The 72,089-nt window shown below is 44.9% G+C and overlaps 1 protein-coding gene and 3 non-coding genes across 4 annotated transcripts; all 4 read right to left on the reverse strand.

Annotated features, from left to right (window-relative positions):
• Positions 1-9,840: 9,840 nt before the first annotated feature.
• TBRG4 (transforming growth factor beta regulator 4) lies at positions 9,841-59,996 on the reverse strand. Its single transcript, XM_029588227.1, is given in 12 exon segments — positions 9,841-10,269; positions 13,106-13,220; positions 21,554-21,665; positions 22,461-22,709; positions 23,033-23,177; positions 27,855-27,965; positions 34,835-34,992; positions 40,622-40,793; positions 46,820-47,143; positions 54,745-54,900; positions 54,902-55,240; positions 59,669-59,996. Coding segments are annotated over 11 exon segments (1,908 nt in total). The 5' UTR covers positions 55,166-55,240; positions 59,669-59,996; the 3' UTR covers positions 9,841-10,167.
• On the reverse strand, positions 14,475-14,611 carry LOC115086373. Its single transcript, XR_003855253.1, has one exon. It is a non-coding gene; the product is annotated as a small nucleolar RNA SNORA5 (small nucleolar RNA).
• On the reverse strand, positions 45,297-45,436 carry LOC115086375. Its single transcript, XR_003855255.1, has one exon. It is a non-coding gene; the product is annotated as a small nucleolar RNA SNORA5 (small nucleolar RNA).
• LOC115086374 lies at positions 54,254-54,389 on the reverse strand. The gene has a single exon (XR_003855254.1). It is a non-coding gene; the product is annotated as a small nucleolar RNA SNORA5 (small nucleolar RNA).
• Positions 59,997-72,089: the final 12,093 nt, after the last annotated feature.

Raw genomic sequence — 72,089 nt, forward strand, 5'->3', positions numbered from 1 at the left:
CCTGCGCCTGTTCCTCGACCTTAACTGCATGAAAACTTAAGATCCGGCTTTACCTTTCTGGAAGGATTAGCACAATGATTATTATTTATTTATTTATAAGATTCTCCTCCCCCCCCCCCCCCCCCCCCCCCCCCCCCGCTTTGCAAAGCACAGACCATGTTGAGCTCATGGCTCTTGGAGTACAAGTCAGCAATATCTTTTGCAGTTTTATGTTTTCACATTTTATAATTGTGTGGGAGGAATAAATGAATATGTAGATGCAAGCACAGCTCTTTCTCACTGAATGCACTGCTAAGGCTATAAAATAACCTCCTAAAACATTTAGTAGAATTTTTTTTTCTTATGGTGTGCCATGATCATCTTTTAGGGGTACTAATTTAGCTTGAGACCCCCTGGCCATTACCAAACATCTCTTACATAAACAGGGAAACAGAATATTAACAAGTACTCATTTTTATAGTAATACTGGAACTACACAGGACTGTAGAGCAGTGCTCCTCTACCTTTTTTATTTCTTGGCACACTTTCAAGTTTGCTCAGTGCTCATGATACACCATAATGAATTTTGTAGGATTGTAGCCCTCCCCCCTCCTACCAGCAAGAGGAGGGGAGCACTTTTTACACCTGTGGGCACCGCATTCTGCCAACTTCAATGGTCTCTCTGTTCCTTCTGGGTTGTCGTCTTCTTTCTTCTTTGCCGCTTTCCTTCGGCGATGGATATTTTAATACTTTCTCCTCTTTGCTTGATGCTGACCTTTCTTCATTCCTCCTCTTTCTCACCCCCATGGCCCCCCATGCCCTTACTTATGCCCTAAAAATGAGAAAACCAAAAACGTATTTCTGCAAGACAAAGCTTACAATTCAGAAATGCCTCCAGCTGAACAAATGGACACCAGAAAGATCTTCAGCAATAAAACCTAGAGAAAAGCACTGTGAAGAGGCTTGCACGGCAAGCCAATTAAAGCTCTTTGAAACAAATGAAGGTCTCACTGAGCAACCAACGACCTAAAAGGAGGTCGAAGACATTTACTCTTTCGGATAGTAGAAAGACTAGGGGGCATTCCATGAAGTTAGCATGTGGCACATTTAAAACTAATCGGAGAAAGTTCTTTTTCACTCAATGCACAGTTAAACTCTGGAATTTGTTGCCAGAGGATGTGGTTAGTGCAGTTAGTGTAGCTGTGTTTAAAAAAGGATTGGATAAGTTCTTGGAGGAGAAATCCATTACCTGCTATTAATTAAGGTGACTTAGAAAATAGCCACTGCTATTTCTAGCAACGGTAACATGGAACAGACTTAAGTTTTTGGGTACGTGCCAGGTTCTTATGGCCAGGATTGGCCACTGTTGGAAACAGGATGCTGGGCTTGATGGACCCTTGGTCTGACCCAGTATGGCTTGCTCTTATGTTATTACGCCCCCTCAGAGAAAAATGAGAAAAAAAAAATCTTCTGGGTGAAAAATGACAAAAACCCTGAACTTTGTCTCTAACAAAGGAGATAGCAGCCACTTGAAAAGTCAGAGAAATTTGGGATCAAGCTTAAATGCAACCCTCTCTGAAAGAAGGCCAAAATGTTGGAAGTATCCAATCGCATAGTAATACAGATCACTCCCCGCAGCATGCTTCAGCCACTAGACTCAAATATAAGAAAGCGAAATGGCACTCTTATGGGCCTTCAACAAGATAAGTGTTACGGAGAGAAAATATTCCTTCCTATGCAATCGCAACCTTTCAAGAACCAGGCCATAAGATAAATAGAGCTGGACCCTCCATGAGAATGAAACCCTGATTTAGGAGACCTCGATCTCCTAGGAATTAACCTGTAGTTGCATCAGATCTGCATGCCAAGGACAGCTTGACCAAGCTGGAGTCATTAGACTGAACTGCAAAAACTGTTTCACCATCTTTTTCAAGGTCCTTACTCTCAAAGCCAGGAAAGAAACATATACAACAGCTGACTTTCTAAGCATGGCTAGAGCAGAATGTCTGTCCTTTCTGAGTCATACTTCCAATGATAACTGAAGAAGCAAAGGGCCTTAGTATTCTTGCAAGTTGACATTCGGACTATTTGTGGAGATTCCCATGAATCCATTATCTTTGAAAAGTCTTCTGGCTGAGCTTCACTTTCTGGGAATCCACACATGGAACTACCCTGAACTGAAAGTGTTCTTCTGGATGCAAAAAAAAAATAAAAATGTTATTTGAAAAAAAAGGGATGAATTTATAATGATCTTCCCAGATGGGAATTTGGAAGTAAGCCTCGGAAAGATTTTGAGAAGAGAGAAACTTGCCCTGCCGCACCATCACCAACACAGACCGTAAGGCCTCCACACTAAAATGGAAAATGCAAAGACTGCTGTTTACCTTTCAAATCAAGGATGGGTCTGTAGGAACCATCCTTCTTTAGCACCACAAAAAAACAAACTAATTTCCAACCTTGCCCCTGCACTTCACACGGAAGTGGAATCGCTGATGCAAATGCAAAAGCTACTCAAGTCTCGTTTCACCCCTCCTGATGCATCAGGAACTGAAGTGGCAAGAACTAGGGTGCAACGGTGAAGATATGTGGGATCACTCCTGGTAAAATTGCTGAACACCTATATGCATACCCAAGGAAGAGAACCGACCAAACTTTATTGGGTGGAACAGCTGGATAAAGCGGAACCAGATGATTCACCTCTTCACGTTTTGGCTGCTTGAAAGGACAGATTCCTTCTTCTCAAACTGAACGATTGGGAAGGCAACCACTTTCCTGAGATTTTGCTTCCCCTAGGTCCTTTACCAGCTTGTTTAAAACCTCACCAAAGAAACAGTTTCCCACTTAAAAATAAGCTTAGATGGGCTTTGCAGGAACCATGGGCCACCCAGTGCTGTGGCCACAGTAGCCTTCATGCTGCAACCGATGAGGCTAAGGAACCAGAAGAGATCCCAATAAGGCCATATAAAGCATTCTCCAGGAAAGCAGCCCGAATCTCCAGCTGAACCATTTCCTGTCCTTCGTGGAGCTGATGTATCCAGCACAAGAGATTGAGCTTCTGTAATTAGACATCACAGATAGTGTTCTGCAATAGTAAAGATGTAGATGAAAAGAAATGTTTCACTAGACCCTAAATCTTTCAATCCTGGTGATCTTTGAGGGCTGTGCCCCCTATTACCAGAATAGTGTTGCAGACATCCACCAAAACCAGGGCATCCCCCGCAGCATCTGAAAAAGGCTGTGTCATTTAGTGGCAAAAGAACATAGCTTGTTGAAGCCTCCACACCTCTGAACTATTCTCCGAGGATTCCCACTCCATGAGGAGTATACTCTACACTTCTGAAGGAAGAGGAAAGGCTCTTAATGACCTATGGATTTCCTGCAGAAGAGAGTCCTATACTGAAACCTCCACATCTGAAAAAACTGAAGTCCTAAAGGACATGTCCACCTGAGATATAAGAGAAGTTTTTTGTGTCAAATAGGCAGAAGTCAGTCATTCTCAGTCTTTGATTGAACCTGTCTTTTTTCTAAGAGCTAACTACATCTACATTATCCTTCAGGTCGGAAAAAAAATGGGCTCTTCCCGCCTGCTCCACTGTGCATAATTAAGCTATTTCCAGCCCACATCCAGTAGCTGAAATGACCACTGCATAGCCCTGACCTGGGTGCCTGTGGGGGCTTGCCTTCACCAAGCCTCTTAAGGCTTGCTGTAAAATGCAAAGAAAAAAAATTCCAGGGAGAAATCCCCTAGAAAGAAAGGGGAGGGGCCTGGTATAGCTTCAGCACAGGTTTCCCTCACACAGGAGAACACTACATGCTCCTTCCCCCAAGGATGCAAGACATCTCAGCTTGGAAAGAGAAACAGATAGGAATGAGCTATGGGAAATATAAGAGTGACAGCTTTCCTGCCAAAGTTGCTGCCTCTCGAGGAGAAAATAAAAAACAGACTACTAGGCCAGACAATTGCTGCTGCACCTGGATCTGAGGGCCTGACCATAGGCACTGCTGAAATATTGCTGCTGCTGGATTCAGGATCCTTTGCAGGCTCCTTCGAAGAATCACTGCTGCTTCTGACACTGACTGGGCTCCATTTCAACACATTCAGAAGCTGTGCAGAAAAACTACAAGCTCGAAGACAAGGAAACTGATGGCTGGCAGGTGCATCAGATGCCGCTTGATATCCAAGGCACGCACAACTGATAATCTCATTCATCTCTAACCCTATCCAGTGTGAGCAGGGAAAATGTGTTTCAAATGAAATGATGATACCACTTTCAGTAAAAAGGAAGGTACAGTCCGAAGCTCTTTCGCCCCCAGATTTATTCGCAGAAAAGGCTCACAGCCTGTAGCTCATAAATATACCTTGCCAAACAGATCACTATCAGAAAAACAGTTTTCAAGGTCAGCAGTCACAAGGAAAGATCACATAATGGTTAAAAAGTAGGATTCGCCAAGAAACCCAATACCAGATTAAGGTCCCAAAGAGAAACCTGTACATGCAAGGGAGGACGTAGATGCTAGACTCCCTTCAAGAATCTGGACACATCTGGATGGGAAGACAAGGGCCTACCATTGATCCATCAGTGTTTAAGGCCAAGCCCTTAACCAAACCTTCCTGTAAAAATTCAAAAATTAGTGGAATCTCTACTTTAAGAGGGTGAGAACCTCTTACTCCACACCAGTCTTGAATCTCTCCAAACCCTAATATAAGCCAGGGAGGCAGAAAAGTTTCTAGAGTGAGGCAATTTAGAAGTCACCGCCAAAGAATAACCATGCTTCAGCAGCCAAGCCATCTGAAGGCCAAACTAAGACAAAACCAACCTAGATCATTGTGCACTATTGGCCCCGATGCAGCAGATCCTCCCTGACCAGCAGCCTGAGAGTACTGTCCACCAGGAGTCGCTGAAGATAGTCGTACCATGGTCTCTGTAGTCAATCCAGAGCCACCAGAAGCATAGTCTTGGTATGCCTTGCAATCTTCTGAATTACCCTGCTGATACTTGGCCAGGGCAGGAAAACATAACACCTGCTCCATAGCCACACCTAGTTGAGAACATCAAATTCCAGCACTCTCGGATCCATTCTGCAACTATAGAAGTGTGCCACCTTCATGTTATTGGAGCTCACCATTAAGTCCAAATACAGCCAACCCAATGAAACACTATAAGCTGAAAGGCATCATATGCCAGCTCCCACTCTCCTGGGTCCAAGACCTATCTGCTAAGGAAGTCAGCCCATAGATTGTCCTTCTTGACAATAGAAGTGAATATCTCCTGAAGATGTTGCTTTGTCCACACCATGAGAGCATCTATTTCCACTGAATTCTGATGGCTATTGGTTCCACCCTGATTAATTTATAATTTAGGCATCCATCGTGGCATCATCCAACACTCTCATTGCTCAACCTGCCAACTGCTTGGCAAACCGTAGGCATGCCAAGTTCCGAAGATTATCCGAAGATAATCTTCCTGTCAGTGAGCTCCCCAAACCTGGAGAATCACATCTGTCATGAGTACTAGCCAGTCCAGCAATTTTAGGAAAATCCCCTTTCTTAGAGGATCCGCTTGTAGCCACCACTGTAGTTGAGAGCAGACCTTTATCGGCAGGTAGAGCCAAATTGAATAGTCCTGAGACTGTGGGCTCCAACAAAACAGCAAAGCGTGCTGAAGAGAATGTATATTTTTTCATGTTATTTTTCATTTATTAAATTTATTAAATCACTTAACACAAATAAGACCTAAGCAATTTACAAATAAAAACATATATAAAAAATATAAAAAACATGGTATATGAGCTCTTGCCCATGGCACCACTTCCAGGGTCGCCATCAAACAGAGTACCCATAGATAGGAGCACACTGTCGGGCGTATTGTGTTCATCAACAAAAGCACCTGCACCATCAACTTCTGAATACAGCCCTCAGGCAGGAAAACCCTGCCCTGCTTCGTGTCAAACTGAACACCAATATACTCTAGGGACTGGGATGGCTGAAGACTGCTCTTGGTCAGGGTCACCACCCAACCCAGTTCCTGCAACAAGAAGTTGAGAGGAATCCCAATCTCTTTCAACTCTGCCGCCACCACCACCACCACAACCTTGGAAAATGTTCTGGTCGCGGTGGCCAGACCAAAAGGCAGCGCTTGAAATGGATGATGACATCTCAAATCACGAATCGCAGAAAATGGTATTCTAGCCAGATGGGAATATGCAGGTATGCCTTGGACAGATCCAAGGATGTCCAAAACTCCCCTGACTGCACGGCATTCTCACTAAGCACAAGGTTTTCATGTGAAAATGAGTCACCTGCAAATGATGGTTGATCCCTTTGAGATCCAGGATGGAACAAAAGAACCCTCCTTCTTGGGCACAACAAAATTAATGGATTATCGGCCCATATTTTCTTGAGATGTGGGCATTGGATCCACAGCCCTCAGACTGAGGAGCCTTGACAATGTACACTCTACTGCTTGCCTCTTCTGCGGGGAGTGGCAGGGAGATACCATGAACTCGTCTTGAGGAATACTGTGAAACTCCAGCACATATCCATCTTATATCACTTAAAGGACTCACTGATTTGATGCGATTTCAACCCACCTCTGATAAGAGCGAGGTGACTCCCTATTCTCCAGGTCCCGAGGGTAGGTCAGCAAATCTTCATTGGGAAGCTCGGGGGGTTTGACTACCTGAGTCTGCTCTCTGGAAGGGCTGTCTGTCTTAGACAACAGGACTCAGACCTACCAAAATGTCGAGTCCTCTGAAAGGCCGCTCCTCTGTAGGGTCAAAAATGCTTGGATCCCCTAGCACAATCTCTCATGCTAAAGGAAAGTGGTGTCTGCTTCTTATTCTCCAGCAACCGAGGAACCAGAGACTCGCCCCATTTATTGGCCATTTTCTCCAACCTGTTCCCAAACAAGAGCAAGCCTTAACAGAAACGTGGGGGCAACCTGCACGGAGCAGCAGTAACTACCTTGGAAGCTTGCTGGGCCAACTAGATGAAACATTTTAGTCTTTTTCTGCCATCATTACTATGTTACTATATAAAGAGCTACTTTGTAAGATTAGCCTTGGAGATCATATCAGCCAATTTCTCAGCCATAACTGATGTCTGGCCACTATTATCAAAGCCACTCCTCTGACCTTGGTGCAGACCAAATCGTAGTCCGCATCTGCCAAAAAGGCGGCTGCTGGCTCCATCACTGCCCTGGAATTCACCCCAGATTCATCGACCTCCTAAGAGAGAAGCAAACAGGAGCGAGCCACCAGGGAACAAGAAGCTGTCTGAAAAGTTATTGCCACTGCTTCAAATGTTTAAGGATTACTTCAATCTTTCTATTGTGTGCATCTTTCAAAGCTGCTCCTCCCTCCACGGGGATAGTCGTCTACTTGGGTACTGCACACACAAGCGCGTCCACTTTTGGAAAACGCAACCGCTCTCTAGCCACTGGCTCCAGAGGGTATATACCTTCCAAGACTCATCCCCCTTTGAAATTAGCCTCAGAGGTGCCCCACTCAAGATCAATCAATTCTTGAATGGCCTCCCTAACATGGAAAAACCAAGAGGCTTTACGCAAAGAAATAAAAATGGGATTTTTCTTTGGCCCACAAATGGATTCAGTCCCGGGACTCCCAGCATCTTTAATGCCTGTGAAATCAGAACCGATAACTCATTTCTATGAAAGAACCGCAACATAGTCCTCCAGCCTTGGAGGAATTTCCCCATCCACTAGGGAGTAAGGATCGGCTTCATCATACATGCCATCTGGGTCCCTTTCGGGAAGACCGGCCGCCAATCTAGGTGCACTTCGATGCTTAACCGCAGCACCAGGCGTGCGGGAGGACACCACTTATGACTCTGACCAGGCAAGATTACTTGGGGCCAAGGACTGCGCCTGAAGAAAGGATTGCAATCCTTGAAATAATTTCACCCAAAAAAAGGCAGAAGAATCCATGCCAAACATAGGAGGCACCTGTCCTGTGGCCACTGAACTACCGGCCCATGCTGACAAACCAGTTAAGGGAGTTCCAAGGCCAGGCGTCCCTTCTGACATGTCCTTACCCAAGCCCTGATGAGGCTGGGAAGAACCGGGCTTAGCAAAATCAGAGGAAGTAAATTCTCCCTGACCCTCCAAGCAGCGCTAGCACAAGTTAGAGGGGAGGCCAGGCTGAGATGCCCAAATATGACAACCCGCACAGAGGGTTAGGTGCTTAGGTTTTTTAGCTATAGGTACCATCAGTCTGTCAGTATGTTTAAGAGGCGACTGAAAAATGTGCGTCCAGTTGAATTTGCGCTGTAAAAAATAGACATCCAAAATTGAAGTGTATAACCTTATGACTTGATGAGTGCCCAAAAACAGAGCGCTCTCAATGGCGCTCAGATTGAGCATACAGAAAAGAACATGCCTAAATTAGACGTCACTACCAACTGGACGCCCAAACAGGCATCCAACTAAGCGCCCAAAAACTGGACACACAGCTGGATGCACTCACACGAACTGACTGTCCCACCGCGGCCTACCACGCAGTGCACCCTGCTACTGACTCTCATGAGGGGGCTTTGGCTGGTGGTGGAGCTGCGCCTCAGTACTGGGTCCCTTTCAGATGTTTCAACAGTTAAGTCCATGCCGGCTGAAAAAACAGCTATCGGACCAAGACATTCATCTGAGGAACCAGGAATTCTCAACTAGGGGAGGGACCACTTGATATTTTTGCAGGAGAGCGGGGCAAATTAAATTTCCTTTCTCCTTCTAAAACCTGAAGCAATCCCCAGTAGGGAGATGCAAGTCCACCATCTGCTGCAGACGGAGAATACTGGAAAGCTGATGTCACTGCACACACACACTGTAGATGGAGCAAAGCTGACATCATATCTGCTGGTAGAGGTGCATAATCCACTGGTTCTGGATTCCTCTGTCTGGATGCTAAGTCTTAATTAGCATTATTGCTCACAACTTTCAAGCTTAGGCTAATTCAAACCTTTTTTTGTGTCTTTTTTTTTATGCTTTGCAGTGTCAATATCACCCCTTCCCTTTCTGTTCCCTGCAATACAGGAGACGTGGGGGGGAGGGGGAACAAGAGAGGTGGGGCTGGATTAGAGAGCAGAGTGGCTGTTTGTTTCTCTGTGTGCTTCAGGCTCAGCTCCTCTTCTTCTCTTCCATGCAGGCTGCCTGGAGGGGACGGACTGGAGCAGAATAATCCTGCTGCTCTGCCTCTTAAGCCTGAAAAGAAGTGCTTTCCACCTGATTCCCCCATAAATTAAGCCCTGGCTTTTATAAATATTACATCTGAACGATGATTTTTATAAGCATTGAGAGAAAAATAACTTATTGGGCTGCTATCTGTGAGAAACGGCAGTATTCCCTGTAATGCCTTGGATAACTAACAACAGATTAACACTGTTCCTTCTTTGCATGTGATATGATGCCCTACTTAAAAATATATTTAAGTGAAATATTTTTCCCCCCATTATTTTTGCTTTAGGTTTGTTTTTTTTTTTTGTTTCTTGTTTTTCATTATTTTCTGGGGGACTCCCCTAGCCAGCAAGATTTTCAAGATATCCGCACTGAACATTCAGTAGCTAAATGGAGCAAGAGATTTGAGGAGTATCACAGGAGTGCCACACAAGATTGATCGTGGTAGTAGCTGGCCTCGACCCACTCAAGCCCTAGACCCACACCACTTCTTATCCACCCTAGGAAGAGACTCCTGCGCCATTGTACAAGTTTCACAAGGCAGACCTGTCTGCTGGGTGGCTCACTACAGATGACTGCTAGCCAAACAAGACTGTGAACCAAACTTTCCATTCAACAAAAGTAAGTACAACCAGGCCCTCTATACGGAAGTGCAATACTCATCTGGACCACTAAATCACAGAAATAAAGCCTTTAATTATTTGCATTTGGTTTCTTACGTTGTCAATCCTGCTGGGCTAAAAATAAAGAAGTGGCTGAGCATATGCCACAGGTGGAAACACAACGCAGACTTTAAATTAAAATGCCTTGCTGCAGGGTGCACAGCTCATGTAGTCTCTAAGGAGCAAGTTCATTTGTACAGCAATCCCCCTTTCCAAATACATATATATATATATATATATACACGTTTCTTCCTCCTCAGTTGCTCAAGTCGCAGCTTTATTCTCTTGTCACACATCTGATCTGTCTGCACTCCTCTCCAATATGCAGCACTGGCGGTTTTTCACTTAGCCATTTCCTCAGCCACTGCTTTGCCCATCTTGTCCTTCAGGAAGGCAGCCTTCTGCCACTCAGACTTCAAATCTAGCCACTCATAGTAGGGCACCTGCAACAGAAGAGAAAATAAAGGACTGAAGCCACCAGATCTGGCTGCTCTGTAGCACCTGAGCTCCAGGTGGGTCTTTCCCCCGTCCCCCCCCCCCCCTGCAACTTCTCCAACATCCCAGGGCTTTCCTTCACTCAGTCCAATCTCCTCCCTCAGTGCTGGGGAGCAGGGACAGCTGCTCTGACATTAGGCACCGTGATGCTACTCCAGCTGCCTTCTGTGTGCTGTAGCAATTCACTCTGGGCAAGGTCTATTTTAGTGTTGTTTCAAGACGCTTAAAGGAATGGTGAAAAAACAAACATTTGCTGAACTGCCCCTGTCAAACTGTGAGCAATTGTGGACGAAATTACTTTTTCCCTTGTCAAACTGAAGGCAGTTGGGCAACAAATCTGCAGTGAATATGAAAAAAAAAAAAATGCGGCTTTTTCCAATACAAACTGTAAAAACCTTTGGAAGTCTCATTTCTCTGTGGTTCTTTTTAGAGATTTTACTTTGAGTTCAAGATACCTCTTTATAGACAACCTGATGTCTTACTCCTAGCATGGGGGGGGGGGGGGGGGGTTTCCACCGTATTCTTCTTCCCAAGTCTTTGCTGCTGCCCCCTCCCCTGACAATGAGTCTGGGTGACCGAAACGCTGGAGGGGAACCTCCTGCAAGCCATCACCTGTCCCCTCCCTCCCCAAGCCTGAATGCACCGACCTCCACAGCCTCCTCCCCAAGGCCTACCTGGCTCCCATGAACAAGAGATCTGAAACCTAGCATGCAACATGTGGCCACACTTTTTAAGGATCAAAGGAAAATGTCATTTTTCCTTATAAAACTTAAGTTTAACCCCTCATGGATTTTGTGAGCAGCTATTTTCCTTTATTTTCTTGTCTTTTTGCATCTGCTCGCTCCTCACACCCTCCTCATGCAGCCTCTTTTCCTTCCTTGCCTTTCACTTTTCTCTTCCCCCTTTCCTTCTTCCAGCCTGTCTCTCCCTGGCCTCCCACTTCAGCCCCTCCCTCCACTTTCATTTTGCTCAGTGAAGCTAGATGGCAGTGGCTCCTCTCAGCCCTAAACAAGTGTAGCTATACCCTCATCATATATTCCTAGGTCTACTGAGGAAAACCTGGCCTTGACAGACTCATGCAAAACTCCCAATCACAAAAGTGTATTTTCTTTGGTTTACATTTCAACATTGCGGTGTACTGTATACAGTTTGAAATAATGCACTGCCGCCCTTCAGTGTATCTGTTTAGCTGAACAAATGTGCAGGGATGAGAGACAGCAAAGGAAAGTTAGATATCCCCTCTGCTCTACATCCACTACTCTACTCTATTAAATACTAGGGATGTGAATCGGAACCGGAATCGGTTCTGATTCCGGTTCCGATTCACATCGTGTTTTTTTTTCGTCCGGCCCGATCGCGGTTTTGTTTATCGGCTGCGCCCGAGCCGATAAACAAAAAACCCACCCCGAACCTTTAAAACTAATCCCTTAGCTTCCCCCACCCTCCCGACCCCCCCCACCAAAACTTTTTACAGGTACCTGGTGGTCCACAGTGGGGGTCCTGGGAGCGATCTCCCGCTCTCGGGCCGTCGGCTGCCACTAATAAAAATGGCGCCGACGGCCTTTGCCCTTACCATGTGACAGGGTATCCGTGCCATTGGCCGGCCCCTGTCACATGGTAGGAGCACTTGATGGCCCACGCCATTTTTAAAGATGGCGCCGGCCATCCAGTGCTCCCTCCATGTGACAGGGGCCGGCCAATGGCACGGATACCCTGTCACATGGTAAGGGCAAAGGGCCATCGGCGCCATTTTGATTAGTGGCAGCCGACGGCCCGACAGCGGGAGATTGCTCCCGGGACCCCCACTGGACCACCAGGTACCTGTAAAACGTTTTTGGCAGGGGGCGGGCGGGTGGGGGAAGCTAAGGGATTAGTTTTAAAGGGTCGGGGTAGGTTTAGGGGTTATTTTTGTGTGCCGTTTTTCCCGCCCTCCCCCAAAATGATAAGAGAACCCCCACGAACAATTTCGTGGGGTTTTTCCTATCGTTTTGGGGGAGCCCCCGATTTCTGACGATTTTGAAAATATTGTACGATATTTTCAATCGTCCGAAGCCTGATTCACATCTCTATTAAATACAGAGCTGAGAGTTTCTCACTCATCACTGCTATTTTTGATGGGTGGGGGGATCCTGCCTTGCCTGTTCTCTCTGCACCACCGTTTCCGCCTGTGTGAAATGGCTGGGAGATAGAGGGATGCAATTACATCATGGGCTGGGATATGAATTGTCCCCACTACTCTGAGGGGTTCTTCTGCAAATTATTTTCTAAACGCCAGCTCCCATGCCCCCCCCCCTCCACTCTCCCTCAAAAAAAAACAAACAAAAAAAAAACCACAACTGGTGATTCACACAGGCAGAAAACAGTGGTGCAGAGAGGACTAGCAAGGCAGGATTCCCCACCCATCAAAAAATAGCACTGATGTGTGAGGAACTTTGCAAAACACCCCCCCCCCCCCCAGGATCCAGAAGCACATGTACAAAAGAAAGACATGTGCACAAAGCCCCGTTTCCTCCTCACGGTGTTAATAAATGTACGCAGAGCTCCCTGGATTTGGTGTTTTTTGTGCCTCTTGATCCTGAAGGTGCAACAACGTCTCGGAGCCATGCCCTGGACCCATCCACTTAGCTCCCATAAACACCAGCTCCTTTTGAGCTTCCATAGCTACACTTGTTTTTCATGTTGCAAACATTCTGCAAGAAAAATAAATTAACTGGCTACAGCCCTGCTGAGTTCCAGCCTCCGAGTCTCAAATCTCCCGTCCCCCAGGTTACATGGGGTACTCACATCCACAATCAGGAAGCCAGCTGCTTGAAAGTGTCGCCGGGCCAGGGCAAACCGCCCCAGCAGGTCCTTGCTTCTGGTACTGTAGTTTGGGAAGGCCCAGCTCAGGAAAGCTAGTCTGTCATAGGGGAAGGATTTAAAAAAAACAACAACAAACTGCAGTGAACTAAGCAGGGAAACAGCTATAGAAGAGAAGAGATTATAGTGGTGCTCGGAAAATGAACAATTCCTATTGTGCCGGGTTTCTCAAAGTAGTCACGCATGGTCCAATAGTCTAAGAAGGCAGAATTGTGTTGGCTCTCTGTTCCCCTATCCCTCCAGCCAATTCCACATAGCTTGTTATTACAGGACTGTCACCTCACACCAGGCCAACTGAATAAGCTGATCAGTCCTTTTTTCTTGCTCCACTGCATGCATCAATTTGTAGTTTTTATACCAAAATCAGAACTACAAATCCATGCATACAAAGGGGTAAAACCCTGAGTGATTCAGCCTGTTTGATTGACACATCACAAAACTTCAAGGAGGAATAAGGAACCCAATCACAACTATCTGGGTGCAAGTATGGCAAGGGTTCTGGACTCCAGGTGCTGATCACAAACAGCAGCTTTCCTGCAATAATGAAGCTCAGAAGGACTTTACTCTGTGTGCAGTACAGGTATTCCCCCTGAAACCCCATCTGCACCATCACTCAATGCTGAATAAAATCTGCTTCCACTGCTGTACGATGATGGAATTCTGGTAGTTACCGCATACATAAAATATGCCATCTACCCATCTCATACATTGGTGCAAAGGTTCAGGTTCAGCACACTGACAGGATCAGAAAGCATTCTGGGTATTCGCATGCAAGCAAGCAAGCAAATATAGGACCTTAGCCAGTTTCCTGTACCTACTCCTAGAAACTTGTGAAGCATATGAAATAAAAATAAGATGTGGCTTAGAAATCAGACAAGCAACCAGAAGACAGATGGCCCAAATATTCTGTCTCCTACCTCAGCTGTCAGCTATACGACAGTGCCTCAGTGTGCACTCATTAGGAGGTGATACACCACGCCAGGAAATTATTGCACTGGGCCAATCAGCAGCCAGCATCACATACTAAGTGCCCGTTGAGAAAGACCTCTTGGCTTATGGAATCTACCCAGTTGCCTCAGTCAACTGTGTCACTGCAGGAACTATCTGATCTCCAGTCATCTCCCTCCCTTGCCATTGATCTCTACCCGTCCCAGGCAAGCTTGAATTCTGCTACTCTCTATGACTTGGTAGTCATAGAATGGGCAAGGAATCAGCTTTCGAGGTCTCTGTAGTGATAACAACCCTTATCCCCTATTCAGCAGCACACTTCTGACATAACCTATACTAACAGCCCAGTTGTCTGTAGCACTTGTTTATCCCCGGTGTCCATCGACAGTGACACGGGGCCCATGAGCTACAGGGTTTTCTGTGGCAGCCATCTGGGCCAGTACACACCATGAAGGAGGAGGTACTGAATTTGACAAGGCTGCAGAGCACATCTGGGAGGCTCCAGAGATGGTGGAATGAGTTTGCAGCACTAGAAATGGTAGGACAGGCACGGGGTAAATCAGGGGAGTCTTCTGAAGACAGTGGCATAGGGTTTGGAGATCATCAGATGACTAGAGACACCCTTTAAAAAGCCCCTTTTCCTGGATCATGAAAATTATAACCATGTCCAGCCTGTCAGAGGTAAACAAGCCTCGCAGGACACGGAATTTAATGAGAAAAAAATAAAGCCTGGAAAATATTTATGGCCCTCATAGTGTTCCTCAAACTTCACCCTCTCTTGTTAAAATGAAATGGATGGAGGTAACCTTACACAAGGAAAGCAAGTTTGTTTATCATAAACTATGTTTGCTGTAGAATGCAGAATGAATTAGCCATTACAAAGAGCTGACATCATCCGGTAGCACTGAATAGATTAGTCTCTCTAAACTAGTAAAACTTTGTGCTCAACAGAGCATGCGCAGAAGTTCCTGCTGGGACGTTGCCGTGCAAGTCTCCTCAGTCCATATCAGAGCTAATCTAGCTATGTAGTCCATTCTCCAGTGAGGTGGCTGGTTATTCCATGGCTAATTCATCCTGCTATCTATGGAAAACACCATTTAAAGTAAGCAAACTTGCTTTTTCCATCAATAAGCAGGCTGAATAAGTAATTACATGTGGGGAGTCCCAAACTAAAAGTTGCAGCGGAACGTTTATTTAGTAAGCAATTCAGCCCTCACTGTGAAAAGTGGATTACTGCAAGACCAGACTTTGCAAAACTGCTAACTCAAATTTACTTTCAGTCTTTGAGATGTTATCAAGAGAGTAGTGTGACAAAAAGGTGTGCAGGGAAGACCAAGTTGCAGCTTTGCAGATCTCTTTAATAGATATTGAAGATGCACCACAGCATGGCTCTCACTTGGCCTTTCATAGAGCTTGCGATTTGCAGCCCTGCTAAGGTGTAGCAGTGATGCACACATTCAGCCAGCTAGTTAGACAAGGTACGCTTGGAAACTGCTATTCCTAGTCGGTTGAGATCATATGAGATGAAAAATTGGGAGGTTTGCTGATGCTGCAGAGTTTGTTTCTTGTAATATGCTAAGGCTCTTTTGCAGTCCAGAGTATGCAAGGCTTTTTCACCCTCATGTGCATGGGGCCTAGGAAAGAAGGTAGGTAATACAATGGATTGATTGATATGAAAAAAGACAAGACAATCTTTGGGAGAAATTTCGGGTGAGTATGGAGAACCACCCTCTTGAGAAAGAGCTGCAAGTACGAAGGACAGTGCACGAGAGCCTGGTGTTTGTTGACTCTTCTAGCTGAAGTCACTGCAATGAGGAACACAGGATTCCATGTGAAGTTGACTCCAATAGTTAAAAAAAAAAAAAAAAAAAGAGGGCGGCTTCATTTGTTGGGAAAGGACCACATTCAGGTCCCATGGAACTGGTGGCTTTTGTACCAGGTTTGACATTCCATAGGCCTTTCATGAAGCGAGATATCAGATGTAGAGATTGGTTTGCTATCTACTATAGCGCAGAGGTGCACCTGTACAGATGAGGTGGTGAGGCCCAAGCCAGAAAAGTGGAGCAAGTATTTCAGGAGACGCTTAGGATCATAGGAAAATGGGTTTAAAGCATTTTGCTGACACCATTTGGAGTACTTGTGCCATCTGAAGGCATAATTCCTTCCGGTGGACGGTTTCCTAGAGGAGACAAATATATCCACAATTTCTGTAAGAGAAGATCCTCGATCACAGAGCGCTCAACATCCAAGCTGTGAGGTTAAAGCCTGAAAGGCTGAGATGGTACAATGTCCTGTCTTCCTGTGTCAACAGCACAGGGTCTGTTCCCAGATGTATCAGAGGACTGCTTTGAAGTTATATGAGATGTGCATAACAGATCTGCCTGGGTCACACTGGGGCTATGTGAATCAGACTAGCATGGTCCTGCAAAACTTTCTGCACTGTTCTGGCAGTAAGCAGTAATAGTGGAAAAGCTTACATGAGGCTTTGTCCCCCAGTCGAGAAGGAAAGAGTCTTAAGCCAACCTGCGATCACATGGCAAAAATGAGCAAAAGTGATTTAGTTTTGTATTCTGTTGTGAGGCAAACAGGTCTACTAATGGTAGACTCCAAAAGCTGAAGAGTTTATCGACTACTGATTGCTGTAGAGACCACCTGTGTAGTTGAAAAACCCTGCTGAGTTGATCCACCAGCATGTTGGACATGCCCGGCAAATCAGTGGCCTGAAAAGCAGCTTGACTGGTCTCCGCCCAATGCCAGATTTTTAGGGCCTCCTGACAAGAGGCCATGATCCTGTTCCTCCTTTGCTTGCTGACGATAAACATGGCAACCTGGTTGCCTGTTTGAATCAGGATGATGTGCAAAGGTTAATAAAGCGTATTTGATTACTCTCAACTCTAGAAGGCTGACCTGATAGTGGCTTGCTTTAAAAGTCCAAAGGCCCTGTGTTCGAAGAGCTCTGGCATGTGCTCCCCAGCCTCTGGTGGAAGCATCTTTCATAAGAGCGACTTCATAGGAGAGTGAAGGAAGAGGGGCTCCTTCTCTAAGAACTTGTGGGTGTAACCACCACTGCAACTCATTTCATAATCATCATTATTTGCACTGGAGATGACAGAGGTTGAGTTAGTTAATCCAGCTGGGAACATAGATCCCACTGGAGGTAGCAGATGTGAAGACAGCTCAGCAGAACCATATGGATGGCCCCTGCCAAAATGTCAAAGAACCATTCCGAGCCGCCTTGCAAGATAAGTGAGAAGAGAGCAGGATGTGGATAGACGATACCATGGTGTTCACTCAGTGGGGAAGCAGGAATGCTCTTTCCTGTATTGAATTTATGCAAGCCCCAATGAGTTTGAGACTGAGTGGACTCCTTGATTGATTTTCAAAGCTGATCACAAAAACTAAGTGCTGTAGCACAGCTATGGTTAAGCTCAGAGAACGTAGCACTTTGTCCTAGGAGTTCGCTGTGCTGAGCCAATTGTCCAGGTATGGGAAGCCTATTCTCTGGTGACCAAGATGAGCCGCCCTTACTGTGAGGCATTTTGTGAAGACCTCAGGGTAGACAAGAGGCCAAATGGGAATACTTTGCACTGGCAGTGGGAAGACTCCACCAGGAAGCAGATGTAGCGCCAATGCAAAGAGTGGATGGGTGTGTGAACATATGCATCCTTCAGATCCAAGGCACACATCCATTTGTCCTTTTCTATATAAAAGATAGGATTGTGCTGCAGGAGTTCATTTAGAATTTCTCTTGGAGTATATGTTTGTTCTGGCATCTCAAGTCAAGAATGGGCCACACTGCCCTTGTTTTCTTGGGGATAAGGAAGTATCATGAACAGAATCCCAGGGCATAGTAACATAGTGAATGATGGCAGATAAAGAGCGGAATAGTCCATCTAGTTGGTCCAGCAAATTTTTATTTATTTATTTATTTATTTTAAGGATAGTAGCAACTGCTGCTCCGAGCAGGCTACCCCCAAGCCTTCTGAAAGGGTAGAAACAACTGTTGCTCTGTGAAGGTTACCCCCAAGGCCCAAATTGTACTTCTCCAAAAAACCCAGTTTGGAACATGATAAAATTTAAAACAGATTGGGTTGGCCAATGCTAATTCTCTTCCTATAATCAAAGAAAATGGGGTGTTATATTGTTTCATAAAAACTTTCCTTTTATTGTTGGATGATTACAAATCCTAATGGTAGATTTATGTTAATGAGTGGATCAATATCTGAAAAAATATCTTTAATCTTTACATAGTAATACAGTAAAAAATGGCAGAAAAAGACCCAGGTGATCCATCCAGTCTGCTCAGCAAATTATTTATTCTTATTAGCACAGAAACTGCTGCTCCTAATGTTTATAATCATAGTTTTTTCACACTTAGGGGCCGATGAAATATCGGCACACGAAAAATGGGCGCTCATGATTGAGCGCCCGCTTTCCTAACACGCGCCCAGCCACCTCTCCTGGGCGCACGATATGACAGGATAATGAGCTGCCGCGTAAAAAAGGAGGAGGAGCTAGGGGACACAGTATGTCTCTAGCATCTCCTCTGCATCTGGCACCTAGGAGACGTGGCTGTCAGTATGGGTTAAGAAAATGGACGCTCAATACAAGTGTACGTTTTCTCTGGCTGCCAGCACAAAAACACACACAAATACATGACCTGGACCGTGTATATTGTGCATCCAGAATTTTATTTTTTGCGCGATGCTGCTCTCTGTGTTCCTCTTATTTTTTTTATCATGTCAATACTAATAGGAGGAACCACAGAAAACACGATTTTGGGTTTTTTTTTGGTAGATCCCTTGACCACGGCAAACCTTAACGCCAACTCCTGGGCTGGCATTAAATTTGCTGTGTTACAATGGGCCCATTGGCGGTGTGGAAGGTTTTTTTTAAAATCGATCAGTAATAGTTAATAGCCTCATCTATTCGAAATTTACATGTGATGAGCGCTATTAGCTACATGCTAGTTTGGTCGTTTTGGACATGCTAATCCCAGTACTGCATCAGTGTCCAAAATGTGTATCCAGCCACACGTTTAGCAGTACACTGACCTAAATACCTGATATTGCATCGACCTGTTAGTCTCATTGGTCATTCAGTTTCCAAATCAAGTTATCTTGAGATTGAGATGGCAGAACTGCTTCTATAGCTCATTACTGAAAAAAAGTGATTGGACTTCCAGTTGAAGCTGCAGTAAATGAGATGGATCTAGATGGAGCGAACAATGCTGGAGGGATGGAGACTGGGAAAAATGCAACCAGTATCCAGACTGTTCAATCTGAAGGACCCAGGGGTCTTTCCTGATCTGATGCCATTCCTCCACAAAATGTTGGATTCTTCCCCCTGGGAGAGTTGGAAATGGATTGTTCGGAGTGATCAAAAACTAGGCCCTGGTTTGGGTTGGGCCTATTGTGTAAGTTTCTGTTGCCAGTGTTCTCTTTGACAAGACTTGACTGGAAGTGGCTGCTGACTTTGGGTTGGAAGGGGCTGTAGACAGTATTGATGAAAAGATCAGCAAGGCCTCTTGTGGAAGTATGGTCGCTTATATGGATAAAAGTGATGTCATGCTGTGAAGGGCTGTTCATGATTTGTCAAGAGCAACTGCACTGTTACATGCTGGTCCTTAATTTGGGCAACTGTACAGTGCAATAACCATTTTTTCCCATAAACTCAGAACAGGTCAAATCCTCTGGTGGTGAGATATGGTCAAAAAATCTGGAAGAGGATTGGAGGGTGTGGCGGTAGTCTTCAAACAAGCCTAAAGGCATAAGGTCACTTACCCAGGACTCCAATGATAAAGAGGGCAAACCGGGAAAGGCTTCATCGCCTGGTCTAACACCTGCTCACATCCACTGCAATAGACTGAAGAATCCGAGCAAGGATTCTGATAAATGCCTCCCACAGGGTTATCAAAACTCCAGTCTGTGGTACTGCGGTAGTGAGAGTAGAGAGGAGATGCCAAAACATTCATTCCAACTCCTTGGTCAGAAAGGTAAAGAAATGCTGCACCAAGTCTGATTTGTCAAGCGACTGATGTATCCTCTGGCCTGGTGTAACATCATTTTCTGAAACCAGGAAAGACTCCTGCATGAGAACAGGCAGTCTATTGGAAGTGTGTGGTACTATAGAGGTCATTGGGTCCGCATTCTCCAGGCAAAGTCCCTCCACCACTATCTAGGCAGGGGAAGTGCCCTGGTTATTGGCAGTGGCAACCCAATCCCTTCTATACAGTGCATACTAGATCGGCTGGAGAGCTGTGTTGGCAAAATAACTTGATAAAACGAAGACCTAAGTAGATACATTGATGGCTTTGATAGGGTAGAATGGTTTGGACATCTTAGATGCTTTGGCAGGTTTTTGATGGGACTTTGGAGACATGCGTTCAGGAGTCCAGCACAGGCAGACAATATTGTGTCAGTTGCATTGGAGCTGAGCTGTGGGTTCTTGCACTGTGCACCATGGGATTGGAGGCCTCAGACTTGATTGGTGTCAAGAGCAGTGAGCACCTCTGTGTGCCCTGCGTCTAGTGCCTTGATGCACCATTGGCATCGCTGGAAGTTGCGTTGGGTAAGTTGATGCACAATGAGTCTCCAACAATGGCCGCATCAATGGCGCCGGTGCTTATGCACCGTGCTTAGAATGCTTATATTTCTTCAACACAGACTGCTTTGTCATCTATGCAGTGCGGCTGGTGGAACTTGATGCTGTGGCTTTGGCCTGTGAGGAAGGGGAGTTTTTGATAAGCTCCTGTTCAACTCATTTCCTAGCGAGGCAGACGAGGTTGCAATGCAGGACAAGGACCTATTGGGACTCCAGAGAGATTTAAGCAGTTCCTAGATTCTAAAAGCCCTGGACCTCTACAAGCACAAGGACATCTGTCCACAGGCATAGCAGTTCTTCTGGTCATGATATGGTCTGAGGCATCGAAAACAATTCGTGGCCTTTGGTAAGGAACATAATGTTCCCACAGATACAGCTCTTTGAACCACTCACTGTGCTTGATTTCTTCTTCTGCATGGACATAGTAGAAGAGAGAGGGCCACAGTTAATCGCCATAATTTTTTGTTTTGCTTTAAGAAGCACTGAAAAATGCTGTTTGGGGTTGCAAAGACACAAAGGCAACTTAAGAAGAAATGTAAGTTTAAAAAAAAAAAATATATATATATCTTAAATAAAGAAGTTTTTAGGAAGAGACAGATCGTGTCTATGCTGTGTTCAGACAAAAAAAAAAAGACTGAGGAGACTCACGAGGCAACTCCCGCACATGTGCAGTAGAGCTCAAAGCTCTATAACTTGAAGAGAAGACCATTTGGTGCTGCCCGATGTTACTCACACGTAACTGATAATTCAGCCTGCTTATCGATGGAAAAAACAATACAAGCAGGGTGTTATTTCCTCCCGTAGAACATGAGAGCCCCTTACCTATGTGCTCCTTCTGGCAGAGGTTGGGTCCCCTGGAACTGCAAGACATGTGGCGCCAGCATCTCATTTAAAGGCAGGGGTTTGTTCTCAGAGTTCAGCACCATCTCACCATCTTAAAAGGGAAGGGCAGTAAATAAATACTCAGGCTATGACCCAAGACCACGCCCTCTTCATCATATTAAAAGGGAAGAGCCTTCCTCATGCTTTTGAAGGAAAAAGCAACAAATAAATACTGAGGTTGCAATCCAAGACACCGCCCTCTTAAAGTGAAGGGCAGCAAACAAATACAGAGGCTGAAACCAGAGAGCCTGCTCGCTCCATGCTAAGATCTGCCTCGCCTCCAAAATGTGTGCCCTCACATTCCTCTTTAGAGAAAATGCAAAGGAGCGCACTGTGCAAGGTGAAAGATCACTGGAATGCTTTCAACGAGGAAGAAAATGGTCAAATGCACTGTAGTGATATTTTAACTCAGGGGTGCTTGGAGCCCCTCCCCCCACTAGACAGGTTTTCAGGATCTCTCGAATGCATGAGATTTATTTGCATGCACTACCACCTGTGTATGTAAATATTTCTCATACATATTCATTAGCGATAGAGAGAAAACCCAACTGGCTAGGGATGGGAGGGGTGGGCCCGGGGACTGTTTCAGCACCCCTGCTTTAACTGAACTAAATACGTTGGTTATTAGTTGTCAAAAGTTATACTTCCTCAGGTCAAGCCAAGTGAGTCGAGCAGAAATATTTCTGAACATAGAAGAAACTACAACACAACAGTCATGATAAAGTAACAGTAATCCTACAGAGATTAGAATTTAAGGGCTCACTTGTGTTAATTTTTTTAAAGGTGGAAAAGACAGCTATAGCTGGCAAGCAGCCCACGTTAAGGCTCTCCTGGAGAGTTTCCTCACCCATTTGCCACCCGTATACAGTGTCCACGGCCGTGCGGCAGCAGTCTACATCCCCAGCCAAGCCCTTGATCACCTCCCGAAGCTCGGTCTGCAGCTGACTGGGCTTCCTGTCTCCAAGCTGAGAAAGCTCTGCAGTCAGTATCTCTGTGGGAAGGAGAGGTCCCTTGTACTCGGCGCCCTCCAGCCTGGCTGTGGAGTTTATGTGGATCAGTTTTAACCTGCAGCTCTGCATCTTAGAGGATCTGTCACCTGTGAAGGAGGAGCATAATTAAATCCCCTCCAACCCAGAGCACACTCTCCCTCGTTGCCCTTTTCTTTCCGTTCCCCACAACAAACATATCTGGAACGTGATGGAGGAAGAGTGTTTAGCCATGAAGCAAACTTCCCTCCAGTCTTTGGCCAGCGAGGAGCTGGTGTCACCTGGGCCATGCATCAGTGGATGCCAAATGGTAAAACGGGGAGGAAACCACTTTAGTGGAGCTTTAGCATGCTCAGAAGTCTGAGGAATGCTTAAGTGTCAGACGCCTGACTGACATTTTCTTGGCTAAATAAATATATATGCCAATAGTTACCAAAAATGCTGCTGCAGAAGTCCGAGTGCAGCACTTTCTGCAGGTAGGAGGGGTTCACCTGCTGCAGCACACATAGGGACCATACCAAGTCTATCAATAGCTGAGGATTCAGACTGTCCAGCTCTGCTCCAACTCTCTGGTGCATCTGTGGGGAGAAGACGACAGAGGTCAGACAAGGGTCAGTCTCTCTCACCACCCTGGGTCCATCCTCCACACCACAATTCCCTTCCAGCTCTAATCAAAAGTAGTCTTGGCTCCTGTCACTTCAGTTCCACCATGCTTGGCTGAATGACTACTATTCCCCTTTAGAACTGCAGGCAGAGAAGGAAAAGTACTACCAAGAAGTCATCTTGTTGCCTACAGGTCCACCTTCTAATGCTCCCTCAACATCTCCACCCCAACCTCCTGCAGCTGAGAGGGCACAAGGCATAACCTATCCGCAGCTGCTCTACAGCCAGTATCACAGCAAGAGCAACATCTGCTCACCCTTCTACACCCCAAGAGCTATAACACTGGCTCCCAGAGCAGGAATCAAAGTCCCCACCCTGGGATCTGTATTGCACTGACTGATTACAAGGAATGGGATCCATTATTGTGCACTGGTAGGGTACATCCTATATTTTAGCTAATTGCCAGCTTTTTTTTTTTAATCTGTCTTGCAAATAAAAAAAAAATTTCATCTAGTGGATCTTTAAGAAAACGACCCTCATTTCTTTCGCATGTGCCTCAAACTAGCACTTCACAGATGACCCAGACTAAATAACCCAAGCCTTCTCAGTCCCCTTCAGGCTAGGATCCAAGCTGTCAGCTAAGGACAGTCCTTTTTTGGATTTTTGGTTACGTTTAAGACTCTATAATACAGAAGGGTTAATGCCCTGGTCCCACAGACCCCATCGAGCACATGGATAATGTAAAAATTGCCAAAGCGGGAGACGTAAACCTCCTGACAAACAAATACATAAGTAAAGAATAAGACAAACTATAAGGAGAAGAAGGAGAAGAACCCTCTCGCACAGGTTCTTAGTTACAGACTGTGGAATGCTAAACATCCCAGTGCATGAGAAATAAGCATGGAGTGAAGGGAGAAGACCTGCCCTGGCTAAGAAGGTGCCTATAAAAAATCTCCTTCGTTTACAAAGCCTTTCATCAGTTTAGCCATTAAGACTTTGAAATTCTCTCTCGCTGCAGCTTTCTATGTGAAACACGGCTCATGATGCGACCTGGATTTAGGAATCATTCCTCTGTGCCCTTCTAATGATGGAATGCCTGTCCCCACCGGGGCTGTGATTTATCTACAAATGCATCTTAAATGGAGTAAAGCAGCAGTGTAGCAATTACAGCACCACGCTGAGAACAGGAGAAAGCAGGATGCAAATCCCGCTTCTGCCACTGATGCTCCCTTGCGCCCTTAGGCAAGTCACTTAAACCCCTGCTGCCTCAGGTCAACTTAGGGAGTCATTTACTAAGTATTTTCTCCCATTCTGAGTCTATGGGAAAAAAGTTTAGGCTCTTAGACTAAGACCTCTGGGGACAGGGAAATATCTACTGTACCTGAATGTAATTTGCCTTGAGCTATCAATGAAAAAAAGGTATGAGCTAAATCCAAATAAAATATTTGAATTCGCTGGGTTTTTTGTTTTTTTTCTTTTTAGTTTTTAAGCATCCTTGTATGAAAAGGAAAAACAAAACAAAAAAAACTTGTGGCCTAGTCATGTCTGTCCATCCGTCTGTCTGTGACCTATTCTAGAGGTGCAGTATACAGAGATGTGCCACTTGGGGGTGCTGTGTTGGGGGAAAAGCAAATGATGGCAGCTGGAGATGATGCTCTGCCACAGCCATCCATCCAGCCAATTTAGGAGAGTTTACGCAAAAGGGCGCTGTGGCGAGAAAACAGATGAAGCCGCAGCCCCCAGGCTCTTACCCAACCACATGAAACTGGCCAGTCTGGAAGCGCAGTCCTACCAAATAAGATGTAGCGCTGCATTTTGGAAAGAAACCAACCCCACTCTCCCTGTAGAACACCCTTGCCAATCTGTTAACAAAAGTAATTTAAGAATTGTTTTTTTGAGATTTTTTTTTTTTATAACATCCCACATCCTTTTTAAGCCTTCTTTTTCTAAAAAGGAAAAAAATATATATCTTATGGTGACATCAAGCCAGTCGATCTGTGATATGGTTCAAACTTGGTGTGTGTTCCGTGCTAATGGGTCTCATGCTACCTGCCAACTTTGAAGTCTGTCTGACCAGCAGCCGTCACTTCCGGGGGGGGGGGGGTCTATGCCTGGTCATGACTTCTGATCTCTGCTGAATGCAAGGAAAAGAGAGAGAGGTTGAATAAAGGCTATGCCAACAATGCTGTACAGCTCAGAAAAAAAACGGGAGCATCACAGGAAAGGAAGAGAGAGATCTTGCAGAAGACGTATGTTATTTGTGCCACGTTACAATGAGAGAGGGTCTAGGGCCAAGCAGCAAGATAAAAAAGGATTGCCATATGCCTTGAGCATATACCTTTTCTAATTGTTTGTGTATTTATTTATTTATAACTTTTATATACCGAGGTTCAATTAACAGAATTAATTATCACTTCGGTTTACATCACTAAGACCCAGACATCTGAGGGCAGAGATATGAAAAAGTCTCCTTCACTCCGCATATGCACTCACATTCAGTACTAGAATTAGGCCCGACTCTGAAGCTGTTTAAATGCACAAAGACCATTCCAAGCTGTGAAAGATCTTCCATTGCTTACAACCAGAAACGCAAGAAGCCGTAGTGACCTCTGCAGGATTTAAAGGGCAGTAACAAGCCGATTATTTGTGCTGAGCTCATGCACGGTCTTGACCCGTTTAGGGTTGGGAATGTTTCAACTGTGAGCAAATATGACTAACATTTTCAGATAATTCTGAGTAGTTCTGCACTCTGCAGACGACACAATACCATCTATGCCAATATTTCTGCCACATCAGCTAAGGTAGGCATGGAAAACCACAAGAGGAGCTAGGACCAAACTGCAGAAGCTGTGGAAAAGAAAGAATAAAGGATTTAAAAAAAAAAAGAAAACAAAATGAAAGCAAAATGAGCAAAAAAAAATTGATTTTAAAAATTTCTGTACTTTCCCTGGCATGTAGAAAAAGGGGGTTAACAGTATGAAGATCAATTGTTCTTCATCTCCAATGGAGACAGGACAAGATGAAGTGATCTTAGAGTCAGGGCAGAGTCAGGATAGACATCGGAAGGAAACGAGTGTCAGTGCGGGTAACTCCAGAGCTGGAGCGTTACCCTGGGAGGTGGGGGGAGTTTCTGTCACTGAAGCTTTCTAAACGTGGGTGAGATAGGCATCTGTCTGGGTCGATTACAGGTACAGCATATACTGCCTGCAGGTGCAGGATGGACTAGAGACTTTGAGGCTCTCTCCAGCTCTGTCCTTCTAGGAGTTTATTAAAGCTGTGTTTCTGCTAACATTGCATTTTATACTTCGTTACACCAGGTCCAAATGCTATATTTTGAGGGCATTTATAGAAGGTTTAAACTACCTGCTTTGGCAATAGTCATTATATGACTGTAGAGGGGGTCAGGTGGCAGGGCATTAACCCACCCTAGGTTAGTTTATTATTAGTCTTACTATACCATCGGACTTCTAATAAACAGGCCGAATCAGTAAAGTCCGCGGGAGAGTGGGCGAACGCCCGCTCGCCTGTGCGCGCGCCGCAGTATTTAAATGAGGCCCGGCGGTAGAAACAGGCAAAAGGAGGCGCTAGGGACACTAGCGCGTCCCTAGCGCCTCCTTTTGGCCCAGAGCGGCGGCTGTCAGCAGGTTTGACAGCCGACGCTCAATTTTGCCAGCTACGGGCTCGGAAACTGGACACCGGCAAAATTGAGCGTCTGGTTTTCAACCCGACAGCCGCCTTCAATTTTTTTTTTTTTCTTTTTTTACCCTTTGGGACCTCCGACTTAATATCGCCATGATATTAAGTCGGAGGGTGCACAGAAAAGCAGTTTTTACTGCTTTTCTGTGCACTTTCCCGGTGCCCAAAGAAATTAGCGCCTACCTTTGGGTAGCGCTAATTTCTGAAAGTAAAATGTGCGGCTTGGCTGCACATTTTACTTACTGAATCGTGCGGGAATACCTAATAGGGCCATCAACTGGAGCGCACTGTACTGTATCGGCCTGAAAGTGGTGTACAATATTATACACTGTACATTCTCAGTCAAATTATCAAGAACTGTCCTCAGCTCACAGCCCAGTCCATGAACATGGATCCCAACCAATAAAGGCTGACAGCAATTTTATTTTTATTTATTTATTTTTTTTAAGAGCAGGAGTTGTAATCCTCTTGTTTTGGTAATGGGGTCTAGGGGCAGGGTGCTAACCTCCTGTATCATAAAAATTCTCAATCTCAGACTTAAAGCTAAGAAGGGATCGTCCTTGGCTCATGGATTCACTGAGGATGTTCCATTAATGCAGGCTGCACAGGCGAACACACAACTACTAGCTACACGAACCATCTGCGTTTTACCTTTTTCAACACACAGAAGATCCGTTAAGAGACCACAAAACCCAACACAAATCCAAATTCACAACTATCCTGCCACCCCCTACTTCTGTCTACTGTGGATGGAAAGTTAATTGCTCTGATTTCTCCTTGCCCTCAAGCACACTGGCTCCTGACTCTCATGAGGGGGCTTTGACTGGTGGTGGAGCTGCGCCTCCGTACTGGGTCCCAGCTCTCAAACAGAGATGTCCAGCTCTGCGGCACAGAGCACACATGAAGAGGACATGCTGTCAAACATGAAGAAGACATGCTGTCAAACAAGCCTTTACCAGCTCATAGAAGCCCTCTCCTCGGCTGGGCTGGAAATTAAGGCGTGCAAATGCCAGAACGATGTTGCAGAGCTGGAGAATGGTGAACTTCTCAGCGTTATCGATGGTGTACTGAGAAGAGAACAGAGTGCATATATTATATCCAAAAGAGTAAGAACATTTCAACAGACGATTACACCTTAAATAAGAACATATTAATGCAGCTGATACCATCAAATGCTAACAAAGGTGACAAATATGAATAAAAATCTATATGTATTTAGTGGACACACAGTAGCTGACACACAAAAGGGAGGAATTAGTAAATGAGCAGAAAGGCCAAACATCAAACCTGGTGTGTATAAATACTAACCCTCAAGATCATGTATTAATACTAAGGTGATAATTTCCTTTCGAATCCAGTCAGACCAGTTCAAAAGAATAAGTAATGGCCACTGATCAGCAGATAGAGACAGATCAACAGGTTCGCTGACCATGCCTTATAAACATCTGTGCTGACCTCAGCCTGCCATTATCTGCAACAAGCTAACTTTAGAAAACTTGAATCCATTCCAACATCTCATCTTAAATCTTTATTTTTTTTTAAACCAAAAAGGCTTCCATAAAGAAAAAGCAAGCAGAAACACTATTTACAAATCCATAGGGCACTTACCTGCTCAGTAGAAATTCACAGATTCCATCCTTTATTTCACAATCCAACTGAAAAATATAAACACGTTTGGCAGCATAGGAAAGGTCCTGGACTGGCTAACTGAACTCAAGGAAAGGAAATTATCAGGCAAGAACTAAATTTCACCTTCCTCATCATCCAGTCAGACCAGTCCAGACAAATGGGATGGACCCAAACAACTCCTGAATAGGGCGGTTCAATGCCAACCCCGCTCTCAACACCTCAGAGCCAAACAAAACTTCTTCCCTGCTGCTCACATCCAATTGATGTTTGGAAAAGGAGTGCAAGGAAGACAAAGCTGCTGCTTTACATATCTCCAGGGGAGAAGGCAAATCTGCCCATGAGGCTGCCTGAGCTGTTGTGGAATCCAGAGATGTCCCTGTAATGACTCTCAAATCAAGGTGGCTGCCTCACCTTTCCTAACTCTACCCTATGGCACAAAAAGATGATCCAGCTTCCTGAAGGAATGTATAACCTTAAGATACCTTAAGAGAACTCTTCTCATATCAATATTGTGAAGCAACATGCGTTCTGCCAAGCCAGTATGCTTCCTAAATGAAAGCGAACATACAAAACGATTCAGACGAAAGGTCATAATCAACTTGGGAAGAAGAGAGGGCATCATATGAACCCTGACCATATTCTTTGTAATCGTCCAAAATGGCTCCCTGCAGAAAAGATCCCGTAACTCCAGTATCCTTCTTGCTTAACAAATAGTCACTAGAAAGGCTGCCTTCAAGATAAACAGCTTCAGCAAAACCTCCTGCAAACCCAACAAGAAGGACAATACCAAACTGAGGTCAGGAGGAGGAAATGGATTCCAAACCCACAGCCCAATGTGCTTCTTGTCCTGCAAAAAAAAACAAACAAAAACATGCCACATCTGGATGTAAGGATAAGATCCTAACCGAAACATGACACATGCAGCAAGAAATATCTGCCACCTGTACCTTCAAGGAGTTAAGCACCAAGCCTTCTGAAAGACCTTCTTGCAGAAAATCCACCACCACTGGCGTTGTTGCCTTGTTAGGATTCAACTGAGTACCAGGCACATCACTGCTCAAAAACTGTCCAAATACAAAATAAGCCAAAAGAAGTAGAGGAGTTCCTAACAGCAATAAAAAGAGCCTGAGCATAGACGATTCCTCTCAAGGGCAAGGCCATAAGACAAAATCAAGCCAGATCTTCATGGAGGAAAAATCCCTGAGAGAAAAGATCTCCATGATGCTGAAGCCTCAACAGCTTCCCTTGCAATAACTGCACAAGATCTGTATACCAAGGGTGCCTCAGCCAGTCTGGAGCCACCAGAATCACTAGATCTGGATGTCCTGAAGTTCTCTGAATCACTTCCCCATGGAGAAAAATTCAAAACCTCTATATTGACCAATGCTGAACTGGAGTACCGAGCCTGGCAGAGTCCCTTCCTTTTTCCTGCTGAAAAATTGTTCTAAATTCACATTTTGAAAGGTTGCCATCAGATCCATTAGTAGGATTCCCACCTGGTCACTACCTGATTGAAAGCTGTCTGAAACAGAGACCATTCTCCAGGGTCAGCGATATTGCGGCTGAGAAAATGGGCTTGAACGTTCTCCACCCTTTGTATGTGCAAGGCCGCAATTATCCTCAGAGACTTTTCTGCCCAAATGAGCAACAAACCCATTTCTTGTGACACCTGGGGACTTCTGGTTCCTCCCTGATGGTTCACATATGTTACCACCATAACACTGTTGAACAGTAACCTGACCACCTGACCTCTGATCAACAGAGCAAAATGCAGCATAGCAAACCAAATCCCTCTGGTCTCCAAACGAATGACTGACCACCTTGCTTCCTTATGTGACTAATGACTATACATCACAGCCCACCAGACTAGCATTTATTATCGTCGCCACCCAGTCCTGGGATTCAAGATCCACTCCTAATTCCAAACTCCTATAATTTTGCACAGTCGGAAACTCATCCTGACTGTCTCTGGTACTAGCAACTTTATGAAATAATTCTGAGATTGAGGATCCCAAAGCTCTCCAAAAGGAGTCTCATGTGCACCCTTGCTCAAGGCACTAGGTCCAATGCTGCTGCCATGGAGCTGAGAAGATGCAGATAACCCTACATCACTGGACTCTTGACCAATAGCAATAAAAGAGTCTGTGGAAATAATTTCTGAATCCTCTGCTCTGTCAAACACGGTCAATCTGTGTGTGTCAAATAAGGCTCCCAGATACTCCAGAGTTCCTGCAACAACTGAGCCACCCTCTTAGTGGCTCTCCTATACTGACTTTGCCCTTATCAGCTAGTCTAGATAAGGATGTACAAATATCCATTCCTTGCATAATGCTGCTGCTAAAACCATCATCGCCTTTGAAAAGGTCCTTGGGTCAGTGGCCAAACCAAAAGGCAGGGCTAGAAACAAAATGCCCCTCCAGCACTGCAAAATGTAGGATGCACTGATGATCCCTCAGTATCAGTATGTGAAGCTAAGTCTATGCAAGATTCAAGGAGGTCAGAAATTCTCCCTTCCTTACTGCCATAACAATTGACTTCAAAGTTTCCATCCTGAAATGAGTTACTCGCACGAACTTGTTGATCTGCTTCAGATCCAGGATGACACCTCTTTCTTGGGAACCACAAAATAAATGGGAGTTCTGACATAGCCCCCACAACTTTCAATCTGAGGAGCCAATTGAGCATCACCGTTATAGCTTATTGCCTTCTGGTGGAGCAACAATGGGAAACCATAAAAGCATCAGAAACCAAACAGGAGAATTCCAGAGCATGACCATCTTGTACTGGCTCCAAAATCCACTGATCTGATGTAATTTAGACCCACCTCCAGTAAAATTGTGACAAACGGCCACCTATTTCCGGAACTGGAGATTAAGTTCCTCAAAAAAACTCACTGAGCATCTCGAGAGGAACCAAATCCAGATGATTCTTCCTTACTGCCTCTCTTGTTTGATCAAGAGGACTGATGTCTGTTAACGGAACAGGCCCTTTGATTACTAGATGTCCTTCCCTGTTTGAACATCCTGAAGTCCCAAAACCTATTTCAGGCTGGAAGAGAGAGAACCACCCTTTGCCTCACCCCAAACCATGGCCATTTTCTCAAGGCCTTCTCTGAACAGCAGCTGCCCCTTAAAGGGAAACTTAGACTGGACTTAGAGATCAAATCCACTGGCCAGTTCTGAAGCCAGAGTAGCCTCCTAGCTGCCACTATGGATGCTACACCCCTTGCAGATTTCCACACTAAATCAAAGCAGTACCTGAGAGTAATATGCTTTTAAGTGCCTGAAAGGCAGAATATAAATCAGATAATAAATAAAACTGTTGCACCCAGTTCAAATTGAGAGTCTTCCACACATCCTCTGAACACACTGCACCAAACATGAGCCAGACCTTGCCACTGTAGTGCTATAAGCCATTATCTGCAGCGCTATGCTAAATGCCTCAAAGACTTATTTTAACAGACTTTCTATCTTGCACATCTTTAAACACAGCTCCTCCTTCAAACAGGATTGTAATTCTCTTAAGTCACAGAACAAACCAAAGATCCACCCTTGGGAAATGAAATCTGTCCTTTTCGAGGGGAACAAAGGGATATAGTTTGTCCAATGACTGGCCTCCCTTAAAATTCACCTCCAGAGACACCCACTGCAGATCAATCAGATCCTTCACAGCCTGATGAAGGGAAAAAACTTTGGTGGTTTTCTAATCTTGAGCATAATGGGATTCTCCACAGAGCTTCCTCCTTCTAATATTCTGAACCAGAAAAATTCTCACCCTCCAATGTCTTTTCTTCTTCTCCACTGGACTTTTTCCTGCTCATACTTCCAGGCAATCTTGAAGGAGCCAGATACACTGAAGTGGATCCTGGGTCTGAAATCTGCCCCACAGAAAAGTCTTGCTGCAAACATTTTAAAAACTCCCTGAAAACAAAAGCCCAGGCCAAGAAATGAGCTTCTGTACTTGAGGAAGGAGAAAGTACGCCTTTAAATGTTGCAGCTGAAAACAGATCTAAGGCCTCCTGTCCTCCCCCACCCCGCTTGTCCTTCGGACTCAGTGAAGGAGGATCAAGCTCTCCTTCACTCCACCGCAGCCCCAATATGGCTACCGTTCCCACCTCCGGGATTCAGGATCCGGCGGGATAAAATTTGGCCTCCGCAATCACGATACTTCCCTCCCCCCCGAGTTCATTTCACTCCCTCACGGCTTGCCCTCACCATAATCGTAACACACCAACCCCAAAAATCCACCAATATAGGTAAAATTCACCAAAATGCAACACCAAAAACCTACACCCCCTCTTAATTTTTTTCTCTTTACTTATTTTCTCTTCTTTAAATTGTCTATCTCTAAACAGTAAAAATTCACAAAGCTTCTATAAAGAAAAAAAATCCATATAAAAAAAAATCCTTATTCAAAAAAAAAACAAACAAACTTTTAATGATGGACAGTGGTTGTTTCATCAACCTCAAAGAGTACCATCCAGGTTACCCTCGTTTTTGCTTTTAATCATAAACAAACCACCGACCACCTTAGTTTTCTTTATAATTTATTCGTTCGAAAAACTTTTTTTTTTAAATTTATTATGAATTTTTTGTCTAAAAAATAGGAACAGTTCACTGCTTAACTCTTTTAGAAAGCAACAATCCTCATTTAATCTTGATAACTTCCCAATTATATGTTCTCCACAGTTCACAAAATCTTAAGCTGAATCAAATGTTTATAATTTTAGAATCATATGGTGGCTATAATTTTCATTGAATATTAAACTCACAACATTAATTAGCACAATCCAAGAATGAAAAATACTTAGCCCAGTCTAGTTATATTTGTAGTTCTCAACCAGGTAGCAAGATCTTCAATCCACGCTGTTAATTGAGCCGCTGAGAAAATAGTCCATGGCAGCGTTTTAACCTGACATGGCCAGGTTTCAAGACATCTTCTTCAAGGGAAACCGCTTACCCATGCCTCTTTCTTAGCTCACCAATATGTTATTCCATCACATTTATTTTCATTTTTCTTTTTGCTCGCAACACGCTGCATTGATCTTCTTCGAAAAGAAGCAGCCCTCCAGAGGGGAGAGCCATAGAGGAGGAGGAAAGGGCAGAGGTGGAGAAAAGAGTGAGGAGGCATAAAATATCTAACCCAACCCTACCCAGACAATTCTGGAAGTTCCCTAGCTCAGGGCCTGCTCCACAGAGAGGGAGCATAAGGTTTTCACCTCAGCAAATTCCTTTTGTTTTTTTCATTTCTTACATATCTTATCTTGAGGCCCTGCACAACAGAGGGAGTGAGAGGCAGCATTTTATCTCCGGAGCTTCCTGCCAAATTTTCTTGCTCAGCCTACCAAGCCTTAGTCCACATCATAAGATGCTCGCCGACACTGGCGAGCTAAGGTCAGCATGAATGCATATAAAAAGTGTGATATCAGCAAACCTGTTGATCTGTCTCCATCTGCTGGTCAGTAAGCATAACCTATTCTTTTGGACTGGTCTGACTGGATAGTGAGGAAATTTGGATTTATTTATGTCAATATGCAACAATGAATATTAACTCATAACCAGGTAATAAACAGTACCAAATATAACAGCAAGGATTACTATTACTATATAAAAAATATTTATGCTCGAGGTGGAAAAGTATTTTAGAAGTGACCCAAATGGGATACTTTGTAGCTATTTCGCTTTAATTTTTTTTTTTTAACTTTCTTTTCCTTTAGTTTTACCCTTTGCTTTCTTTTTCCATTCCCTCTCAAGCATTATCCTCCACCACCACCACCCCCCACTCCCTCTTTGCCAGCTTCTTCTCCTTGGCCCATCAGTTCTCTGCAGACTGGACATTTGAGTTCTATTACAGCGTTCCACAACCCAGGGTCTGCCTGCAGCAAATGCTGTAGCAATCTCCATACAGGCCCAACACACTTCTGTCAAGCATAAGGTCCCAAGTTTTAGGTACCCATATTTTTTTTCTGCCCCGTTTATACTGTTGATTATATTAAATATGAAAGCTGAACACTGAAAAAAGAAAAATTCTTAACAGACTCCAAAGCTGCCAAAGGCAGAGAATGCATCATTCTAACTGGCTGGGCACAGTATCTCTCTGTCTGAGTCTGTAACTGCCCAAGAGCTGCCAACACTCAGCATGGTCCACCAAGATCTTCTGGTGACACATCGTGCCAGCACGTGAGCTCCACCTCAGCATAAGCAATGCTGCTCCCCAAAGAACAGCCTCATCTCTCACTTGCACTTCACCTCTTCCCAGTTACCTGCCACCCATCATGTACACCCCCCCAATGCCAGCAGCCTCTCACCTGGGTAAAGGCCTCAAATAGAGGCAGGTTGAGCCACTTGAGGTAGGCGAAGGACTTGACACATCGTGAGATGTCATTGGGGTTTAGCTCTGGCACTTTAGGAAGCAAGTCGGAAGCCATTTTCTGGAAGACCTGTGTCTGGTGGAAGTTCAACTTCCCTTAAAAAAACCAGCAGAAATCAAGCAGCACTTTCCATGAAAAATGTACAGTAATTTGTGCAGAAAATCCCAAACATGCTTTACAGTGGAGGAACCCTTCAACAATGGCTTGATCTGCGCAGAAGATGCCACAACCTCCGCTTTCTTTGTAATATTTCAATAGGAACAGAGAACAAGCAGAAATACTTGCAATTTAGCAAAAAAGGGATTTTACTTTATTTTGTTTTCAGTTTTTCACACATTTTCCAAATTACAGTCTTACACGTCCCCGATGTCAGTGTCAGAAATCACCTGCTGGAGCTTGAGATCAGATTAGTTCATGCGTTGAGCAATATGCCAAGCAGAAACCGATGAACTCTAGGGAGCAAGTCACCTTCAATTCTCTTGCCAGCATAACCGGTCCTAGGAGTTCTGAGGAAATTGTGGGGGGACTACTCTACAGAAGGTCTAATTATAAAATGTTTAGTTGCAAAAGGGAGAATGACGGGTGAGAAACTCTTAGATTTTTTTCCCCCTTTGGTTTATTTGTAAGCAAAACTACAATTATCTTCTATGTTGGTCCTTCACGTGTACACAATACTTGATGAAGGTAGACAGTGTGCTTTTTTTTTTTTTTTTTTTTTAATTAGACTTAAAGGGAGTAATTTCCAGACTCTCTGCACTGCACTTTTAACCTCTGGATTTCACACCAGTCTTCAAAGTGCAATACACAAGGACCTTCGCTTTGAAACCTGCAGTAACTTCAAGTACTTGAGGACATATGCACTTGCATTTTCTGTGGGTAGGTTTTGCTGACGCGTACACGCGACGATGTGAAAGTACACTTTTCCTCCTCTAACCCGAACACGCCTCGGGGGAACACCTCCTCTCAATATGGCTAAAAGTAAGAGGTGTAGTGGATCGGCAATTTTCACAGTTGATTGATGTGGCTAAATCACTATTTGCCCAAGTAAATGGCTTTGAAACGTTTAACTGTTAAAGGAGCATTACTATTTGCTGTGTGGGCTTTTGAAACGATGCAGAGAGCATGGCTTCCTGTTACAGGCTCCGTAACCTTTATTCAGAATATCTGATTGACACCTCTGCTGTAGTTTAGTAACAAAAGTACAATGCATGGCAACTTCCCAGGATTTTTTTTTTTCATTTATATTTTATTAATTATGTCATTAACAATACATGTAATGAGATAACAGGAAAACACAAATTAACTCTTCAAAAAGGATACAATATAAAAAGCAATGTTTTACTATTCTAGCCCACATTATGGGTAAGAGAGGAATGTATTAACTAGAACATCTTAAAAGAAATAAAAATTTCACATATGGATTTCGAGGAAGAGAACTATACCATTGTATCTGTCATAATACTATCATATTAGTTACTTAACACTCATAGAAATTCCTGCATTCTTATCTATTAGGAAGCAATCCAAATGGAGTGGGATGGGAAAAAAATTGTTATTCTGATAAGTAATTAAACATTTACATGGGATTTGAATTACAAAGACCCTCACTCTGAGCAAACTTCAGATGATAAATCCAGGATTCTCCTCCAGTTTTGCCAGTACAACACACACACATAGCGCCTCTATAACGGGCAACAGAGAAAATATGCCCAAAATTTAGATCTGCCCTGCAGTCTAGCCAAGACAGGAAAGAGTACAGATGGACCCAGCCTTCCCAGAAAAGCACACTGGCTACCAGAAAAGCAAACAGTTTTTCTTTTCCTGATGTCACCAATTAAGAGTGGAGGATGCCCATCCAGCCACTACAAACTTCAGCATGCATATGGAGAAATTACTCCTTACCTGATAATTTCCTTTTCCTTAGTACAGACAGGTGAATCCAAAACCAGTGTGCTATGCACCTCCTACCAGCAGATGGAGACAGAGTAAAACTGATATCAAATTATATATACACCTGCAGTGACATCAGCCTGCCAGCATTCATTGCAAAAGCCAACTGTGGACAAACTAGCAAAACTTAATTATTAACGGATAACCATCCAACACCCACCCATCAGAAAAACACTGAGCTCAGACAAAGAGTGTAAGAACACTGATATAGGAACTGGATTGATACTTACCAGTACTCCCTAGTTCCCTGTACGTACCCGGATCAGAACAGACTGCTGGGTTTTGCCTCCCTTCCAGCAGATGAAGACAGAGAAAAACTTGTAAGGCACCCCTTCATAACCTGGTTGTACTCCCTAGAACACACAGTCACACAGGACCAGAGCACAACTTTCGGCAGCCAAGGGTGGGAAGTTGGATTCATTTGTCTGTACTAAGGAAAATGAAATCATCAGCTGAGTAGTAATTTCTCCTCTTTTAGCATACAGACAGGTGAATTCAAAACTAGTGGGATGTACCAAAGCTACTCCCGAACAGGGCGAGAGGCTGCCCGCGGTCCAATCAAAACCACAGGTGGAAAGGCTGAGTTCTACAAGGCCTGCACATCCAGGCAATAATGTCAGGAAAAAAAGTATGTAAGAAGGGCCACGTCACAGCTCAGCAAATGTCGACGGTAAACAATCTAACCTCTGCCCATTGACACTGCCAGAGCCTTAGTGGCATGAGCCCTAACCTGACTAGGCAATGGCTGCTCAGCGTCCATATACCCTTGCTGTGACTACCTCCTTAATCCAGCGGGCTACTATAGCCCGCAATGTCGGCTCACCTTGTTTACTCCCACCATGGAGAACAAAGGTTCAGAAATCTCCAAATACCTCAAGACATGCCTTTTGACATCCAAGGGCCGTAACAGGCGATATTCCTCTGCATCTCTTACCCTGTCCAGAGACGCAGTGAAAATCTGAGACCACTTTCGGCAAAAAAAACAAAAAACGGAACGTAAGCAGCTTTATTGCTCCTGGAGTCACTCTTAGGAACAGTTCGGATACCTGACAAGCAGAAAAACATTGCCACAAAAAACACACTTTAAAAGGTCAGTAACCTTAGGGAAAGGTTACACATCCGTCGAAAAGTAGGGCCCGCCTAAAAATCCACAAGGGCACCAGTAATTGCAAGGGAGGACAACATTGCCTTTTCCTGCAATGTGGGAGGCTGAGATCATCTGTAGATGTATTTCCGCCCATTCCATAAGGAGATCTATCTCCTGTGACACTTCCTGGCTCTTGGTTCCACCCTTGCAGTTGATATAGGCTACCATTGTTGCGTTGTCCGACATTACATGGACTGCTTGACCCTGGAGTCTGTGGCTAAATTGTAGACAAGCCAATTTGACTGCCCGGGCTTCCAGGTGGTTGATGTTTCAGAGGGTCTCTTCTTCAGTCCAACATACCTGGGCCGTCAGTTCCTGAAAGTGAGTTCCCCAGCCCTAGAGGTTCACGTCTGTTTTGAGAACCAGACAGATCGGAGAGATGAGGTTCCTGTAGCCACCACCAGAGCCAAGAGCATACTCCCATCGGTAAGTGGAGGCGAATCGAGTTGTCTTGAGACTGCGGGTTCCAACATGACAGTAGGGAGTGTTGAAGTGGTCGCTTGTGTGCCCTCGCCCATGGCACTACTCACCGGGTTGCCGCCATCAAACTGAGAACTTGGAGATAGCTACACACCGTCAGGCATGTCGTGCTCATTAACTGACGCCCTTGGGATATCAACTTCCTTATCTGCGTGGTCGGAAGGAAGACCTTACCCTGCTTGGTGTCGAAACGGACTTCCAGATATTCCAAGGACTGAGAGGGCTTGAGACTGCTTTTGGCCAGGTTTACGACCCAACTGAGTTCCTGAAGCAAGATCATCACCTGCTGTTCATCCAGAGACTCTTTCACTGACATGGCCCGGATCAACCAGTCGTCCAAGTATGGGTGCACCAGGAGTCCCTCTTTTCTCAATGCTGCTGCTACGACTACCATAACCTTGGAAAATGTTCTGGGGCGGTGGCTAGGCCGAAGGGCAGTGCCCGGAACTGATAATAGCAACCCAGTACCGCAAAGCATAGGAAACACTGGTGTTCGTGATGGATTGGAATATGTAGGTAGGTCTCGCATAGGTCCAGGGAGGTTAAGAACTCTCCCGATTGTACGGCCATTATCATGGAGCATAGGGTTTCCATGTGGAAATGATTCACTCGTAGACGACGGTTGACGCTTTTGAAGTCCAGTTAAGGAATCTTCCTTCTTGGGTACAATGAAATAGATGGAACTCCACCGGAGGCGGGAAAGACCATTGGATCGCGCACTGAGCACGGAGACCAGAAAGGGAGAGGACACGCCCCAATTTCCTGACTAAGGTGGTGTTGGATTTCCATCTTAATCAGTCAATCATTCTGCCACATTCTTTCCCAGGTCCCATTGGCACCAACGGGCCTCCTCCTCGGAGGAAGCGGCAACGACTACCGCATCGGTCAGGGGAAGCATCGGTGCCCCACTGGGCACCGATGGCTGCCTGGGAATTGATGTCAGCTCGGTTGGTAAGACACAGATAAGCACACTGAGATGCTCTGGTAGCGGTTCCAGCAGGGATAGCCCAGGCACAGATACCCCGCAGCACACAATCGACTGCCAGCTGGACTCGGTACTCCAACTCCTCCTCGAAGGTTGCCTATGCCAAAACGGACTGGGAGATATCACTGTCAGCCAGATCTTCCTTGGAGCCTCGAGGTGGATTGACGACTGACACCTGAACTGGTGGAGACCATCATGGACCCCTGGCATCAATTGAGGATCTGCACTCACCGCAGGGTCTCTTCAAGGGCATCACGGCAAGTGCCAGCGCCAACCCGAGCCTGGCACCGTGCATCAAAGGCGACCTGTGCCAATGCTTCCCTCGGTGCTCAGCCCGGTCTTTCCCTGGTGCCAAGGTTGATGACAACAAACCAGACGACCTCGACCTGGAGGAGACCAACAGCGATCGGTCCCTGGCACCCCTATCCACGGGCAGCACCGACGGAATGGTGAGCCCCGCCGGTGTTGAGGGCTCGGTGTCCATCGGTACGGCTCTTCAGCCAACAAAAAACCTGACTGGGAAGCGAGGCAATATGAAGAGGGACTCGAATCGAGAAAAGATGCAAAAAGACACCGATGAATCTGTGCATAGTTTTCCACTGACACTTTTTAAGCTTAACAGCATGAGCTCACAACCGCAATGTAAAAGCTCCGCGGAAATCAAGAGACTGAAGAGGGATCTCACGTGGCCGCTGGGATTAGGGCATGCTCGGTGTGCCAAGTCCAAATTCTAGAAAATTTGACATAAGTTTTCTTTGCCGTGCTCCATCAGATGTCGTCACCATCCTGCTTGTCCTAGGAGAAAGGAGCAATATCTATTGGGGTCCATTTTCAGCTGCAATGCAGCTCAGCTAGTTAGCCAGATAAAACATATCCTAACTAGCTAGGTATCCGGTTGAATATACCAGATTATCTTAAAGTTAGCTGGTTAGGTTAAGCAGCTAACTCGGCTCCACCTGGAATCGCCTCCCTCCATCCCTTTCTTTCTGAGCAGTTTTAAAACCTCACGCTAGGACAAATCCTGGGTGATCCACCCAGCCTGCCCACTTGAAGATTCAGGGGATTATTCACCAACACTGATATGTCAAAAACGGTCCCTTTCTTTATTCCTACTCCTCCACCCCTTCCAAAAGCTAGGCACAAATAATTTGCACTCACTCACCATATGCAAAAGCCAGGTCTATCAGCAGACTGCTGCTCAGGCCAAACTGCCTCTGCACAAGGTGGTAGGACAGCGCTCGGAGCAGGGGCACAGAGCGACGGTTCTGGGCTGCCAGTGCCAGGGCCACTCGCCGTGTATCTTCAGCGGAGAAATGCTCTGCAAACTCCAGGGCCTGCCCAAAATAAGAGTAAGAGTTGAGAGACGTGTCACTTCTCAAAACAGTACATTATGCTGGTTTTTAGGTACAGAGGTGGAGGGGGGAGTGGCAAGTCGAAGGCCTGCTGCTTTGCGACATGTAATCTACTACCCCTCCCCTCCTATGGATATATGCCACAATGCAGCAGCAGATGGGAGAATAGATAGGGCATGCAGACACACAAAACTGCGGTGTTACTAAACATCTTTCCAACTGAAATAATCTTCATTAAAGCAAGACATCCATAGCTGTTTGGAAGATTGAAGCAGGTGCTATTTCAATGTGGATGCCTGATCCTGCCATGATCAAAGGTAGGAAACCCACATAACTTTAGTACCAGCTGAGCTTTATGGGTAGAAAAGCTGGATGCAATACTTTCAGGTTAGTTGGAATTCTGATCAGTTCTGAGCAGGGGCATTACCATTTGATATTCTGAGGAAAATTTAGATGTTAATGTTCCCCCAAATCTCAGGGTAATCATAATTAAATGTTCTCCAGGTAACAAAAGTGTGACAAAGCAGTGGTCAGAGACAGGGGGTGCTAGGATTCATAGCGATGGTACCACAAGTTGAAAAAGAGGCACGACAATGCCTTTGTATAAGGTCATTAGTGAAATCTCAGCTAGGAGTGCTGCGTCCATTTCTGGAGGCTGTTCAGTCCAGCCAAGGGCTATCAAAAAGGGGCAGGGTCTGCACTAAAAGTCCTTAAGGGCATGAATATGTATAACCTAGAGGAGAGAATATGATAAACACATTCAAATAACAAGATTTAAATAATGCACCAGAAGCAAAATATTTCACAGTGGAAAGGAAGCTCTAGAAGAGTGATGGTGAACTCCAGTCCTTGAGTGCCACAAACAGGCCAAATTTTCAGGATATCCACAATGAATTAAGATTGGAGGCAATGCATGCAGATCAATGTATGTAAATTTCTGTCATGCATATTCATTGTGGATTTACTGAAAACCTGGCCTGTTTGTGGCACTCAAGGACTGGAGTTCACCATCACTAATCTAGAACAAGAAGTTATCAGGCTGGAAGGGGTAGACTCAGGAGTATCATTAAAAAACATTTCTTTGCTCACCGATTAGAGATATTGCCAATACTGAAGTATTTTGCTTCAACCTCAGAAACGAACATGCAAAATATATGAACATTTGGGAACCATATTAAGATTTTTTGGAAGGTTCTTGATTGGTTGCTTGACCTATTAATATATGGAGCTATACACAATGTTCCTAGTAATGTGTTGGAGTAATGCCAACACATATTCTATTGACTGAATCGGCCTAAAAACTGTTTAACTGGGGAAAGACTGTTCTTTTTTTATGATGATTATAGGAGTTTTCCTCTGTTATCCTTCTAGTTGTATGCCATGAAAAAGTTAATAAAGTTATATAAAAAAAAAAAGTCTTCACAGAAAAAATGGCAGTTATATAAAACAGCCTCCAGTGGGAGGTTGTAGAGGCTAAAACAGAAACAGAATTCAAGAAAGCCTGGGATAAGCACAGAGGATCCTTGGATACCAGGATGTGAGAGTTAAGCCCAAGATTGAGTAGGGTCTCTCGTATTCTAAAAGCAATGGGCACATTAGAAGGGGTCTTACTGTCCTCATCTGCTGGTATTTTCTATGTAGATTTCAATCAGTGCCCTCACCCACAGCCAGACACTTGCCCAGGGAAAGAAGATCCAAGATATGAGCAACTCGTACTCATATTCTGTGAATATCTGGTAACAGAGACTGGGGAAGAAGGAAGGGGAGTGGATCTGGAACAGGACAGAACAATGTGTTGCGACCACAAGAGCAGACCAAGAGGGGTGTGGCAGGTCCATCATGCATGTGAACTTTCAGGCCTTATCTTCAACAACATGACACATATGAACAAGAGAGTCAATATTTATGTTTAGCTCTCACTGAACAGGGATGCGATTATGACTTAATTCAAGGAGCATCGAAATAGAGAAGGGTCGTTTCCTTCCAGGGTGATCACTACCACCCCTGAACACTGACTGTGTTAGAGGAAGAGTCGATCAGCCTCCCTAGCAGACACAGACAGAGCTCTAGTAGTCCTGCTGGTCATGCAGGCTAGGACATTCCTTAAGGGACTCAGACAAAGTAGCCAAGACAGATATTATACCTGAGTTTTCCCAATCACAGTATCCCCTCTTTAGATGTCAGCTGAGGAAAGGACCTGGGTGGTCCTGGAAGCTCTTGTTTAGCATCAATAGATGATTCTTCCATTGTCCCCATAAGAGTATTGCAACAAGCACAAAATCCAGCCGTCTCCTTGAGGCAGAATGGTTTGTACGTCTGTTATAGCAGCTTATGAATTTGTTATACTCCCCAAGTTAAAGAAACTGCCCTCTATGAATACCGCTATCAGACCCCAGACCTGATAGACTAGGGGTCGGGAACCCATGGCTCGTGAGCCAGATATGGCTCTTTTGAGGGCTGCATCTGGCTCGCAGACAAGTGTCGCCACACCTTCCAGTCCCCCGCTGACCCAGCTGCTCCCCGGTCCTCCTCCGCCCGGGCTTAAAATGCTGTCAGCCCGGGCGAAACGCAGCAGGACAGCTGGAGTCAGCGGCACCGGCGTGCTCTCTTCTTCCCGCCCCCCGGAAGAGGAAGTGGTGAGCATCGGGTGCGTGCGCGGGAAGAAGAGACCACGCTAGTGTGGTCTCTTCTTCCCGCCCCCCCAGCGGCCCGGAAGAGGAAGTGGAGAGCATCGGGTGGTGCGCGACGAAAAGACGACTGCAGCGCGGCTCGGAGGAAATGAAGAGCTTCAACCGCGGCCGATGGGACTCCGCCTCCGTGAGGGCTGAAAATGAAGGAGGTTAGCGTTGGGAGGAGGCTACTGCTGCCGCCGCGAGTTCCCGGGGTGGGGGAGAGAGAGAGTGAATGAGCGAGCAAGCATGTGTGTTTGAGATCCTGTGTGTGTGAGTGAGAGATTGCATGTATGTGAATGATTGAGAGCCTGTATATGTGAAAGAGAGTATGTCTGTGATTGAGAGCCTGCCTGTGAGAGAGAGAGCATGAATGTAAGTTTACCATTGGGAACCTGTATGTGTAAGTTTGTGATTGAAAACCTGTTTGTGTGAAAGAGTATGTGTGTATGATTGAGATCCTTTGTGTGTGAGAGAAATCATGTGTATGTATGATTAAGAGCCTGTGTGTATAAGTAATAGAGAGACCATGTGTGTCTGTGTGTGATTGAGAGCTGATTTAGGTGAGGGAGCATGTGAGTATGTGATTGAGAGCCTGTGTGTAAATGAGAGAAAGAGAGGACATGTTTGTAAGCATGTGAATGAGAGAGTGTGTGTGAGAGAAAAAGACAGCATGTATTTATGTGATTGGAAGCCTGTGTGTGCGTGTGTAAGCGTGAAAAGACCTTACCTTAAGAGCCTATATAAGTGAGAGAAAAAACATGTGTATATGTGAGTACTGAGAGCATGTGTGTATAGGTGTGTCATTGAGAGCCAGTGTGAGAGAGAGCGCTGGTATGTGACTGAGAGAGGAGAAAGTTCCAAGCAAACTACCCCGCCTCCTGCTAATTCAGAACAATCTCAGGACATCTGGATATCAAACGTTCCCAGGTATGCAGAGCAAAACATTTTTTGTATCCTTATTATTTTTCATTACTGGATCTTTGTGTCTGCTATTTTGAAATATTTTGTTGGTATCTGGAAATTTTTTATATGAGTTTTTACTTATTGGATATTCCACTCATCAGCTGTTTCGAAATATGTTCTTTTTGTTAGTACAGTTTTACTGCTGATGATTTTATATTTCTTGATTTGTTTTATAAGGATGGGTGATGTTTCTTTTTTCCTTTGTTACACTGCATACAGAGACTCTGGCTTGTTGCAGTTTCCAATTCAGTTTTTTCTGCATGCTTCTTGTTATGCGTTTTGGTCTCTTTATTCTATGTTAGGTGAGGGACAGCACGTGATTCAGGTGAGGTTTTCTGCTGGCGTGTAGTTTCTGTGTATGACTCTATAGCAGCCTGACTTGGTCCGTTTTCCTAATAGGAGATGTATTGGTGTCTTAAGGCCTGGTGTAATATTTTCAGAGACTTATTGTACTTTAAAAGTGTGATCTTACATAAAATGCACACATTTACTTGTATTTAGTTTTAAACATATTGTATGGCTCTCATGGAATTACATTTTAAAATATGTGGCGTTTATGGCTCTCTCAGCCAAAAAGGTTCCTGACCCCTGTGATAGACTCAGCTAAAAAGAATGGAAACACATAATGCTAGGGCTTACCAAATTTGTCCTGGGGACCCCTCAGGCAGTCGGGTTTGCAGCATATCCCAACAAATATGCAGGAGATAAAATTAGCCAACAACTGGCTTACCTGACACATGCAAAATCTATCACATCCACAATCACTGTGGATAGCCTGAAAACCCAACTGGCTGTGCGGTCACCAGAACAGGTTTGGGAAGCTCCTTACTTGTACTAACCTGGCATTAAAAGCTGTCTGCAGCACTCGCTTATCCCCAGGTTCCACTGCTGACAGGGACGAGGGGCCCATGAGCTACAGATTTTCTTGTGGCAGCCAAATGGGCCAATGCATGCCATGGAAGAGGCACCACTGAATTTGACAAGGCTGCAAAACTGTGCTCATCACTTCAAAACAACAACAACAAAAAAAGCTGCCAAGCTAGAGCCGTGTCCCTTCTGTTTTGTAGGGGTAAACAAGCAGACACAAAGAGACGGTACAGGGGCTGTTTTGGACCATGGTGGAAGCTCAGAAACACCCCCCCCCCCCCCCCCCGTGTCCTCCTTTCACTGAACTATACCTTGTACAACCTCATCCAGATGGAGGTGGCATGTGTAAGGGCAAGCCCAATATTCACAGATATTATCCAAAGCTGTTGTCTTGAATGTTATGGTCTATTGGAACTGACTGTGCGCTGTCTTTATTTAGTTTTGAGGATTTTTTGGGTGATAGGTGAACTAGAAACCTTCACCTAAATATAAAAATGAGTAAATGCTCTGCAAAGGGATGAGAGTGGGTTTTTGTTGTTTTTTTTAATTCTTTTTTTTTTTTTTTTTTTTTTTTTTTAACACAAAACTACAAATCAAGAGTCTCTTGATATAAAGAAACAACTTGGTAGTCTATAGACCAATAAACAGTAATAGCAAAAAAGAAAAAATGTCACGATATATCACATTAATGGTAGAATACAACAGCTAAAGAAAAACAAATAGAAAAAAAAACAAGCAATATATACCTATTGACCTTCCAGTCCTTAAGGGACAGCACTACCTATGCCAAATAAAGGACTCCTATTTTGAATACAACTCTCTAATTAAATAGGATCAAAGAAGATGTACTTGATTCCCTGTAATCTTCCTAAACATTTACATGGATTCTCTTAAAAGAAATGTAGCACCTAAAGGCAAGACGCTACTTTAAGAAAAATAATTTCCTTCTAGTCTGTCTCTTTAACTACATTGGGGAATACGTACATTTTCCGACTAAGACAAGACATTTTTCAAACAAAAAAGGTTCTCAAAGTCCATTGCTTATCTGTCGCTCAAGCAAACATCACTAAAAGAGTAACTCTTTCTAAACTCTCAGAAGCAGTCTGCTCCAGGAAAGCAGCAAGATCTAAATCAGGAGCGGAAACCTGGGCTTCAGCAGTATCAGAGGAAACAGCATTGTTACGTTCAGGCAAATAATACAGCTTTTGTAATATCAGGAATCACTTCTTTAGATACTTTTAGAAAATCAGCAGAAAATATAGTTAACCCCCCAACGAGTGAGTTTGTGAGCACTTAGGAAAGATGAGAAATCTCAGTTTAAACCTATATTTCACAATGGATTAATAGGCAATCCTTAATAATAGCCACATTAGTTTAATGCTCATAGCACTGTATGCTGCCTTAAGACATTTATAAAATAAAAAAAAACCCAAATCTGAATAACCCTTAAAAAGAAGAGCTACTGAAGCCCATGCATGTGTTGTAAGGCCACCAGACATCCCTTACCTTGTCTTCCAGCCTCTCCATCAGGGGCCTTGAGATGTAGCCCACCTTCGTCATCAGCACCACCACCGTCCTGGTGTCATCCACCTCCGTCCAACGCAGCTCCAGGTGCCTGACCAGGTCGCTCACCAGGTCCTTCTGGATCTGAGTGCAGGCAAAAGGAACGTAGAAATCCGCCAAGAGCACCAGGTGCTTGAAGTTCATTCTACGCAGCCGCCATCGCACCTCCTGCTCCACAGATTTCAGCTCCTTGCTAGCGTCATTCAGCCCCAGAGAGAGCAGGCTTCTCAGGAGAGACACCAGGTTCCCGTTCCACACCACAGAAACCTGTAAGACGACAAGTACTAAAGTCATAAAAGGGCTGAAGTGTTGCCTACTTTTCTCCATCTGACAGCGCGCCTGGGCTTCAGACTGTGGGTTGAGCCTCTTTTCCAGCAGATGGAGACAGAGAAAAACTCGAAGGGTATCCTGTATCAGGACAATGCTCACCCTGCGCGCCCCTTCAGTATAAAATGATATCAAAGCAGAGAAAAAAAGTAATCGTAAACCGTACTAGGAACAGGATCAAGCAAGCAACTATATATACAGAAAGAAGTTTTTGTAAAGAGTTTTGAGTAAACACTCTTATCACTTATATAGAAGGTACTTCCGATGCCCTTTCAGTAGAAATATCTTCAAAAAGAACATCTTCGAGCGGCTGATCTGAAAATGGCTAAGAATAAGCAGAATAAATTCCCTCCGGTAAGGGTGGGGAGTCTGGACTGATCCGTGGTACTACAGGAACGAAAATTAGCAGGTAAGAACCAATTTTCCTTTCCCTGTATGTACCCGGATCAGTCCAGACAGTGGGATGTACCAAAGCTTCTCTAAAAAGGGTGGGACCGAAATAGTCCCTCTTGAAGCACCTGCTGCCAAAAAACCCAAAAACTGGTGCCTGCACATAAAGGCAATAATGACGAGCAAAAGTGTGAAGAGATTTCCAAGTAGCTGCTCTGCATATTTCTTGTGGAGAGTAACTGGCTTTCCGCCCGGGATGTAGCCTGCGAGCGAAAAATCCGCCTGGTGGAAAAATACTGAACCTTCCCATAGGAGATTCGGAAGGTGCCCGAGGCGAAGGGGACCCTCCGCTGTGAGGTTCACCAAGTCTTCTGGGCCATTCACTGGTCCCTTGTGGAGTTCTATTCTCCTGAGCACTTTGCCCACCAGGGGGCCAACGTGGAAAAACGTAGAGGAGAACATGGTAGCATGAGAACGTCTACGCCTTCCGATCCGATCCGTGCTCCCTCCTGCAACTGAAGAACTGGGCGGTGTCCATTAGATCAAGGTGAGGAGTGCCCCAAAGGCGTATGAGGAGGGCCATCGCTTTCTCTGACAATTCCCACACTCTGGGGTCCAGGCGTTGACGACTTAAGAAATCTGCCTTAAGTTCCCCGTTCCTGCAATGGGGGGAGGCTGCTAGTCAGGCCAGATGACTCTCCACCCAGTCTAATAGCTTGCTCGCCTCCAGGGCCACCAGTCGACTCCTGTTTCTACCCCGGCGATTGATGTAGGCTACTGTGGTGGCATTGTTGGACAGGACCCGCACAGCCTTGTGACGGATGAAGGGCAGAAAAGTCTTCAACACCAGGCGGACTGCTTGAGTTTCCAGGCGATTGATGTGCCAAAGAGATTGTTCCGGGGACCACTGACCTTGTGTCGACTGAGCCTGTCAAACCGCTCCTCAGCTGGAGAGGCTGGTGTCTGTGTCACAATCACCCACTGAGGGGTCTCCAAGGGGACTCCCCTTAACAGGCGCTCGGGAGACAGCCACAACTGAAGATTGGAGATGGTCACATCTGAGAGTGGCAATGGGGTCTGAAACTTCTCCGTTATTGGTTTCCAGCAGGATAGCAATGCTCTCTGCAAAGGACGCATGTGTGCGAAGGGCCAAGGAACCACATCTGTAGTCGAAGCCATAGGACCCAGGACCAGTAAGTAGTTCCAGGCTGTGGGAACCGAAAGAGACGCCAGATGTCGAACTTGGTCCATGAGCTTGAGCGCCCGTTCCTTGCTCAGAAAATCTTTGCCCGAGCGGGTGTCGAAGCGTGCTCCTAAGAAGTCCAGAATCTGTGAATCTGAGATTGCTCTTGGAAAACTTGACCACCCAACCTAGGGAGTTGAGAAGCGACAAAGCTTTGTTGACCGCCAATGTGCAGAGAGACTCTGACTTTGCCCGAATGAGCCAGTCGTCCAGATAGGGATGGACCGGGACTCCCTCCTGCCGGGAGGCCCCCACCACTACCATTATCTTGTTAAATGTGCGCGGAGCGGTGGGTAGGCCAAAAGGGAGTGCGCAAAACTGGAAATGATGCCCCAGGATCTTGAGGCGGAGATACTTCTGATGTTCCAGGCATATTGGAATATGGAGACAAGCCTATGTTAAGTCCAGGGAGGCCAGGAACTCGCTGCTGCCATGACAGACTGCAGGGCTTCCATCCGGAAGTGGGGGACCTTGAGTGCTCTGTTGACTCTTTTGAGGTCCAGAATTGGTCGAAAGGAGCCGTCCTTTTTGGGAACAATGAAGTAAATGGAATATTGGCCTGACCCCTGCTCCCCAGGAGGGACAGGGGTGATGGCTCAGAGACCCTGCAGCCTGTCGAGCATCTGGCGCACTTGTCACTTTCGTGGTCCGCATGGAGCAATTAGGTACCAGTCTGGAAGAGGCAGAGCAAAATCCAAAGCGTAGCCATGTTCTATGACTTCCAGAACCCATTGGTCTGAAGTAATTTTGATCCATTCCCCATAATAAAGAGAAAGTGGGCCTCTGATGTTGGGAACGGAGAAATGGGTCGGCCGTATCTCATGGAGTGGCCTCTGTAGAGGAACTCTGAGGATTTCCGCTCTGAAGGGTCGGTGCCCATGAAAGGAATGAGACCATGACTGAGACCTTGTTGACAGGGTTCTCTGTGGAGTTCCTCGCGATCTGTTGTAGTTGTTTCTGCGCAGCCCCCAGAAACGAGAGCATGAGGGGGAAAAAGGTTTTAGACGTTTGGAAGATCCTCAGGAAGCTTAGAATCTTGTTTTCCCCTAAAGATTTTATAAGCTGTTCCAAGTATTCACCGAACAGAAGTTTACCCTTGAATGGGAGCGCGCCAAATTGTGACTTAGACGATGAGACCGCTGCACAATTTCGCAGCCATAGGAGGCGTCTGGCCGAAACAGCCGATACTATGGATCTGGCTAGGACTCTGAGGAGATCATAGGGGGCAACAGCCCCATAAGCTACCGCAGCCTCGAGCCCCTCCGCCTGTTCAGCCTCTGCAGACGGAAGGTCCTGTATGCTGAGTAGTTGTTGGACCCATCTAAGGCTTGCTCGCTGCATGAGGCTGCTACAGACAGCCACTTGGATCTCCAATGCTAACACTGAAGATTCTTTTAAGGTAAACCTCAAACTCATGATACTGAAGATCTTTCAAGACGTTGCACCCACAACCGGAATGGTAGTTTCTTTGGTAACAGCTGAAACCGAAGATTCTGCCTTAAGGACCTTGAGCAGCTCTAGGCATTGGGGTCTGGTAGTGGATAAAGATTGTCCACTGCCCTGCCGACCCGCAAGCCGGAGTCAGGTGACTCCCATTCTCTGAGAAGTAACTGCATCGGCATGGGCTGAAATGGGAAGGTATGTGGAGGTGCCCTGAGTCCCGCCAGGACAGGGTCCACGTTGCTGGATCCCGGGGGAGCCGTGGTATCCTCTGGAGATGCATCTATCCCCAGTTCAGATAAAACAAAGGGGATTAGGGGATCCAATTCCTCGCGCTGGAAGAGGCGTAGGACCCGTGGATCGTCCCCCGATTCACCGTATCCGCTTTTGTGTCAGGTTCCGGAGGCTGAGAAGATGGACCCGGAAGGTTGAGGTCCCCCTGAACAGTCCGAACCAGATTAGTGCCCTGATTTGTCCCCGATCAGGGGTTCTGAGTGCTTGCGTGGCAGAAGCCCTCAAGATCTTCTTTGGTGGAGGGTCTGGAAGAGTTTGATCCTGTTGCAAGCTAGCCACATAGGTCTTATGTAAGAAACACACAAAATCGGGGGTAAAATGCTGGGGAGCGTTCCCGGGCCCGAGGTGGTGTAACATCCGGCTGAGGATCAGGGACTGGCAGGGGAAGGTCCACAGCGCTTAAATCTGGAGGGGAATGATGAAAATCCGAATTCCTTGCCCTCTTCCTGCAAAGGATCAGCCATGAGGACTGACTCTAAAATGGCCGTGGTCTTAAGGGACGGGGCCAGTCTGCCAGCGCGCTTTCCTGCTCTATTTCACGATGCCGATTTCCCCGGCGCAGAAGAGGGTCCCTCCCCCGAGCAGATACCATCACGGGAGAGCCGCAAGCAGGCTCCCTGCAGGCTACACAGAATGCCAATCATGGCATGGGAGCGAGGGGGGGGGGGGGGGGGGGAGTGAAACAACGCCGCGAACAGCAAGGACTCCTGCAGTACCTGGCTGGGAGCGGGAGAATGAGGAAAAACCTCTTCAGACCGCTCTTTCCCCCCTGGGCTGCTGTCCTTCGCTCTAGTCAGCCCTTTTAATTAATTTAAGTATACAAGGAGCAGAGGAATGTATGACCTCTCTGCAAGTAAGGGACCTGAGGCATGGCACTTCTCAGGGGTCCAAGTGGGGGAGGGACTGGACCACCAGTATCACCCCTAGCCAGGCAATGGGCCACCGGGAAAAAAAGGTCCTAGGCTGACAAAGTAAAGGGGAAGAACCCCCTAAGGCCCTAAAGAGTGAGCACTAGGAGAGAGGGGGAGCTGAAAAACCCCTTCTCCAATCATAAGAAAAAAGAACTTTTTTTTTTTTGGTAAATACTTGCCCTAGATCGCTTGGCCATCCAGACCTCCTCACCAGAGGCAGATCGACGGGGCTCAAATCTGGCGGGGAATGAGAGAAACCAAGTCCCCTCCCCTCCCTCAGGCAGCGAATTTGGCACGGGCTCTGGGGAACAAAATGGCCGCCGTTCCCGCGGTGTGGTGAGACGGGGCCTGCAGGAGCGTCTGCTAGATCGAGATCGAGACGCCTGCCGCCCCGATGCGGAACCCTCCCCGCCAGGCAAGCACACCAAACATAGCCCATCGCAGGAGAGCACTGTTGGCGGAGACAGAACAAACCTCCTGCACCTGGCTGAAAGCAGGAGAAAAAGTAAAACTTCTTACAAAACCGCTCCTTCCTAGTCCGGTTTTCCTTCTTGCTTCTTTTTTTACTTTATTTGCAACAAACACAAAGGAATGTGACTTCTCTATGTAAGTGGACCTGAGGCATTAACCATCTCAGGGGTCCTCAACGGGGGAGGGATTGGACCACCAATATCGCCCCAGAGCCAGGCAATGGGTCACCAGGAAAGAAATCCTAGGCTGAAAAAATTCAAGGGGAAAAAACCCCTCTAGGATTTAAAATTGCCTCAGGGAGGTGTATAAAAGAGTGAACACTGAAGGAGAAAAGCAGCTCAGGGCCACCTTCCCCCTGAAATGGTAAATTAGATTTTTCAAATAAATGTAGTACTTGCTTGATCCAGAAAGGAAAGATGAGGGAAATAAATTTCCTCAAAGATAAGAATATATGAAAAAATGGGAACCGCAGGTTCTGCCACCTTCATCTGCTGGAGACAGAGAAATACTGAAGGGACGCAGGGTGAGCACTGTCCTGATATAGGATACCCTTCGAGGTTTTCACTGTCTCCACCTGCTGGAAAGGAGGCTCAACCCACTGTCTGGACTGATTCAGGAAACTCTTTTTTTTAATTTCTTAAAGGGGAAGTGTTGCCTTTCTGCCCTTCTAGAGAAACCCAAGGATCTTATACCCTGATTGCCCTAAGGGGAGGGAAGAACAGCCACCTTTACTGTCATATAGTCTTCAGCACCCTGCTCAGCCAAGGTCTCCCTGGGAAACCGGCCTATCCAAGAGACTGTTACCTCAGGAGCCTACTTCCTCTGCCTTTCCTGCTGTCCTTGACTTTCCCTGCCACCTATTAGAAGTAGAGAACTACTGATGCCTTCCCTGCTGTACCAGGCTATATAGGGAGGGACATAAGGTCAGATATTTTGCCCTTTGCCTCCATCTGCTAGTAGGGATGATGAATCCCACTTGTCTGGACTGATTTGCAGGATAATGAGGAAGCCTGGCCTATTCAGGATAGCAGAAACTTTAAAGGATTTTTCAGCTACAGCAAACAATTTTAGCTTAAATTTAATTTGGTTACAAAACAAAGCAAATGAAGATAATATCAGGGATACATGTCTTTGAGAATTACTGACTGCACTGCTACAAAGGCTATGGATATGTGAACATGGAGACTGTTAGTCCCAGTCTGGGGATAGGATTCTAGTCAATATGCTGAAACTACTTAAGCATTCTTCCAAGAAATATTTTTTATTATTTAAAAAAAAAAAAAAGGTAGGGATCAGCCCCATGGCTCAGGCCATAGGTCTATGTCAGTGATGGCGAATTCCAGTCCTCGAGTGTCACAAACAGGCCAGGTTTTCAGGATATCCACAATGAATATACATGAGAGATTTGCATGCAGTGCCTTCATTGTGTGCAAATCTCTTTCATGCATATTCATTGTGGATATCCTGAAAACCTGGCCTGTTTATTTATTTATTTATAGACTTTTCTATACCGATATTAATGGCGACATATCAGTTTACAGCAGAACTACAGGGTGGAAATTACAACAAACATGTATCGGGGGGAGGGATTACATAGGAATAGAGAAGTAGTAATGAAATGTAAGAGTACAAACGCGTCGGGCTGCTTGGAAAACAAGTGAGAACCCGTAAACAGCAAAATAATTGTATAACAATTGTGACAAAACTATGTACATGGATTCAGTGGCACTTGAGGACTGGAGTTCGCCATCACTGGTCTATGCGCTGTGATGCAGGAGAATCCATTCTGGATTCCATGTCCATCTGCACGCATCATAGTGGTGGTGAGCTCAGTCCTGAGCAGGCAAGTCAGGAAGACAATTGCTGTTACCTTTGTGGCCCTTATTGGCCAAAGAGTGGCACAGAGGGTGTACACTGTAGCAGCTTACTCTCCAAGCCTTCAGGCTGGTCAGGGTTATCCAGAGCCACACAGCATTGCTTTCGTGGGGGCGGGGGGATTGGAGAAGTGTCCTCACAATTAAGGGTGAACAGCCAACAACAAAGAGGCCAAGGAAAGAATCACAACTGCTGCTCTGATTTTGGAAAAGTGGCCCAATTCTAGAGTGTCTGCACTCTCCTGACATCTAATTTACTGTCACACACACATTAGCAAGCTCAGAGATCCATATTTCCCCCTTATTCTGGGGAGGGGGGTATGAATCTCTGAGCTTGCTAATGTTTGTGACATGATGAGGTCATGGTCTCCAAAGCTTAATCCATATTACTAAAAGCAGCACCATAGTTCATTGACTAATAGCAAGAACATGTCTATAGCACTATTTATCCCCAGTGTCCACTGATAGCAACACGGGGCCCATGAGCTATAAGATTTCCTGTGGCAGCCATCAGGGCCAGTTTCCGCCATAGAGGTGGCGACACTGAATTTGACGAGGCTGCGGGCCCCTATCAGGCCAAACGTGAAGAAAACTCTTTCCAGTAGCCCTTCAAACCCCAATATGATGAGCACCAAAGCTGATCCCAACTGATGCTGGCTAGTGATCCCCAAGTTCTTGGCTACAATGCAATGATTTTAACAATTTTACAGCAGTTTCTCTTCCTCAAACACATATTCATTACCACCTACTCAGCAATCACAGCCTACATCTGCACACAGACTGGTGAAAGTACACTGCAAAAAAATACAAGACTGCTAAAGCGTAGGTCATTACTGAGGAAGTGAGATGCACTGGACTGTTTGTCGTTACACTCCTGCTGCCTTTCACACTTGGCTCCAATGCTACAAATAAACCTACCTGACCACCAGTGATCTGCAGCAACTGCTGGAAACGACCATCTTGCAGAACACGCCCTACATCCAACTTCTGTTCCCCGGCTAACCTGGAGAGTTGGATGATGATCAAGGCTGCCTGATTTCCATTCAGAGGACTACTAGTGCTGAGCTGAAGCAGTTTCCTCTATGTTGGAGGATGATTCAATGAGAGAGTCCACTTCACTGCGCTCTGTGTGCTTGTTGTACACCTGCTCTTTAACCAAAGGTTGCTCTGTGGACCAAGATAGGCTCGAGTTATGCACCTGTGCAAGGGCTGCCAGAGGCAAGGATCTTCCAAGTCTTTTCTTGCTGGCTATGGCTACAGCACAGGAAGATTCTGTTAAGGGGGCCAGCACCGAAATGCCAAAAATCCGTGAACAACGTTGTACGAGCCGGGAAGCCATTAGATTCTATCTTATGTCTGACGAAAAATATGCACAAAGTATATAACCTGAGGTTGGCTCAACATGTCACAATAACTGCAAAGAAAAGAAAGAAAATGTTACATGATACAGATATTACATAGAAGGGAGCAATTTTCAAGCAACCCAACTGCAAATGTTACAGGTGGTTTTGACATGCAAACTTTATCTGAACTTTCAATGGGAGACAAGTGTTTTTCTCTTTACAAATTTGAGTTTAGTACATGCATTAAAACCACCTGCATATTTTCCAGAAGGACCTTGTAGATTGGGAATCTAAAATGGCAGATGAAATTTAATGTGGACAAATCCAAAGAGAAGCATACAGGCCAAAAAAATTCTAACTGTAGTTATACTATCACTCAGCAAAGAGATATTTGACTCACTGTGGACAATACATCGAAATCACCAGTGGCCAAAAAAGAAAATAGCATGTTAGGAATTATTTGGAAAGGAAAATAAAAAAAAAATAGAATACTTTGGTATCAATCTTTGGTGCCACACCTAGAATATTGTGTGTAGTTTTGGTTGTCATATCTCAAAAAAGATATAGCAGAACTAGAAAAGATACAGAAAAAACAAAAAAATGATAAAGGAAATGGAACAGCTCCCCTATGAGAAAGGCTGAACAAGTTAGGGTTCTTCAGCTTGGATAAGAAGATATGAGAGGGGATACGATAGGGGTGTATAAAATTATGTATTGTGGATATCATGGACCTTCATTTTCAGTTTTTATTTTATTTTTCCTGAGATTGTATCAGTGTTTATTACAACATAAATAGGAGAAACAGCAGAAAGAAGTGACGACTCATTTTTCCAAGTAAATGTTTGTTCTTGTTGTAATAAACACCGATAAGTTCCAATGAAAAATAAATACTGAACATAAAGGTCCCCAAGAATGGAACAAGTTAATAGGTAACATTATGTACTGTCAAACGAGAACGATTCCATGAAACTAACTTGCAGAAGATTTAAACCAAATTTTAGAAAGTATTTGTTCAAGTCAACAAGCAATTAAACTGTGAAATGTTTTGCCAAAAGAATGTGCTCAAGGCTTGCAGCATTCAAATCAAAAGAGCATGGGATAAACACAGAAGATCCCCTAATGGCTAGAGCGGTGGTTCCCAACTCATGTGCAAGTTATGGAGGTAGTGCAAACAAATTTTCTCATGCATATTCATTGTGGATATCCTGAAAACCCGACGGGCTGGGGGGTCCCCAGGACAGGGTTGGGAACCACTGGGCTAGAGGAGAGAAATGAAGAAAAGTGGTAAAATACTGCTGACTTTAGATGTTACATTTCTGAATTTGGGGTAACCAGCACAAAGTGGCAGTTACTACCCTTAAAAGAAGGCATTTGGGAAAAGTAGAGGGGGTTGACCACACAGAGCAGCAAACTAGATGGACCTTCTGAGGTTTTTTTAGCTGCCATAACTTAGTTTAAAAAAAACAACAAAAAAAAAAAAGGTTTAAACGAGTTAACATAAGAAATTGCCATCCTGGGTCAGACCAAGAGTCCGGTCCATCAAGCCCAACATCCTGTTTCCAACAGAGGCCAAACCAGGCCCCAAGAACCTGGCAAGTACCCAAACACCAAGATCCCTTGCTACTGATGCAATTAATAGCAGTGGCTATTCCATAAGTCAACTTGATTAATAGCAGTTAATGGACTTCTCCTCCAAGAACTTATCCAAACCTTTTTTAAACACAGCTACACTAACCACATCCTCTGGCAACAAATTCCAGAGTTTAATTGTGCGTTGAGTGAAAAAGAATTTTCTCCGATTAGTCTTAAATGTGCTACTTGCTAACTTCATGAAGTGCCCCCTAGTCCTTCTATTATCCGAAAGTGTAAATAACCGATTCTGGAGAACCGGTCTATAAAAATTATTAGGCAAGTAGACTTGGGTGTCTCCACTTGGAAGTGAGAGTAACAAAGTGGAATAGACGCCAGATGTCCGATCAGAAACTTTTTATTCAATGGAGACGTAATTCTATAAACAAGCCCGACTCTGGACGAGTTTCCAGTTGCACTATAAAGGACTCCACTTTCATAATAATGCTGCGATTGCTCTCAAATTCATTGCATTTTGTTTGTATTAAGCCACATGTAGGAACTGTCTCCGCTCTGTTCTGCTTTATAGTGCAGCCGGACTACAAGCATTGTTAATACGGATTTCCAGACCATTCATTCTGTAAACAGCGTTATCAGATTACATGCGTATCCATTGCATAAAACCCCTGAGGCAGCCCCAAATGTAAGGGGCAAAACTCAGCCAGAGTCAGGCTCGTTTATAGAATTACGTCTCCATTGAATAAAAATTTTCTGATCGGACATCTGGCGTCTATTCCACCAGTGGTCCCCAACCCTGTCCTGGGGGCCCACCGGCCAGTTGGGTTTTCAGGATATCCACAATGAATATGCATGAGAGAAAATATGCATGTTATGGAGGCAGTGCATGCAAATTTTCTCTCATGCATATTCATTGTGTATATGCTGAAAACCCGACTGGCCGGTGGGTCCCCAGGATAGGGTTGGGGACCACTGCATTCCATTTTGTTACCCTCACGGCATTCATAGACAGCCTTCCTTATGTTTTCTTGGTCCACTTGGAAGTGAGCAATGGGTAATGGACTTTCCTATTAGGATCTGCCGAATACTCACAAGTGATCCAGACTGGCCACTGTCTCAGACAGGATGCTATGTTTGTTGGTTCATTGGTTTGGCCCAGTCTCGCACCTCTTAAGTTTCTTTGTGCAGGCAGTTAACAAGGGGAAAATGCCGTACATAACAAAGATCATGCTTGGGTACTATTTTCCTCTCAGACCCAAACATGGCCACAGGACGCCACTTTTTAATGTGGTTAAAAGCATGTGCAGTGTGAACTCACATGTATTGCTTTGCCATCCTGAGAGCTGCAATTTTCAGACAGACTAAGACACAACAAAAATTATTTATTTGCATAAATTGTTTTAAAAACTGCCCTCTCTAGACAGAAAGTGTTTACTGTAGGCAAACAGGTTTTAATATAGAACATGTTGGCAAATGCCATAAGGTCCATAGTCTGCCCATTTCCCCTTCCCACTTATTGCAGACCTTCATTGATTCTTGGCATTTTTATTCTTTTCTCCTTTTTCAGAGAACCCTGTGCCTGTCCCATGCTTTCTTGAAATCTGACATTTTATTTTTGTTTCCACCACTTCCATTGGAAGATTGTGCCATAGATCCACCGCTTTTTGGGGACAATGCAATACAGTGCGCTGAACCCAGTGCACTGTATAACCTGCAGTTGGACACGGGTTGTAGAGGCGCTAACTAATCCCCTTATGCAATAAGGGGATTAGCGCCTCTACAATGCACATCCAACGCGGAGTGAAACTAATAGCACTCATCACATGCAAATTACAGTTTCATGTAAACCGACATGATGTACATACATGATTTAAAAACCTTTAAATAAATAAATAAATAAATATGCATTAAAAAATGTGTGTTTGGGACACACATTTTAGCTATCAGAAATTAACACCTGCCTGGAGCAGGCGTTAACTGCTGAGCGCTACTAACCGCCCCTAGCGCCGCCTCGACAGCGCAAGCCCTAATTTAAATATTGCATCGCGCCCCCAGGAGAGGGACCTGGGGGGCACGTTAAGAAAGCGGGCACTGAATACACAGAGCCCGCTTTCAGCGCAAGTTTTTTTGCATCAGTCCCTTTGTATGAAAAAAGCATTTTGTCAGATTGCTTCTGATTCTTTTTCCTTTCATCTTCATCCTATGATCTCTTGGTTTTCAAGCTCTCTTTCATTTTCTCTCATGTATACATATTTAGGACTATCTCACCAGATGTTTTATGAAGACCATTTATAATTTTAACAGCTGACCTCTGGACTGACTCTATCCTGTCTATATACTTTTGCAGATATGGGCTACAGAATTGTACACAATACTGTAAAGGAGGTCTCACCAGATATTTAGATTGTGGGGTTATTTCTCTTTACTCCTCTCCTTATGCACCCAAGTATCTTTCTGGATTTTGCTACCACCTTATCACACTGCTTTGTCAATTTTAATACCTCTAAGATAGCCCTCAGAGCCCCCTCTTATTTAGTGCACATGAGAATTTCTTCCCCTATTTTGCACTATACCTTTGGGTTATTGCTACCCAAATGTATGATTTTTAGCATTAGGTTTTAGTTACTAAACTCTGAACCACTTCCCCTCTTTCTTTAAATCACGTTCTCTACATCTTTGGTTGTGGGTCCTCTGTTGCCAATTTTAAGATCATCTGCAAAAAGAGGTCTTTCAGCGTCACTCTCCTGGCTGCTCCCAACCCAATAACTATGAAAAATAGAACTTCGAAGTACATTTTAACCCTGAACATCTTTACCCTTTATTACTAATTTTTACAGCGCTATTAGACGTAAGCAGCGCTGTGCGGATGCACATTCCTAATGAAATTACAGAAAAGGTTTAGTTTTCAGTACCATTAGTTCACATTTTCCAAAACTGAACCAGACAATCAGGATGCAACAGAATCGCGCCCACATAAACGAATCCTTCTGGCCACCTCCAGTCTGCCCATTTCCCCTCCCAGTTACTGCAGACCCGAGAGATACAAGCTAGAGGTGGGGATGCGGCTAAAGACGGGTTGAGCTGGCCCCTGCACGACAGTTCGCCTCCACATCCCAGCCCCTACAACTCCAACTCACTCCCTGGCCTCAGAAACACACAGGATGCGCTCAGGCCCCGCTCCCGGTGCCCCCCATCACAGCTCCCGGTCTCAATCCCGCCGCCCTCCTTACGAGGGAGCGCCCACGTCCCATCCCCGTCCCGTTTCTCTCACCGCGGGAGGACGTTCTCAGCCCCGCACACCACCCTACCGCCTCCGCCATGACCTCCAGCGCCCAGAGAGAAAAGGAGGAAAAGACAAAAGCGCGTGTGCCGGGCGCGCGCCAATACGTCACATCCGGCAGTGCCGGGCGCGCGCCAATACGTCACATCCGGCAGGCCTGGGCGCAGGCTGTTGTCGTGCCGCGGCCGCACAGGCGCCGGGATGAGAGTCTCCTCCCCTTCTCGCCCGTCGCCTCTCCGGCTTGTATCGCCTCTGTGCTGTCCCACCCATTGTCAGAGCTGGGGGGGGGGGAAGGTTGACAGAGAAGCGGATAGGAAAAAAGATTGACAGCGCGAGAGGTCGCCTGGGGCTGGACATACCTGGGAACTTTTGATTTCCGCTCACTCTGAGATTGTTGGATTAGATGGGAGTAGGAACGCTCCTTTTCCTCCCATTCCACATCCATAACCTCTTCCTTCTCTTTTGGACCGGCAAGCAAGCAGTGCCGAAATAATCCCTTCCTCCCGCTGATCATTCATGCATGGACACACTTCCTCGCCTCACCTGTATAGAATTCCCATCATCACCCAGCTCTTTTTCCTTCCCCTTCCAGCTGCATGGCTCTCTGAGGGTACTGTCTCCAATTCTCCAAATGGGTTTGTTTTGCGTATCACTCTATAAATAATAATCTACCTCGTATTAAGATCTATAGTTGTCTCTGTACTTATATTTCAAATATTACACCCCCGACAGCAATTCTATTATTTATAGAGTTCCGCATTGAAGTGGTTTCTTGGTTCAATTTTTGTTTTGCGCCTACCATGACTAGAATGAACCTTACTGGTAAACCAGGGCATGTAGGGTATGATCTTAATCTCTCAGATTTATACTGATTCTCTTAATACTTGAATTGTGCCAAGAAGGAGTCCATAAAATGTAATATGTAAGGCAACATAGAAAGATGCTCTGAAAATTCTTTTCAGTTAAGATGTGAGATGTGGGCTGTAAGTCTGTTTTCTCATAGTAAACAGTGAGAACTCTGAAGTATTTGTGGCACAACAAACAGAGAGCCTTATGGTGCAAACATGATGGCACTGGGATGGAGAATACATGGAAAGTGAATGCAAGAGCAGATTGTAGAACCTGTATGAGGGGAGGAAGGAGAGAATAGAGATGCATGGGAGACAGGGCAAGGAAGTGATTAGATAGGAAAGAGGACAAAATAGATGGAAAGGGGAAAAATAGAGTGGATGGTAGGAAAGAAGAGACTTAAGAGAAGTTAGAAGAGAAAAGAGGTATATTTGGGAAAGGAAAAACACATGACCTAAAGGAGAGAAGGATATTACATTTCCAAGTAAACTCCCCCCCCCCCCCCCAATCCTTTTTTTTTTTTTTTTTGTTGGTTTTACCTTCGATGGCTGCAGGGGTAGGGATTTACCTGTCTGCAGACCTGTGCTCAGTCTAAAATAGCTGACAGTAGAGGTGTAAATATATTAATATTAAATTGGCTACAGCTTAGAGCTTGAAAGCAGCTGGGGTAGGATGATGTACTGTCTTCTCTGGGGGGGGGGTCCCCTGGGAGTTTGGGAGGGGGAAGGGGGCTTGCAATTTTAAAGGTTAGACACTTTTTTGAAATTGAGTAGGAGGCAGGGGCTTGTGCCTGCAATCTGATTATCAATTTAGCTGGGAGGGAGTAAATAAGCAGGTTCTGCCTGCAGCCCAGCTATCTTTTTTTTTTTTTTTTTAACTTGGATGGGGATAGATCTGCTCCACTCAACTTTCTACTGCAGAAAGTTTAACTCCAGCTCTAAGAACATAAAAACATAAGAAATTGCCACTCTGGGTCAGATCAAGGGTCCATCAAGCCCAGCATCCTGTTTCCAACAATGGCCAATCCAGGAGGCAAGTACTTGGCAAGTACCCAAACACTAAGTAGAACCCATGCTACTGATGCTAGTAATAGCAGTGGCTATTCCCTAAGTCAATTTGATTAATAGCAGTTAATGGACTTCTCCAAGAATTTATCCAAACCTTTTTTAAACCCAGCTACATTAACTGCACTAACCACATCCTCTGGCAACAAATTCCAGAGCTTAATTGTGTGTTGAATGAAAAGAATTTTCTCCGATTAGTTTTAAATGTGCTACTTGCTAACTTTATGGAGTGACCCCTAGTCCTTCTATTATCTGAAAGAGTAAATAACCGATTCACATTTACCTGTTCTACACCTCTCATGATTTTAAAGACCTTTATCATATCCCTCCTCAGCTGTCTCTTCTGACCCAGGAGTTAAATTTCCCACAGTGAAAAAAAAGCATGCTAGGCAGTCTCCCCTCTAATGCGCTTCTCTGCACTGCAGGCTCATAAGTCTACAATTAAACATGATCCTAGCATGGGTTTTACCTTGGGTTTTTATGTGGGATTTTTCAGTGCTAAAGCAGTATTATATATACAGGAATTAAGTTAGCACTGAACAATTCTTGCTAAAATAGGAGTTAAAAGCTGTACTAATGTTAGCATAGGCTATTGCATCATCCTCTTACAGGTCGATACAGTAAAGTGTGCTCCGTCGGAGCGCACTGTCAGCCTGCTCTGGACGCGTGTTTTCCCTTACCCCTTATTCAGTAAGGGGAGGAAAACACGCGGCCCACCCGCGGCACCTAATAGCGCCCTCAACATGCAAATGCATGTTGATGGCCCTATTAGGTATGCGCGCGGGATCCAGTAAGTAAAATATGCAGCCAAGCCGCACATTTTACTCTAAGAAATTAGCGCCGACCCAAAGGTCGGCGCTAATTTCTTCTTCATGGCGATATTAAGTCGGAGGTCCCCAAAAGTAAAAAAAAGTAAAAAAAAAAAAATTTGAATTCGGCCCGCGGCTGTCGGGCCGAAAACCGGACGCTCAATTTTGCCGGCGTCCGGTTTCCGAGCCCATGGCTGTCAGCGGGCTCGAGAACTGACGCCGGCAAAATTGAGCGTCGGTTGTCAAACCTGCTGACAGCCGCCGCTCCAGGCCAAAAGGAGGCGCTAGGGACACGCTAGTGTCCCTAGCGCCTCCTTTCCCTCGTTTGCACCGCGTCACCTCATTTGAATACTGGATCGTTCGCACCGGCGAAGGGCCGGTGCGTGCGCCGGGAGAGCGGGCGTTCGTCCACTCTCCCGCGGTTTTACAGTATCGATCCGTTAGAGAGGTAAAGGGGCACTGGACGGTATCAGGTAATGGGCAAATGGTCATAGAGTCTTTCACCTCTTAAGTTAGTAGTTCAGATCCAGTAGGCTCCAAAAGTTATCATCATATGAAAGCTGTTGAGTGGCCTTTGCAGTAGTGGGAATCAATATTACTAAATCATCATTTCAGAAGGCATTTGATAATGTCCTTCATGAGAGACCTGAGGAAATTATAAAGTTATGTGATGGGAGCCTGTGTCCTGTCATGGATTGGTAGTTGGCTAAAGGACAGGCAACAAAGAGTAGATCCAAATAATTAATTTTCCCAGTGGAGAGGGGTAATTAGTGGAATGGCCCAGGGATCTCTACTGGGACCAGTGATCTTTAACTTATTTATCTGGTAAAGGGAGCAATAAGTGAGGTGGTCAAATGTGCAGATGATATTAGATCATTCAAAGTAGTAAAAACACAAGCAGATTGTGAGGAATTGCAGGAGGACTTTGAAAGACTGGGGAACTTAGCATCTAAATGGAAAATGAAATCTAATTTGGACAAGTGCAAAGTGATGCACATAGGAAAAATAATCCTAAATATATGCATACAATGCTGGGTTCCGAATTAAGAGTCACCATCCAGAAAAAGGATCTTGGAGTCAATACGGACAATACATTGAAATTCTAAGCTCTGTGTGCTGCAACAGTCAAAAAAGCAAATAGAATTTTAGGAATTATTTGAAATTGGGAAAAATAAAATTGTGGATAGCATAATGCCTGTAAATAGATCTATGGTGTAACTACTCCTTGAGTATTGTGTGCAGTTCTGATCTACCCATCTCAAAAAAGATATAGCGGACTAAAAAAGGTACAGAGGAGATATGATAGAAGTCTACAAAATCATGAGTGGTGAGGAATGGGTAAATAGGGAATGGTTATTTACCCTTTCCAATAGTACAAGGACTAGGAGACACTCTATGAAGCTAATAGGTAGCACATTTATAACAAATCTGAAAGTATTTTTTCCACTCGGTGCACAATTAAACTGCAGAGTTTGTTGCCAGAGGATGTACTGAGCCAAATTTTAAAATGCATGGACAAGTTCCTGGTATAAACATTCATAAACAGTTATTAGCCATATAGATTTGGGAAAGCTACTTATCCCTGAGTTGTGAGCCAGAAAGATTGGATCTGTTCTTTGGGATCCTGGATTGCGCACTGTCTGAGATGGGATGATGGACTTGATGGGCCTTTGGTCTGACCCACTATGGCAGAGGAGGGCAGCAAAAATGATAAAGGGCATGGAACTGCTCTCCTATGAGGAAATGCTAAACAGGTTAGGGCTCTTCAGCTTGGAGAAGAGACAGCTGAGAGGGAATGTGATAGAGGTCTATAAAATCATGAATGATGTGGAACAAGTTATCCCTTCAAATATCACTAAACCTAGGGAATACTCATGAAACTCACTGGCAGCAGATTTAAATCAAATGTAAGAAAGCATATTTTCATTTGGCACAATTAAGCTGTGGGATTTGTTGCTGGAGGATGTTGCAAAGGCTATTAGAATAGATGGGTTTAAAATAGGTTTGGATAGGTTCCTGGTGGATAGTTCCATTAATTAGCCAGGCAGTCATGAAGGTCACCTTGTCTTGCTACTGAGAGCGAGCAACAAGGAATGGGTCACTCCCATTAGGATCAGCTGTGTACTTCCAAGTGACCCACTGGCCACTGTCGGAGACAGGATGCTAGGCTCAACAGACAAATGGTCTGACCCAGCAACCAATTAGAAATGAATTCATCCATATCACCATCATTGTCTGTTTGTTTCATGCTCTTCCAACAGTTGAGTTCACAGCGTGTTGCAGATGGAGAGGTCAACACTAGGTAGTAGGGATGTGAATCGTTTTAGGACGATTAAAATTATCGTCCGATAATTTTAATATCGTCTTAAACCGTTATGGAACACAATACAATACAGATTCTAACGATTTATCGTTATAAATCGTTAGAATCGTGAGCCGGCACACTAAAACCCCCTAAAACCCACCCCCGACCCTTTAAATTAAATCCCCCACCCTCCCGAACCCCCCCCAAATAACTTAAATAACCTGCGGGTCCAGCGGCGGTCCGGAACGGCAGCGGTCCGGAACGGGCTCCTGCTCCTGCATCTTGTCGTCTTCGGCCGGCGCCATTTTCCAAAATGGCGCCGAAAAATGGCGGCGGCCATAGACGAAAAAGATTGGACGGCAGGAGGTCCTTCCGGACCCCCGCTGGACTTTTGGCAAGTCTCGTGGGGGTCAGGAGGCCCCCCACAAGCTGGCCAAAAGTTCCTGGAGGTCCAGCGGGGGTCAGGGAGCGATTTCCCGCCGCGAATCGTTTTCGTACGGAAAATGGCGCCGGCAGGAGATCGACTGCAGGAGGTCGTTCAGCGAGGCGCCGGAACCCTCGCTGAACGACCTCCTGCAGTCGATCTCCTGCCGGCGCCATTTTCCGTACGAAAACGATTCGCGGCGGGAAATCGCTCCCTGACCCCCGCTGGACCTCCAGGAACTTTTGGCCAGCTTGTGGGGGGCCTCCTGACCCCCACGAGACTTGCCAAAAGTCCAGCGGGGGTCCGGAAGGACCTCCTGCCGTCCAATCTTTTTCGTCTATGGCCGCCGCCATTTTTCGGCGCCATTTTGGAAAATGGCGCCGGCCGAAGACGACAAGATGCAGGAGCAGGAGCCCGTTCCGGACCGCTGCCGTTCCGGACCGCCGCTGGACCCGCAGGTTATTTAAGTTATTTGGGGGTGGGGGATTTAATTTAAAGGGTCGGGGGTGGGTTTTAGGGGGTTTTAATGTGCCGGTTTTTCGATTTTTCGATTTTTTAACGATTTTCACGATTTTTCACGATATTTTACCCCCCCCAAACGGCAACAATACGATTCCCTCCCCCTCCCAGCCGAAATCGATCGTTAAGACGATCGAGGACACGATTCACATCCCTACTAGGTAGTAATATAAATTGGTAAAAATCTCATGGTAGTAATCAAGATAGGAGGGATACAATGAGCATAAGGTACAACGACAAAGTGATAACATGCATGTAGCATTAGGCATTAAGTACAACAAGATAATATCAAATCATAGGCATAAAGTACAACAAGGTTGCCCTCTATCACCCTTACTCTATTTTCTGTCCATCGATCCTCTCTTAAGGAAAATATATATTTATTTATTTATTTATTTAACAGTTTTTTATACCGACCTTCATAGTAAATAACCATATCAGATCGGTTTACATTTAACAAGGGTATAACTGGAGTAACAATTCAAGTGAACGAAAGATAACAATAGGTAGGAATAGGTCAAAGTTACAATATATGGCTTTTGCTGATGACATATTGGTCTTCCTAACACATCCAAAGGAGTTGGTTAAAATATTGGACCACCAGAACCTTTTTGGTCAGTTTGCAGGACTTAAGATCAACCAGGACAAATCAGAGGCTTTGGAGATCTCAGGTGATCTGAAAAGTAGTTGGGGAAATAATTTCCCACTGAGATGGGTATTTTTATTTATTTATTTTAACATGTTTTGTATGACGTATATTCGGTTTTGCCATCATAACGGTTTACATTAGGAGAGTAACATTAGAGTTTTCACAAATACAATTTAAAGATAAAGTTGGGTAGCAATGGGGGTAATAGAGGGTTAGATTATATAGGGAAAAGTTCTTAGATGCTGTTGTAGAGTTAATGGTTTGATTAGTCTGTCATAAGTTGATAGGATGGTGTCTTTGTTTTTGTTGGAGTTGTCTGGTAGGGAGTTTGTTGTTGTTGATAGTTAAGATCGTCTGAAGAAGCTCTGGTAAAAAGCCAGGTTTTTAATTCTTTTTTGAAAGTTTTGGTGTCAACTTGGGTTCTTAGATGTAGGGGTAAGGCATTCCATAGCGATGGGCTGTCGATGGATATAGCTCTCTCTCGGGTTGATACTAGGTGTGTGATTTTAGCATGAGGAATTTTGAGGAGGCCTTTATTCATTGAGCGAAGGTTCCTTTTTGTGGCATGTAGTTCAATGTGTTCAGTTAGTCAATGGTTTTGGAGAGGGAGAGATGAGATATTTAGGCATTAAAATTCCCACAGATATTAATAAAATTCACAAGGTGAATGTCCAGTCTTAAGAACATAAGAACATAAGAAAATGCCATACTGGGTCAGACCAAGGGTCCATCAAGCCCAGCATCCTGTTTCCAACAGTGGCCAATCCAGGCCATAAGAACCTGGCAAGTACCCAAAAACTAAGTCTATTCCAGGTTACCATTGCTAATGGCAGTGGCTATTCTCTAAGTGAACTTAATAGCAGGTAATGGACTTCTCCTTCAAGAACTTATCCAATCCTTTTTTAAACACAGCTATACTAACTGCACTAACCACATCCTCTGGCAACAAATTCCAGAGTTTAATTGTGCGTTGAGTAAAAAAGAACTTTCTCCGATTAGTTTTAAATGTGCCCCATGCTAACTTCATGGAGTGCCCCCTAGTCTTTCTACCATCCGAAAGAGTAAATAACCGATTCACATCTACCCGTTCTAGACCTCTCATAATTTTAAACATCTCTATCATATCCCCCCTCAGTCGTCTCTTCTCCAAGCTGAAAAGTCCTAACCTCTTTAGTCTTTCCTCATAGGGGAGCTTTCCATTCCCCTTATCATTTTGGTAGCCCTTTTCTGTACCTTCTCCATCGCAATTATATCTTTTTTGAGATGCGGCGACCAGAATTGTACCCAGTATTCAAGGTGCAGTCTCACCATGGAGCGATACAGAGACATTATGACATTTTCCGTTTTATTCACCATTCCCTTTCTAATAATTCCCAACATTCTGTTTGCTTTTTGACTGCCGCAGCACACTGAACCGACGATTTCAATGTGTTATCCACTCTTTACTAAAGAGTATGAGTACATTTTTACAAAATTGGCAACAAACATTACCTCTCTCAAGTTTTGGTAAGATCCATCTTCTCTAAAATGATGGAGGTCCCAAAATGGTTATATATGATGCAAATGTTGCCTGTCTGGCTAATGGGAAAAGATCTTAAAGAAATCAACAGTCTATTCAGAAACTTCCTCTGGAATGGGAAGAAGACGAGACTTTCTTTAGATGTACTAATGAGACCTATATCTGGAAGGGGTATGAATTGTCCTAAATTACAGAGATATAATTTGGCCTGTATACTAAGACACAAAATCTTATTGATTATGGGAATCATCACATTTCTCGCCCAGAGAACATTTACAAAGTTGGTTGGTGCATCTCTCCTTTACTCTCTGCTTCAGATTGACCCAGGGGACGTTCTGAAGGATTTAAAATCTTTGTTATTAATAGACTCATGCAGAAAAGCATGGACGTCACTATGTAAAGTATGCTCCCGATCAGGAAGAGTTTCGCCATTTATGTCTATTTGTGGGAACCCTCAGTTCTCACCAGGATTAAACAATCCAATATTCCGGGTTTGGGAGTTGAAAGGTCATAAAAGATTACACCACCTTTTTATTGATAATACAAATACTTTACACAGCTTTAAAGATCAACAAACACATTACTCCTTATCTCAATAAGACTTTTATGCTTACTTGCAGCTGAGACATTATATGGAAAGTCTTACTGCAAAATATTCAGATATAGGTAGAGAAGGCTTATTCAGTGAGGTCTTTCTAGAAACAAGAAAAAGTAAATCATCTTGCACACATTTTAATAGAGCTTTAAGCAGAATAAATAGCTCTGAGGAATTTTCTGAAATTTTTGATAAATGGAGTAGGGATATTGTTGTCTAAACAAGACTTGCATGATTATCTGCTTCGTATACATAAAGATTACAGAAAATCTGGGCCTTAGAAAAACCCAATATAAATTTTTATATAAATTCTACTGTTCACAAGCTACGGCCTTCAAGGCCCAAATCTGTTCCTCTGCGGTGTGCCTTAAATGTGGATGGTGCCGATTATGTTCATGTTTTTTGGGCTTGTCCTAAGATTTTGAAATTCTGGATTGATGTTAGTTCCTACTGTTCTACTCTGCTTTCAATATCTATCCAAAATGATCCTAAAGTGTGGCTTTTTGGGTTGTAAGAAGAGATAGTACCTGCGTTAAAGGCTACACAAAGGCGGTTTCTGGACAAAGCAGGGTTATAGGCAAAAAAAGTGATTCCAGCAACCTGGACGGTCCAGATATTTATTTATTTATATTCTTTTATATACCGACGAACGTTGCACAAAAGGAAACGAAGATGATAAACGTATTAACATTTGAGTTCCTAACTGCTAAAACACAATCAAACAAAAAATTTGATTTCATGTTAGAGGTGTGGCAAAGGTTTATTGATCACCTTTCTCCGTTGGAAATACCATATTAAACTAGGTGATAGATGACGTACTAAACTATGTGAATTACACACTATTACGAGCTCAGAGACCGTTAGAGTCTTTTTGGCTTATTCTCTTTTATGAAAATTATATTTAATTTTTATTTAATCTTTATCCTCTTTGAAGAACTGTGTACTATGCTTCTGCCAGTTTTCAGGTAGGAACCATTCTTTTCACTGGAAAAAAAAATTTTCTCTGATTTAGTTTTGGATACTTTGGAAGGGAGCATAGTTTATAAACTGGGAGGTAGGGAGGGTTTGGGGTGGAAAGAAGCACTGAATGAACTTTGTGGGTTTTGTTTGCCAATGTTGTTCATCTTGTAATGTACCTGCTATTTTCTACTATTGCCGATTGTTACTTTTTATGTTGCTCAGTGTTTCCAAAAACCAGTAAATAAGTTTGAAAAAAAAGCACTTTCTTTGAATTTTTTTACCACTAAATATTTCAAACCCAATACAAAAATGGCATGTGTTACCTACATACAAAGGATTTATGCATCAGAAAAATTCAAATCTGCCGACTATAGACAGTTCTTATGAACATGTACATTCTAAAAAAATCAATAAAGAATAAGTGACCAAAAAACCCAATCAATGTAAATTCTGTGTGGGAGATAAGTCCCAGTCACAGACTTTGAACTGGGACCTGTTGTGAGTGTGGAAATGCAGTTGCTTGCTCGAGAGAGAGCCCTTGGACCACGGCACAACCTCAGGGCAAGCTCCGAGATGCGCACTGCTGGGGGGTAGGCATGTCCAGGCACAGGCTGAACTTGGAACGTAGCTTGGACATGGAACATAGCTTGGACTGGAACGTAGCTCATTCAGGCTTCTGCTGAACCTGTACACACCAAGAGTGAGACCCAGCAACGCAATGCTGGTCTCTGGGGTAGCATCTCCGGCCACTTGATAGCCCGTTCAGACCAGCCGTTTGGGAATAGCTTGTACGTCAGGTCGAGAACACAAGCCAAGACATGCTGAAAGCTTGGACTTGACTCTGAAGACTCTTGGCAATGAAGACATGTCGAAGGCACAGAAGACGTGGAACATGGACAATGGCATTGAAGACATGGAACATGGACAAAGGTTCAGGTTCAAAAGGGCACTGTGCCGCAGCGCGCCCTACACAGCCCGAGGACTGGTCGCAGACCACGCCTTCCCCGCTGTGCGTCCTACACAACTCGTGGACTGGTCACGGACTCAGAAGACTTGGACAACAGAACAGGCAACATGAAGGAACTCCCACGAAGAACAAGAAACAGAAGACTCCTGGAACAAAGAGATGGCACAGGAACTCCAGGAGCAAGGCAACTTCTTGCGAAGGCAAAGCTGAACTGGAAGGGAAATCCCTTTTACAGTGCTGAAGTCAGGAGAAGGCGACAATGCCATCTGAAAAGGCTGCGGGGCTTTTTCCCACCGTGGGCCCTTTAAATTCTGTGCTGAGGCACATGCACATGTGGGGGATGTCGAGTGCGAGAGCAGCATCAGCAGCATTCCAGAGCCGCAAGGATGGCAGTGTCGGCAGCCATCACGGCCGCATGAGAAAGGCATCGGCATCAGGGTCGCCGAGGAAAGTGGCGCTTCAGGCTGCGCTGGAAACTGTCAGTATTGGCAGCGCTCCACACCACGGGGAGGGAACAGCTGGTGTCCAACTGGCTGGGAAGGTGAGAGGCCGCTCACGGGCTTGTCCTGCAGCGGTATCGCAACAGGACAAGCTTTTATGGCACTTCAAAGCAGATTACATTCAGGTATTTCCTTTACCCCAGAGGGCTCACCATCTAGGTTTGTACCTGAGGCAACAGAGGGTAAAGTGACTTGCCCAAGGTCACAAGAAGCAGCAGTGGGATTTGAACCCTGGTTTTCTGCCCACTGTTCTAACCACTAGGCTACTCCTCCACACTATCCTTACAATATTATCCTCTATCAGATAGTATAATTGTTTCCAAACTTTAGTGTCTCTGGCTTGATTGTCTGGCTCAGCATCTCTGTCTCTCTCTCTCTCTCTCTCATTCTCTGGTTGTGTCTCTGTTCCTTTTTTTATTTCTCTTTCTCTCTCTGGTATCCTCCTTTTCTTCTGTTCTCTCTTTTGTTTCTTTCCTTCAGAATGGATGCTTTCATATTTTCTCTTCTCCGTTTGCTTCTCTCCTTCTCTTCCTCCTTGTCTCTTCTTCCTGTATGCCTTCCCAGTTCCTCTTCTTTTCTATACTTTTCCTCCTATGCGCCTACATTATCTTCCTGGATTACCCCACCCCAACAAAATTCAGGGTCTCCCTTCTCTTTCTTTCTTTCACTCTCATTTTCTTTCTCTCTCTGTCTACCCAATAAACAATCCCATTTCCCTCTTCCCATCTTCTCCCTATCCAGAGTATTCCCTCCCTAGACCCTCACCCCTTCATCTCTGGTCCTCTTTTTGCATCTCTTCCCTCCCATCTTGGATCCTCTACTTCCATCCCAGGTTCAATTTTCATTCTCCTCAATCCCCAGCAGGCTCTCCCCACATCTCCCCTCCCACCCCT

Source organism: Rhinatrema bivittatum, chromosome 2, assembly GCF_901001135.1.
Source record: "Rhinatrema bivittatum chromosome 2, aRhiBiv1.1, whole genome shotgun sequence".
Lineage (NCBI taxonomy): Eukaryota > Metazoa > Chordata > Amphibia > Gymnophiona > Rhinatrematidae > Rhinatrema > Rhinatrema bivittatum.